Below are 72089 nucleotides of genomic sequence, written 5' to 3'. Positions count from 1 at the left end.
ATTATTCGGTCTTTGCTATGATTACTGTTAGGGCGTATTCTTTTTAGGACTATAGTTTTATTTTTACTATTTAGATTCTTATTTTTTTCCTTTGACTTGTGGTTAAATATTTGGTACTGTTTTTGACTTATGTCATTTTCAGGAATACTATGACAAACACACGAGGCAAGAAAATTGTTGTCCCCGCTTTGAAAAAGCGGAAGGGTCTTGGCGCAACCTCCTCAAGCGCCTCACTCGAAGCTCGTCACCTTTTGCTTCGATTCTGGTTAGGCCCACAGGACGACTTGTTTCAGCTTTTTCAAGTACGACCATTAGGAGTGGGCCGCTACATAGATTGGTCCGCCTTGGAGCAGGTCCAACTTGCCCACCTTGCTCGATTCCATCTCGCCACTGCCTCGTGGGATCGATTTTTTGTGATTTTCGAGTCCACCTATTCGGAGCTTACCTTGAAATTTTGCACTACTTTCCATCTTCAGCATGTGATGAATACCCACGACGAGGTCGGTACTATCATTTTCAGACTTGGTGGACTCGTAAGACACATAAGTGTACCAGAGTTTGGAGCTACTTTGGGCCTTTACACGGGGGAGTTTATGGCTTCCGAGGCTTTTCTACATCTTCACCGACACATATACCACTCGTCTTCCTGCTGTTGGACTGACCTTACGGCGAGTACTGTTCCCTATGACGCAAGTCGCTCAAAGACGACTTCTCTTCCTCCAGCGCTACGTTACATCCATGCCATCTTGGCTCACACCTTGGCTGGGAGGAGAAAGAGCACCAACGTCGTTAGCACCATCGATGCTTACTTCTTATAGAGCATGGCTACTCGTCATGTATTCGATTTGGCATACTTTATTGCCTTTGCTTTTCACCACTAGACAAACCGCCATAGGAGGGGCCTCATCTGCCTTGGTCCCTACGTGACTCGCCTAGCTCGACACTTCGGGCTTTTCGACACTCTAAAGATGTCTTCGACACTCACACTAGTAGCCCAGATGTCTCCTCAAGGAATTTCCAGTATGATCCACATGAGGATGATAGAGCGATGCCGTGGATTCAACCCTCCTCAGTACAGACTCATTCACTCTGATGACCAGGATGAGCCAAAGGACGTTACTGATGATGTCCCTCCCCCTCACGAGGACCCACACCCACCGTCACCGCCGAGTCACTGACCTCCTGCAGTTACTTTGATCGATATATCTGAACAACTTACTAGATCCGAGCAATAGTGTTTTGTGAGGTTCAACAACATCGAGGCGACTCTGCGGCAGATCTACCAGCACTTCAACATCTCCCTCCACCACCACTTCAAGATCCATCTACCGATGAGGGCTTTTGAGTCCATTTATTTTATCTTTTATTTTTCGCTTTATTTCTATTTTTATTTTTATTTTTATTTTAGTTCTAAAGACTTGGAATTTATACTTTTAAACTATGTTTATTTTTATGGCTATTATCGAGTAACCCTTTAATTCTCTTCACAATTGTGTTTATTTTCTTAATAGTAGCTCCAACTCATGCACATCATTGGCCATATTTACAATTTGCACTTTCATTATTCTAAGGATTGCCTCCAAAAATTTAGGGTAGTTTCGCTTCTCTCCCTCTTTTATGATATTATGCTTCTATTATCTATCTATCTTTGTACATTGAGGAAAATGTAAATCTTAAGTGTGGAGAGGTTATTTATATTACTGAATTTTTAGCTCGTTCTCAAATAATTTTCTCATATTATTACTAGAGTGAATTCTGATTGATTTATAATTTTTATTAATATGTTTTGAATTAAATCATAGGTAACTATGCATTGATTGTTTAACCTTAAGACATTAGAGAATCAAGCATGATAAGTTGAATTTTGAGAATTAAAATTGCTAAGTTGTTTCCCTGAATTGAGGTATTATCTTGAAAGTTCTAAATTCACAAGATTGACATCAAAAGCCATAATTTTTGTGAGACCTTGAACCTTTAGAGCATATATCCTTTCTTGCCCACTTTTATTGTTGCTTATGAGTGTGTCAATACTGATTTTTTATTCTAGAACTTGGTTTGATTATACATGTCGAGACCACACCATTGATTTGATATACCGAGATGATAAAGGCATTTAGGTTTTAACCCACTTGCCCCATAAAAAGCCTACCCACACAATTGACCCTTAGTGAGCCCCTTTGAGCCTTAACCATTGTTCTTGATTTTCCCCTTAATGTTAATCCACAACTTAACCCATTTTGATTCGTTAAGAATTTCTCCCTTTTCATTGACTCCTTTTTATCGAGATTTGATTTGATTAGTTACCTAACTATGATCGTTCATTCCAGTTGCTGAATTATTTCTTATTATGTACTTTCCATTATTGTACTTGTTCTTATTCTTAAAAAAAAACCATATATTCATTCATTCAACTGCATATTTTTTTAAAGAGCTTGGATAAGTTAAAGTTATTATATTAAGGGAAAGCTCACTTCATCTTAGGAATTTTTATTTCTGGCACTTGTTTGTAATTCAGTAATTAGCTTTATTCTTCTAAGTTGGGTAATTTATTAAATTAATCTCGATTCTAACCCTTTTTTTCAGCCTTTATCCACACCTTTAACCCAAGCCCCATTACAACCCTGTTAAAGACCTTTTGATTCGTATATCATCTCATTTATAGTGGTGGAGATTTGATTTTCATGCAAGCCTATGGTAATAACTTTTCATGTTTGACTATTGAGTGCTTAATTATTGAACCTTAAACATTTCGAGTGATTTGAGTGAATCTTTAGTGAGGATATCAACTCTTGTCAATTTGGAATAAAAGGTGATTACTTAGATAAAGGGGGATACCTATGATTTTATGATTAAAATGCTCAACTTAGATTGTTTGAAACTTTGATGTTCTTTTAGTTGAATTATCAATGTGTGATTATTTGTGGATTACTTCGAAACATTTTTTATTAGAATTATAAGTTAAGAAGAATTAATTTTAATTGTGAGTTGAGAATTTTTCTTAAGGACAAGCAAATGCTTAAGTGTGGGGATATTTGATAAACTATAATATATATATATACATGTTTTTACCCTATGCTTGACATATTTTTGGAAGGATTATCATAAGATTTAATGAATTTGATGCTCCTAATCCTTTAATTTCATATTTCATACTCAGGAGATCTTAGGATAGCAAAAAGAGCAAGAAACGGGACAAAAATGGACAAATTGGGTATAATTTAGTGTTTCACACGGCCTAGGTACTTTCACACGGGTAATCCACACACCCGCGAGAGACACACGGGTAGGCCACACAACCGTGTGGCATGGCCGTGTGGACATTAAACCAAGTCAGAATTGCACACGGCCTAAGGACCTTCACAAGGGCGTGGCACAGGATCGTGTCCCTGTCGAACCAAAATCTAATTCTATTCAGAAAAGGCTAATTTTAGGCTATTTTGGGCATTCCAAAGTCTATATAAACACCCTAGAAGAGGATCAAGGGGGGACGCAGGGTAGAAAGTAGAAAATACTCAAGGACAGCCATCGGAATCAGCTCAGAAGTAGGATCTACTTCAAGACTGAAGATCTCCATTCAATTTCCTTAGAAGTTCTTTGGGTTCTTTATGTTTTGTTGTTTTCCCAATCTTGAGATGTTTTCCATTATTATGAACTAAACTCCCTAAATACCTAAGGGAGATGAAACCTAGGACGGATCTTATTACTATTTGAATTATATGATAAATACTTGTTCTTATTCTTAATTGTGAGTTCTAATTCTTGCTTTAATATTCCAGGATATTAATTCAGGTTTTGATGTGCTTATTCAGTAGAGCAAAAGTCCCTGTTTAAGAGTAGATCCTTCATGATTAAGCGGAGTTGCATGCAATCCTAGAGATAGGACGACATAAATCTGTCGGATTAGAGTCAAATCTAATAAGGGAATCTATAGGTTGAGTTAATGCGACAATAGGGGTTTTAATTAGAAAGAGATTCCAGTTAATCAACCTAGAGTCAGTTGTTTTTAGTCTCGAAAGAGATAATAACATAAATCGGGGATTTTTACGGATTAAGTAAAGTGAATAAATCGTCTAATTCAGAAGTAAATAGTGAAGTCTAGATGGATTCTTCCTTGGGTATTATCTTCTTCATCGGTTTTCCAAAAAGTATTTTCCAACTTTTGCTTCTGTCGCGCTCTTAGTTAATTAGATAATTAGTTTTAGTTAAAAACATTCCTTTAGTTTTTAGGCTAGATAATAAAAAGATAGTAATTACTAGTACTTTTAGTCCTTGTGGATACGATATTTCTGGTCTCACCATAACTATACTACTATTCGATAGGTGCGCTTGCCTTAGTCAAATTTTTAGTTAGTTTAGCGACCATTAAGAGCGAATTTGGAAAAATACTTGAAGAAAACTTATAAAGAGGACAATACCCAGGAAAGAGTCCACCTGGACTTCACTTATTATTCTGACTCTGAATAAAAGGATTTATTCACTTGTCTTGATCCGTAGCAATCTCTAAATTAAAACCCAATCATCACATTAACTCGATCTATGGATTCCCTTATTAGATTTGACTCTAATCCGACAGATTTATGTCGTCCTATTTCTAGGATTGCAATCAACTCCGCTTAATTATGCTAGATCTACTCCTAAACAGGGACTTTTGCTCCACTGAATAAGCAAATCAAACTTGAATTAACATCCTGAAAATATTAAGGCAAGAATTAATAACACATAATTAAGAACAAGAACAAGTATTTATCATGTAGTTCAGAAAAATAAAATCTGTCGAAACCAATTTTTTTGAAAAAACGGGGCCACCAATCTTTTTTGTTTAGGTGTGATCGGATCACCTCGTAATTTGATTGTTTTAATAAAATGTTTTGTTTTACTAAAACAATGAGTTTGGTCTACTAAATTCGAGAAAACGGGTTAGGGAATCGGTTACGTACGAGGAAGGATTAACACCCTTATAATGCCCAAAATTGGTACCTAATTAATTAATTAATATCTTAATGTCGAAAGTTGAAAATCCGTAAAGAATTTAAAAATATGATCCTCCTTTTTTATTAATGTTAATTTTACAAAAATGCTTGGATAAATCGAAGCGGATGCTAAGACCTTCTTGTCTCGAAGTAATAAAATGTCACATCCAGTACGTTAAGACGCAGCATTTTAAACCCTCGAGAATAAGCTTGTCATTAGATTTTCAAAACTCATGCATTTTGATTTCAAAAAGGGTATTCGGTCATTTGGGTCAAACGAGAAAAAAATCGAAACCCAGTACATTAGGGCACGATCTCTCGAATTTCTAAACACGGAATATTGCCTTTATTTAAAAATCACATATTTTAAAATTTTAAAGGGATATTTGGCTATTTAGGTTTAATGAGAAAGTCGAAACCCCGTAAGTTAGGGTATGTTTTCTCAAATTCCTAAAATGAGAAACATTGACTATTTAAAAAATTCCCCCTTTTTCAAATGATACCAAGTGTTTTACTTAAACAAAATATATATTTTTATTTTAAAATGATGATATGCGAATAAAATCATGTAAATTACAATGAATATATTAATAAGAACGATTTACTGAGAGTTGCATTGTATACACTATTTTAATAATATGAACAATCAAAGAGAAATGAAACAAATAATAACCACATAAATAAAGAACACATAAATAAATGTAAGAGAAAGTGGTTTATAAAAAGAACGAAAATAAGGAACCCAAAATAAAAATATGAATGAGATTAAAGGTATAATTTGTGATAAAGTATATAAATAATAATAATAATAATAATAATAATAATAATAATAATAATAATAGATAAAATAATGATAGTAAGAATAAGAACAATATCTATACAAGTAAAAAAAAACTAAGTAATCTAATTTTGAAAAGTGTAAAAGGGCCACAATTAGACAAATAGATGATAATAAAATAATAATAATGGAATAAAATAACCATATAAGTTAATGAATAAATTAGATATATATAATAGTAGGTTTAGTTATTTTAAGAGTGAAGAAAAAATATGGAATATAAGTATATGAAATGATAAATAATGGGCATAAAATAAAAATAATACTAACTTAGGTAATTAAGAAATGAAGAATACTATGCAAATTAATGAGTCAATAATGAAATGAATTAAACAAAGGACTGAATTGGATTCAGAACAAAATTAGAGGCACAAATCATAATAAATTTAATGATAAAGGCGAAAAAGGACCGAATTGTAATGTGCGAATAACATGGAAGGACCAGATGGGAAATATACCCGTCCGACGTCGTCGTTTTGGAACCCCTATTTAAGTCAAAATTTTTCCAAAAAAATTCATTTTCTCTTCTTCCTAAAAAAAACAAAATTCGCTCAAAACTCTCTTCCTCACCTCTCCACTTCCGGCCGAACTTCAGTCGTCGGACCACCATGGTAGCTGCTGGTCGCCAGCGACGGCGCTGCCGCAGTCCGCGGTGGCCAGAAACCAAAAAGACCTATTTTTTTGGGATTTTCGACTTCTCGAGCCCAAAAATGCTGTCTTTCATTGGAGACGACAACCTCGGCCCCTCCACGACGGCGCGACGACAACCTCGGCCCCTCCACGACGGTGCAAATGCAACAAAAGGGGTAAGTTTTCTTTGTGTTTATTTCTTTTTAAAAAAAAGTAGAGAAAGAAATAGAAACAAAAATAAAATAAATAAAACAAGATAAGTTGCTTTTTTAAATTTTTTTCTTATTCTTGTTTTTTTCATTGCTATTGTGTGTGTTTTCAATACATTGATTCTTTTTGGGCTTTATAGCCGAAAGGAAAAAGAAAAAAAAATACAAGTTTTTCTGCTATTACTTTCTTTATTGCTGTTCTTATTGTTTTTTTTCGCAGGTACGGATGGTGGCGTGGATGCACGTGGTGGTGGTACAGAGGCTATACATTGGAGCAATGCTGAAGGCTGCAGAAGCAGCAAGAGAAAACCTAAGGTTTCCGAAAGTTTTATTTATTTTGGGCCTGGGCTTGGTTTTCTTTTTGTTGTTTTGGGTTTGTAAAATTTGGACTGGGACTTGGGATTTAGGTTTAATTTGATTTTTTTCTATTATGGGCCCAGACAAATTTGGGCCTGTACAACTTCCCCTCTTTGCTTATTATCGTGTAACAAAAATGGAGCAAAGACCTTTAAGAAGGATTAATCTTGCCTGGTCTCCGAATCTCAACTTCTGTGGGTGCTCCTCTTCTTCTAGGTAGCCTCGTTTCAACCCACTGCATCTTCAGGAGTATAGGAATTGGTGCTTCAATCTGTCCTAATGTAATTTTAGGGAGAAGAGATTTGTAGCTTCGATCTACTCCGTTGGAACTTTAAGGATATAAGAATTGGTAATTTCAACTTGCTCCACTACAACTTCAGGGAGATGAGGTTTGTGTATTTTTATCCTGTTCCACTGCAACTTCAGGGAGATAAGGATTGTGGCTTCGATCCACTCCAATATAATTTTAGGGGGAAGAGATTTGTAGCTTCGATCTACTCCGCTGGAACTTCAAGGACATAAGAATCACTGTCTTCAGTTTGCTCCAGTGTAACTTCAGGAAGACAAGACTGGTGGCTTTAATCTACTTCACTGCAACTTTAGAAAGATAAGATCCACCATAATTTGTAGCTTTAATTTGTTCCACTGCAACTTCAGAGAAATAAGATTCGTTGTCTTTAGTCTTCTCCACTGCAACTTCAGGGAGATAGGGCTGGTGGCTTCAATCTGCTCCACTGCAACTTCAAGAAGATAAGATCTGCCATCTCCAATCTACTCCACTGCAACCTTAAGGAGATAAGATCTACAACTTCAATCTGCTCCACTACTACTTCAAGGAGATGAGATTTGTGGATTCATCGATCTTGCTACATCGTCCTTTGGGGACATAACTTTTAGAATTGATTTTATGGGCCTATACTTATGCCAAATGATTAGGATGTCATGATCAGAATGAATCAAATGCTCCTAACTAGATTTATTATGAATGATATTTGCATGAATACAGAATTTCATGAGAATGATCCCTTTTTAATATTTGGGTTGTCATTGCTCGTTGTTCATCAAGGTTCTTTCACTGATGTGTTTTCCTGCCTTATTTGCTCAACTGGTATCTTTGATAGAAAATTCGATGAAATGATCACCATTTTCTCAGCTAGTTTGCTCCACTACAACTTTAAGGAGATAAAATTTGTGGTTTTTTCCAACCATCCCACTGCAACTCAGGGGTATAGGATTTGTGTCTTCTTCAATCACTTTGATCTGTTACACCATTCTCTGAGTATCATGACCAGATGCGCATGCATGATATTTGCATGAATGTAGAATATCATTTTTTGAGAATAATTCCCTTTTAATGCTTGGGTTGCTTATTATTCAATTTGAGGTTGTATTACCGACACAACGTCTTGTCTCCTCGTTCAACTGATATCTTTGACAGAAAATTCAAAGAACTAATCAAAATGTAGACTCCTCTTTCTCAAACATTTCCAACCCTTAGGTTTGATGAGTTCTAAACAACAGTCCTGTTTCAGGTTCTTGTACTATTTAGAAGCCTCCAGAGTAATATGCATAACTTCTTTTGTGAAATTTTATTAGTCTATTAACCATTGCAGGAGGTGAAGCAGAGGGAGAGGCAGCCTGGACAAGAAGGAAATTGATTGGGAGCATAGCTCGAAATGAATAAATTAATCAAAGATAGCAAATGCAATAAGAAGGAAATTGATTGGGAGTGTAGCTCAAAACGAATACAGTAATTAAGGATAGAAAATTCAATATGGGTAAGATGAAAACCAGGGGCCTCAGATATCATAGCCTGAGCTTCTCTGTACGAATTTCTTAAGGACCATTTTGAGCTCGACATATGTTTATGAGATCTAGAGCACTGTGTCAATGCCCCAAGATGTAGCATACCTCCTCCTTGTTAATTCAAGCATAGCAAGACCACCGCATGCCCCACTTTTTATCAAAATTTGAATTACCCTTTACGAGTTTTCAATTCAAAAACCCCTTTGGTTTTAAGGCGCCCTTTGCGGGTTTTCACCTTGGCATCTTCTTTTTCTTTTCTTTTTTCTTTTCGTTTCCCTTTTCTTTTTTTTTCTTGTTTTTTTGGAAAATGTTTTGACGAAATCTGAATTTATGGGATTAGGCAGGTTCTTGTCATTTATCTCGGTTAAAATCAACGCTTTTCCAAAGAAGGCCTTATTTACCATATAAGGTCCTTCCTAATCCACTTTCCTCTGAAGTCCTTTTGTATAGAAGGTATCTTCTTAAACGCCAGGTCCCCCTCCTGGAATTCTATAGGATGAACCTTTCTGTTGTAAGCTCGCATTCTTCGTTTTTAGTACGTTTGACCATGACGGGTAACTTTCAACCTCTTTTCTTCAATTAAGTTCACTTGATCCATTCTGCTTCATCTGATTTTAATTTAGCCAAAGTTTGGAGAGAAGGAATCTTGATTTCAATGGGCAAACTGCTTTCATTCCATAAACTAATAAAAAAAGTGTTGCCTCAGTGAAGGTCCTGGTCGATGATCAATAAACATAGAGGGTAAGTGGTAACTTCATATGTCAATATTTACAAGTCTCGGTCATTTTCCCCACGATCTTTTTTATCTTTTTTTATTTTTATATATATATATTTTGCCTTTGCTGCACTGTTCATTTTGGGGCGATATGGTATCTGATCTTGAACAGACTACAAACTTTTGATATCGTGCTTTTGTACATTGTTAGATATGATCCTTTTTGGCATTCTTTGTCGGTACATGATCCCTTTTTTTTTTTTTTGAATTTGATTACTTTTAACTTTGTAACATTGGCATATGAAGCGACTTTCACCTATTTAGTGAAGTAATCGACGACCAAAAAGCTGACAGTGTCTGCTAGAAGATTTTGACGGGATCAGCCCAATAACATCCATGCTCCACATAGAGAAAGTCAATGAAAAAATGAATGAGGCATATGAATCTTGTCTCCATAAATTTGGCATTTATGGCCTAACTGATGCAATCCCTTTCTATGGTGGACCAGCAGTACCCAAACCTCATGATTTACCTGGCCATTGTAAAACCACTAACATGTGTTCTTCAGACACCCTTATGGACCTCTTCTAAGATTTTCTTAACCTTAACAGCATCTACACATTTTAGTAGCCCAGGCGTATCTTGATGTGATCGTACGAAAACATCTTTGAATTCTTGGAATAACTCAATGACGTCTCGCTTTGTCTCCGTGGTGATATAGGCTCCGATCTTCACCTCTTTCTCTTCTCTTAGGCTCACGATGTCTATGACCCTTTGTAAGGTAGGTTCTGTTTCTCATCTTGTTCTACCATCATCAACAAATCAGGAGATAGGCTATAATCTCTATCATCTTCAAAGTCCTGAGATCCCTCTAGACACATATCTTGCTCAAAAGGAGATTCTGGGTCAGTAGTAATGTCGTTCATGCCATTGATATCTAGAGACCTGTTGCAGGTGCGAAGGAATATTTCAAAGAATAAATGAATCTAAGAATAATTATTTGTATGGTATGATCATGAATGAAGAATAAAATAATATTTGAAAGAAAGTCCAAAGAAAAGAAGAATCTAAAAATAATTGTTTGTATAGAATAAAAGAATATTTGCTCGAAATGATAAAAAAAGATGCATTTTATTAAAATAAAGATTTTGGACATAAGCCTATTTCACAAAAAGATTCTTATTGCTTCTAGGCTTAAAGCAACAAGCGTGTTTTGAATATTACTCCAAATTAGCTCTAAGAAATACATGGATCTCTTCCATAGTCCAATTGTTCAAAACACTCCCAAGTACGTAAGGGCAGAAGCTTGGAAAATTCTATTCCCATGTTCCCTCTTCAAATACGTCGTTAATGTTCAGATTTCCCAACATTCCTTCTGAGTTTCTGACCTCTTCAAAGAATTCCAACTCTTTGTTATCCATTAGACTTTGCACCAAAGCTTTGAATTTGGTGCACTCTTGGATTTCATGACCTTCTTCCGTGTGGAACTCACAGTAGCTCCTTATCCCTTTAGGTATCTTCTTCGAATCCAGAATGATTAATCCCATGTCTATCATTTGTTTCAAAACCCATTTTAGTGAGGTTTTTACTTCTGCAACATTGGTTTTGGTTCTCTTTCCTCCCTTCTCAATTATTGCATTTACCCCTTGATTTGAATGACTGGGTAACGAATTTCCTGTTACATGAGGTCCCAATAGATCATCGAATTTCACGATGCCCATCTTAATGAACTTTTAGATTAACTTCTTAAATGTGGTGCAGTTCTCAATTGAGTGTCCTGTTATTCCCGCATAGTATTCGCATTGAGCATTCACATCATACCATTTCGGGAATGGAGGTTGCAAGGGTTCCGAGTAAAACGGGGATACCACATATGCATCAAACAGATTCTGATACAACTTTCTATATGTTACCAGGATGGGTGTGAACTGGAGTCTTTCCATATTTGGCCTCGAGTTTACAATGGTTACAGCCCTTGGCTGGTCAACAGTGACCGATTTGGAATACCCTTTATTATACATGCTTAGGTTATTCACTTCATTTTCCTTGTTCTTTGGGGTTGATCTTTTGACACTTTCCCTCGCGTCTATCTTCCCACTTCTTATTGCATTTTCAATCATCTCGCCAGACATTACTATATCTAAGAAGCTCTTCGTAGCGCTTCCTAACATATGGTTAATGAATAGGGCCTTTAGAGTGTTGGTGAAAAGTATCTGGTTTCTTTCTCTATAAGAGGTGGCTGGATTTCCATTGCCACCTCTCTCCATATTTGGGTATATTGCCTGAAGCTCTCATTTTACTTCTTCTCCATGTTCTGCAATGTGATCTGTCAGGTGTCACGTCTGCCACATGACTATATTGCTTCATAAAAGCTTGTGCTAAGTCTTTCAACAAATTGATTTTGACGCGACTCAGGTGGTTGTACGATTTGGTAGCTGACCCGGTCAGACTATCTTGGAAGCAGTGGATTAACAGTTGATCATTATTAATGTATCCTGTCATTCTTCAGTAGAACATCGTGATGTGAGCTTTAGGATAAATAGTCTCATTATACTTTTCAAATTCTGGAGTCTTGAATTTTGGCGGGACTACTAGGTTTAGGACCAAACTCAAATCTTTGGCATCAACCCCGCAATGGTAATCAGCATTCTCCATTGCTTTAAGTTTTTCTCCCAACCACCTATACCGATCTTCGAGTTGCTTTGGTAGTTCCACCCTTGCTTTTTCTATTTCTTCCATTTCGTCTAGATCAGGAACTACAGGATTGGTTGGATTGTCCCTCGGATTGGAACCTGAGCCATTCAGGTAGTTTATTGGTACCAAGGTACTGGTCTGATATTGTTGGGGTCTAATAGTAATGAGTGCCCCTTGTGGACGCGTGTCTGGTTGGGCTTGGATGTTTGTCGGGTTAAAGCCTAGATGATAGGCAGGGTTTTCATTATCGGTCCCCGAGTTAACCGCAGTGCTCTTCCCTTTTTCACGTTCTCTAGCCAGCAATTGTGCCAACTAGCTTATCATACTATTTTGGGATTCTTGCATTTGTTCCCTCATGTCTTGTTGGATTCTGGCTAATTCCTCTTACATCTGTGCCTGTAATTGATCTTGCATATCTCTTAGCATTAGTTCTAATCTTTCTAATCTCTGATCCATTGGTTTTGGTGCGAGTACCATAATAATATTTAGTTGATAAACTTTTACTAGTTTCCAGATTAACTGAAATAATTTTATTTAATTAGGGTCCTTTGTGAAAATCTAATACATATGATGCAATGTAAAGTAGATGCATGGCATGAATGCAAAAAGAAAGAGAGGCGTTGATTCTGAATTCAATTCTATTAGAACAACTCTTCTAGAAAACAAATCTCTTTACATAAAGCGGAAACATATATGGCCTTGCCCTCATACTCCAGGCAAATACATAGATCTCTTTCTTCATATCCAGATGTTAAGATCAAATCTCATGAACTTTCCAATGAATGCCTCTACTAGCTCCTTTTTGTTTGATTGGGGCTGCGACACATGGTTCACTCATCCCCGTGAGCCTGGTTAGCTCCTTTAAGTAAGTCAGGACGTTGACAGCTCCCAAATAATCTTTGTTGGCTTGAATCCTGAAGGAAAGTCGCGTACTCCTTCACGGACTTTCACCCCTCTCGTTGTGTTTACTCGGATCATATTCAGACTACCGTATTGTATTCCACTTTATCAAGAAATTCATTTTCCATGACAAGCTCTCTATTTAGCAATTAAGTGTGAATCAACACCTCTTTTCTATGATGAAAATGCAATGGAACCATAACCAAAACAAAAAAAAACACGTCAGTACAAAAAACAGAAATAACAAATAGAGTACCTATTTGGATGACCTCTAGGGATTTGGTGTGGTTCTACCTAAGGTAGGCTCCTAGGGCTCACTATATGCGGTTTGGTTCAAAGGTAAAGGCACCTGAACCAGTAGATTCCTCGATCCTCACCCATTATAGGCTCATACGGACCGAGTTCAGTTCAAGGGAATACATTTCCCTATGGCTATACGGATATGAAAATCTCACGAAGACATAGGTACAGATGTATCCCAGAAGCGATCCATTATCCTATATGGAGATGAAAACCTCACGAAGGACTAGTTTTTCACTGCCACTTAAAGGGTAAGACCGATCGGTTATGCAATGCAATATGCAAAAATATTTAAAGACTCGAACCAACAAAGCAAGTATTATGACCAAGATCACGAAGATAATAGATGAAATGCAATTAAAAGATTGTATTCTAAATCAAAATTTTCAATTTTATACCAAATAAGACAAGAATTAATCAAATTGTGGCTCACTCTCAAGTCCCCAGTGGAGTCGCCAAGCTATCGAAACCATTTTTTTTTCAAAAAACTAGGTCGTCGACTTTTCATTTTGAAAATGAAAATGGTGAGTCGCCACTAATCTTTTTTGTTTAGGTGTGATCGGATCACCTCGTAATTTGATTGTTTTAATAAAATATTTTGTTTTACTAAAATAGCGAGTTTGGTCTACGAAATTCGAGAAAACGGGTTCGGGAGTCGGTTACATACGAGGAAGGATTAGCACCCTCGTAATGCCCAAAATTGGTACCTAATTGATTAATTAATATCTTAATGTCGAAAGTTAAAAATCCGCAAATAATTTAAAAATATGATCCTCATTTTTTTATTAATGTTAATTTTACAAAAATGCTTGGATAAATCGAAGCGGATGCTAAAGACCTTCTTGTCTCGAAGTAACAAAATGTCACATTCAGGACGTTAGGACACGACATTTTAAATCCTCAAGAATAAGCTTGTCTTTTGATTTTCAAAACACATGCATCTTGATTTTAATAAGGGTATTCGATCATTTGGGTCAAACGAGAAACAAAACGAAACCAGTATGTTAGGACACGATCTCTCGAATTTCCAAATACGGAATATTGCCTTTATTTAAAAATCACATATTTTAAAATTTTAAAGGGATATTTGGCTATTTAGGTTTAATGAGAAAGCCGAAACCCCGTATGTTAGGGTATGTTTTCTCAAATTCCTAAAATGAGAAACATTGCCTATTTAAAAAATTCCCCCTTTTTCAAATGATACCAAGTGTTTTACTTAAACAAAATATATATTTTTAATTTAAAATGATGATATGCGAATAAAATCACCACGTAAATGACAATAAATATACTAATAAGAACGATTTACGATGGTTGCATTGTATACACTATTTTAATAATATGAACAATCAAAGATAAATGAAACGAATAATGACAATGATAATAATAAAAAGTATGCATATGAAAGGAAAATACCAACTAAAAAAATAAAGACAAAGACATAAATAAAATAAACACATAAATAAATGTAAGAGAAAGTGGTCTATAAAAAGAACGAAAATAAGGAACCCAAAACAAAAATATGAATGAGATTAAAGGTATATTTTGTGATGAAGTATAATAATAATAATAATAATAATAATAATAATAATAATAATAATAATAATAATAATAATTGATAAAATAATGATAGTAAGAATAAGAACAATATCTATACAAGTAAAAAAAAAAACCTAAGCAATCTAATTTTGAAAAGTGTAAAAAGGCCACAATTTGACGAATAGATGATAATAAAATAATAATAATGGAATAAAATAACCATATAAGTGACTGAATAAATTAGATATATATAATAGTAGGTTTAGGTATTTTAAGAGTGAAGAAAAAAATATGGAATATAAGTATATGAAATGATAAATAATGGGCATAAAATAAAAATAATACTAACTTAGGTAATTAAGAAATGAAGAATACTATGCAAATTAATGAGTCAATAATGAAATGAATTAAACAAAGGACTGAATTGGAGTCAGAACAAAATTAGAGGCACAAATCGTAATAAATTTAATGATAAAGGCGAAAAAGGACCGAATTGTAACGTGCGAATAACATGGAAGGACTAGATGGGAAATATACCCGTCCTCCAAAACTCATAGTTCCATTAGGGACTAAAAAGCAATGAAACAAAATTATCAGGCCAAATTAAAAGAAATAAAAAAGAACAAAAAGGATCTAATTAAAACAGGTGGAAAAAAGCAGAATGACCAAAAGGGTAAATAATCTTTTGGAAAGAAACGCGCGGATCCTCCAGGTGGGTCGGGTCAAGGCAGGGGTTGAGCGCAAAACGACGTCGTTTTGGCGTTTAAAATTAAAATCCAAAACGACATCGTTTTGGAACCCCTATTTAAGTCAAAATTTTTCCAAAAAAATTCATTTTTTCTTCTTCCTAAAAAAAACAAAATTCTCTCAAACTCTCCCCCTCACCTCTCCACTTCTGGTCGAACTTCGGTCACTGGACCACTGTGGCGGCCGCCGATCGCCAGTGACGGCACCGCTGTCCGTGGTGGCCGAAAACCAAAAAGACCCTTTTTTTTGTTTTTCTACTTCCCAAGCCCAAAAATGCCTTCTTTCATCGGAGACGACAACCTAGGCCCCTCCACGACAGCGCAAACGCAACAAAAGGGGTAAGTTTTCTTTGTGTTTATTTCTTTTTTAAAAAAACAAGTAGAGAAAGAAATAGAAACAAAAATAAAATAAATAAAACAAGATAAATGAGCAACATTTTTGAAATATTTTTCTTGTTCTTGTTTTTTTTTATTGCTAATGTGTGTGTTTTCAATACACTGATTCTTTTTGGGCTTTATAGCCAAAAGGAAAAAGAAAAAAAAATACAAGTTTTTCTGCTATTGCTTTCTTTGTTGCTGTTATTGTTGTTTGTTTTCGCAGGTACTGATGGTGACGTGGAGGCACGCGGTGGTGGTACGGAGGCCGTACATGGGAGCAACGCTGGAGGCTGCAAAAGCTGCAAGAGGAAACCCAGGGTTTCCAAAAAATTCATGTATTTTGGGCCTGGGCTTGGTTTTTTTTTTTTTTTGAGTTTGTAAAATTTGAACTTGGACTTTGGATTTGGGTTTAATTTTATTTGGTTTCTGTTATGGGCCCGGGCAGATTTGGGCGTGTACAAGATCCATCATAGATTTCATCCTCCTAGGTATTTAAGGAGTTTAGTTCATAATGTAAAAGGAAAACATCTCAAATTTAGAAAAACAAAAAGACATAAAAAAACCAAATAAACTTCGAGAGAAATTTTAATGGAGATCTTCAATCTTGAAGTAGATCTGCTTCCGAGATGATTCCAACGGCTTCCTTCGAGTAATTTCTGCTTTCTACTCTGCGTCCCCCTTAGGTCTTCTTCTAGTATGTTTTTATAGACTTTAGAATGCTAAGAAACCTGAAAAATAGGCTTTTTCCGCGTGTTCTGGAAACAGGGAGCGATATCGACATGGACTGTCACATGGGCGTGTGGCCAGCCCGTGTGGCTCACACGAGCGTGTGCTTAGCCCGTGTGGGAATGGTCTTGGCCGTGTGGATCCTTAAATCAGCCCGTTTGGCCCGTTTTGGCCCGTTTTCTACTCCTTTTGTTCCCTAATGCTCACTTAAATCTAAAACATGAAATTAAAATATTAAGAGCATCAAATTCACTAAATTATATGATAAATCATCCAAAAACACACTAATCATGGGATTCAAACATGTTATATTTATGGTTTATTAATAAGAATGGGAATTAATTCAGCATGAAGGTTTAGGGCTTAATTGTGAAAAATTAACTTGTTTTGGTTTTAGGGGCTAAATTGAACAAAACGTAAAATTTTAGAGAAATTGTGAAAATGTTAATAGGAAGTCATAAGCATTGAATTGAATGTTATAATGTAATTGAGACTGATGAATTAAAATAAAATTACTATATAGATCAAGAACCGGTAGTTAATCGTGGAAAAGAGATAATCGCAAACTAATCCCTGATACTCTTATCTTTGTTATTTGGGCCTGGTAAGTTCATACGGTATTGTCTTGTGTATTTTGGTAATTTTTTTATTGAATTTTGTATTTTGGGAATATTGAATATGAACTTAAATGCTACAATTGATACAAGGTGAGAAAATGAATTGAAATGGATGGCACACCATTATATGTAACGAGCCCAGATAAACATAGGATAGGATACAATTGGCATGCCAATAGGTTATATTGCACGCTTTATAGGATTGATATGTGCTGAGATGATGACAGATGATATGATATTATACATTGAATGTATAGAAATCCAGCATCTGTTGCGAATTACTGAGTTATATTTATAATGATCTTGACATGTTACTAGGGGAGGATGTGAAGCCTACGAGCTTGGCAATTGGTGCCCAGGCATGTTTCTAGAGGGATATTAGCCTTCGGGCTAGGCCTCAGTGCCCAGGCGTGTTCTTGGTTGGATTAACTCAATTGAGCATTCTAGCGTGTTTTGGGTGGATAGTCGCGTATCGATATGTTCATATTAGTCCATCAAGCTGAATCTTGATTGTTAAATGATTTAATGAATTGTATGGATATATGGTGATAAACCTTGATGAAAGACTTGAAAATGTGCTCATATTTATAGATGTTACATGATGATCTGATGTTGAATTAACTAGTTTACTTGAAAGTTCATATGGCTTGAATATGAAGTACCCACCTCTTGATATGGTTGTGGTGACAGGGTTAAGTATAGTTAATTGTTTGTTATTTAAATTTTAAATAAAAGGTATGTTATATCGTTTTAACCTATGAACTTACTAAGCTCAATTGAAGCCCACTCTACTTTGTTTTTCTTGTTTTTCCATAGTTGTCGTGTTGTAGAACCGGGTAATCGGAGCACACTATCCAGCCATTTTTGGTAGACTTTGAAAATGATATATTTTGGTTTGTGGCATGTAATAAGAGTAATCTGTATATGAACTTGTGTGGTTGTAATGTATATATGTTGGTGCTTGCACAAATGAAGTGTGCTTAATGGTTAAATGGTATTGTTGCTCATGGTCTGATGTGGTAATCTTGAATGTGAAATTGAGCTTAGTATATGATGAAATAAAATAGGTAGTTGGTAGGTTGTAATATGGTATGGAATGAATTGCTAAGTGAGATTTTGGTTGAACATAAGGCATAATGGTTTTACATTTAATCTGGATGTTATTTAGGTGTTATGTATAATGGTTCTTTTGTTAGCAAATGCATTGGTGAATATACCTTGGTATGTGGTTGTTGGTTAGTGATAGAAGTTATGATATCTTTGATGATTCATATGGTAATTGCTTAGCTATGCTTAATCTTGAATGTTGTTTGTGATGGTGTCATATGGCATATTGGTTAGGCAATACTAGGATGTATTATATCATGTTTTGGGTTGAGTTCATAAAGTGTTTTAGGTAGGAACTTAAAGAAATTGTAAGGTGTTATATGTGTATCCTTAAAATGGTATGTGATTTGAGCATGAAATGAACTTTAAAACTCATGATTTTGACAATTTTGATAAAAGTATCAATGTTAGGGACTAAGGTATCGATACTGGTCCAAACGAACAATTTTAAAATCGATAGAATGCTAATTTGGTATCGATATTTTTCAAAAAGTATTGAAAATTCTTTAAAAACATCGATACCTCTAAAAGGTATCGATAAAATGGTTTGAACCAAAATTTCCAAATTTGACAGAATGTCAAACTCGTATCGATATTTAATTTGGTATTGATATCGAACTTAAAAACACTGATTCTTATTACAAAAATATCAAAAACTTGTCCAGTTTTTGAAAATTTTATAATTTGGTCATTTTTCATGCCCAAATTTAATCCTTTGTATTTAAAAATCGATTTTAGTTCTGTTCTCATTTGTAATAATTATTGTGTGTATAAATAGAATCATTTAATGTTTTAAATTTTACATGATTGTTTTGTTTTATTCGTAGCACCTTGCAGCTTAGGTCCAATGACCGGACAGGGTATGGGGTGTTATAAGTGGGAACTTAATTAAATATTATTTAATCCCTTATTATATATGTCCAATCGACCCCAAGTTGAATTTGTCCTAGATCTATTTATGGATTCATTCACTTGTGATGTTCATGGTGTGACCTACTGTTAGCTCAATCGATCAACCGAAATAGCCAAGAGAGGGATGAATTGGCTATTAAAAATTTTGTGGAAGCAAGGATAAGAAAATGAGACCCAGAACACAATGATTTTAGATTGGTTCAGCCCCGATTGCCTACTTTACTATCTTAGCTTTCCACAACTAAGGATTTCCCAAATTCATTAATTTGATGAACCTTTGAGGATAATACTTAACCTTACAACTCCCTAAGGATTTGTACCAACTCGTTTTTTAGTGGTGTCGAAAATAGTGGTTTTGGGACCACAAATCCGACATGTAAGTTCATATATTAGTATTCAAATTATACGAGTCAATAGTAATTTTTATATTGAATTTTGATTTGATGATTTTAAATAATTGAATTAGAAGTTAGTATAAGTGATTTAGTTCAAAAGTCAAGTGGTTATTGAAAACGAGGTATTATGATCTTGTTTTTGTAATATAAAGCCGTAAATATTTTTATTAAATATTTACAGAGTCGTATTATATATGAATTGAAGTTGGGTCCAGTAATTTTGATGATTTTTTTGCTTAATTGAAGTAAAAGGATTAAATTGTAAAAGAGGTAAAAGTTAACTGCTATAAATTTAAAATAGTAAAATGATGAAAAAGTAATTAAACCATGGTCAAAAAGTCGAAGAGGTGGTGGCATGATTAAATCCACTAACTTTTGGGGTTATTTACTCATTTAGTCCTAATTAGTTTAGGATTAAATTGAAAATAAGCTTATTTAGTTAAAATTTAAAATAATTGAAGAACTAGTTGTGCAATTAAACCCTCCTTAATTAGAAATTATACTATTTGATTAGATAATGGACGGTTTGCAAGGCTAATTACTTGAAATTTTATTGAAATTGTAAGGTTATAATAGTAATTTACAAAATTAGGTAAAATGAAATTAAAAAAAAAGCCAAAATTGGCTATCATCTTTTTGTTTCTTCCTTCAAAATTTGAATCTACCATTTTTGAGAGGAGAAACCTTCGACCAAGCTAGGTTTCGTTGCTTGAATAGGTAAATCTTGCCCATTTTTAGTAATTTTTATGTTTTTGAGCTTGTATTAGCTTAATCTAACTAACTCAGGGATTAATTCATAAAGCTATCAAAAGTTTTGGATGATGCCATTAAATCTTGAAGTTTTATGGTAGAATATTAAGTTTGGTTGCTAGATAAGACTATTTTGTAAAGTAATTTTTGGTAATTTTAATGTTTAAGGACTAAATCATTAAAGAGATAAAATTACAGAGACTTATTGTGTAATAACAAAAATTATGGGCTGTAGAGAGGCCTTATATAGTTCAGTTAAACTTTATTTTATTTGAAATTGGTTAAATTGCATGTTTTGGGCTTAGGTACTAAATTGTATAAAAATAAAATATTGGGGGCAATTTTATAAAAATGTCAAAAATGACTTAATTACATAAAATGAATAAATTTTGCTGTTAGAATTAGTGAATTAAATGGAATTATTATTTTATGTCCTATACGAGTGGAAAATCGAGGAAAAGAGGAGTTACCAAATAGCCCCTGTACTTTGTCGTTGTTGTAGTTTAGTCCGGTAAGTTTGTATGGTTTAATTTTAGTGAATATTTAAATCTATTATAGGAACTTAATTGCATAATATTGGATTATATTGATGTGTGTAATTGGAAATGGAAATAATGAATTGAAATGACATTGATAACTGATTTAGATACTATGAGTCGTTACTGTAAATCAATCTTGTAAGTTCAAGCATTTATATATGCTTCTAATAATCCTTGTACTCTTTGTTAGTATACTATTATTGAATGTTATATTATATACCAAATGAGATCAGCGAGCGTTACCCATTGATATACTGATTGGTGCTTAGACGAACGATACTTACTGAATCTACTGAAACATATGCACTTTCTAGCCATACCTACTGAATTTTCTGAAACGTATGCGCTCTCAAGCCATACCTATTGAATCTATTGAAAATAATGCTCTATTGAGTAAAAGAATCTACTGGTATACTGAATAAATCTCATGGAACGTTATCCACTGATATACTGAAGAAGCTCAATCGAGTGAAATCTACTGATATACTAAGTAAAGCTCAAGCGAGCATTATCCACTGAATATATTGAACTACTATACTGATCGTTAATTTATGATAAATGTTGTGTTTTATGGAATTTCAACATTTAATTTTAATTGATTACTATGTTTAAATGGAAAGGTTTATCAATATATACAAATGAATTTACTAAGCTTTATTCAAGCTTACCTGTATTTGTCTTATTTTGTAAATTACGTTTTGAAGGCTTAGAAGTTCAGATCAACACACACTATCTAGGAGATCTCTGGTAAACTTTGTTTTAGTTTGGTATATATGGCATGTACTAGGACCTCTTTATATGTATGATGTTGAATCCTGGTTTGAGCAAGTTTACTTAAGTTTGTGCTATGGTTGTGACAAATGAAATTATGCATGTTTCATCTAAGTTTAAGTGTTAAGCTTGATGGTAGAAAATATTGACAATATGTGAGATTATGGTTTGAAATGAATTGATGTTTTATGTGTAACTATATCTTGTATATAAAACCTTGAAGATGAAATGTTATGAAATGATTTGTCGTGTCAATGAGGGCACATTGGTTTGATAAATAGGTTGAATCCATTGACATGTTTTGAATGTGTTTGAAGATGGTTTTTAGCCTATGAAAGTGTGTATTTGAATGTGTTTAAACTCTTAAGCAAATAGGTGAAAATTTAGCTTGGAATTGGTCATTTTTGGTCCCACATGGCTTGGGACAAAGGCTGTCACATGGCTGTGTGCCTAGAACCTGTTTAAAAACAGTATAGGTGTAGTTTTCATGTGGGCAGACACACGGCCTGTGACATGACTTGTAAGGGTATTTCAAATGTTACACGGGCTAGTACAAGGCCTACAACAAAACCCTGTGATCCAAACCAGTGAGTTACACTATTTATGCACACGAGCGTGTAGGTTAACCACACAACCATGTTTGGAGCCAAATGGGTTGGACTCTGTCCCATGACCTGGACATACAGTTGTGTGACCCCTAACTTGAAAATTTTTAAAATTTTCCTGAAAGTTTTAATTTGTTCTGATTTGGTCCCTAAATGTTTGTAACTTATTTTTAGAGCTTCGAAAGCTTGATTTAAGACTTGAAACTGAATGATCTCTTTCATTAACTGTTCCAACTTGACTGGTAATATTTGGTATCCTATTTCAGAAATGGAAACGAGATATGGGTGTTACATGTTTTCTACCCAAACCTTAAGACACAAACCATTTAAAAAAAGCAAACAAATAAGCAAATAAAGAAACAATTCTTACAAGATTAGAACGTTTGCAAATGAAGTATACACTTAATAAAAACACTTGATCTAAGAAAATACAATGAATGCCCACAAGAAACATTTAAGCACAAATGGTTGGTTATAGATTTCTTGATTTTTTTTATAGCTCTTAATCTCTTATAATCTATCTTGTTTTTGTAGAAGCTTTGGAAGCTAGTATTTATAGACTCTCATTGATTTCCAACTATTTGGGTTGGAAAATGAATTAAGTCTTTGAGGGTATAAAAACTAAAGCATTAATGACTCCTACAAAAAAGGTATCGATACTTTAGGCATTTAATGCCTAAATTTAGTGATCGTTAAGCGCCTATAGTATCGATACAATATGGAATGTATCGATACTTGATGTGAAATATCGACGCCTTAGGGAGGGTATTGATAATTGGGCAATTTTTCTTTAATTTTAAAAACATCGAATCTCAAAACGGTATTGATACAAAAAATTTCAAACCATAGACATGATATATAACATTTACCGGGTCTTATACAAGCTTATGTAAGCTCTAAAGTTAGCCTGAGATTGAGCAATGACCAATTTGTAAAAGTTTCATAAATTTAGGTCGACGTCACGACATGAGAGAGTTCTTCATTGCAACTTGTCGTGACATGACATGATGATTTGGCCTTGTTGTGATTATAGGGTTCCTTGCCATGCCGTGGCTTGAAGCCTAGAGCTCGTCGTGACAACCACTACCTGACGTTGCAACATGGACTCTATTTTTAGTACAAGTTGGGCCATTTAGTACCTATTTCATGGTTACCTTTCAATTTGAACTGGTTCATATTTATACAAATTCTCCTACACAAAAACATCCCTAACACATATTTAAACATGTTTAAACATCTACAGTCATCCTTACATCAACTTATACTACCAATTCGACCGTTGAATATAACATTCCTTTATCGAAGCATACATATCAACCATTAACCAAATACCATCTTTGGCATTATCAATTCACATTCAAAACACCATTCCAAATTCCATATACTCAACTCAAACCATTTACCAAGAGAATACCATATCAACAAGCATTACCGCTATGCAAATTCATGCATAAAATAAATGACAAGTTATGTCATTATTCAAAATTAACCAAATACATAACACCTATGTACATACCACAAAATCGAGCTTTAAAACATTTAAAAGACTACTGAGTTAGGAACAGGATAGTGTGAGCTTCTTTTTTATCTGCTTGACACGTTCCATAAGTCAACAATCTACAAGAAAAAATGGAGGTAACGGAGTAAGCATATTGAATGCTTAGTAAGTCTATATGAAAATCACTTAACTTACCTTGACAATACAATAAATTAAGCAATTAAAACACCTTAGTATATATCATGGCATCCTTTGGCATCCTTATACTTTTATATGTAATTCAACAATACAACCAATAGGTTAGTTCATTTGCATAACAAGGACTTCTAACTTAAATCATATATGTATGCAAAAATTCCATCTTATATCAAATACTAAACAATTCATATTCATATTGAAAACATAAGTAACTCAATTCATGTTCAATCATTTCAACCATTACATTTTCATTAGGTTACCGTTTTCTTGCCCGAGAGAACCTTAGTAAACCTAAATCAAATACATGAGATTATAATGCTCACACAAGCTAATAGTGATTAGGGTTGCTGACACAAGTTGACATTTATGAATTTGCTCACACAAGCTGGCATTTAGGATGTAACGCCCCAAAAATCTCGAAACCCAAAAATCCTAAAATCTTGAACTTTTTTTTCGGTTTTGATAAAAATTGTGTTTAATATTCTTATCCAAGCGATAATTTAGTAGGTCTTAGTTAAGGTTTGAGTTCGAACCTAGGAATAAATGAAATTATAGTTTAGATATTAAAAGAATCAGGGCTAGCAAGTAGTTGGGCTTTTAAATAAAGTTAGGGGAAAATAGTATCAAAAAGCCTTGTAGAAGAGTGGCTAAGTGACGCCACTTAGAGTGTAGGGAGGTGGCGTTAATAGCTAGCAAGGAGGTCCAAGGTTCGAATCCTAGCTTAGTGTTTTTAGAAGTGTAATTTTTGCCTTCTAGAAGGATGGAAGTGGCGTGACAGTGGACTCCAAGGGAAGTGTTTAGGAGAGAAAATTAAGGAAAGGATTAAGGGGTTATCAGGGAGAAAAGCGAGAAGATGAGAAGGGAGAAGTGATGGAGCCGAATGGGGAATTGGGCATGGGAAAATTCGGCTATAAGGCTTATAAATAGGTGCCGAATGCTAGGGTATGAAGCTAATACCGAATTTCCTTTACCCTATTACTAGAAACTATTTTCTCTAAAAGTCGAAAACTCTCTGCTTTCTTTTCTTTTTCTTCTTCCTTGTGCCGAATTCTATTCTTCCTCTACCTCATTGCTAACTTTTCTTTCTTTTTTCTTGGAGCCGAATAACTCTCTTTTACCATACAAATTGTAAAGGGTCGAACCTCTTTGGCCGAATACCCTTGGTGCAATCACTACTCCTTCTATTTCGGTCAAATCTAGTGTAAGTGTTATTCTTCCAATCGATTTTGTTAAGAATCTATTACACTATTCTTTCCTCACTCTTTCTAATCAACTGTGGTAGGGAATTAGTATCGGATCCCGGATATTAGCTCTCTGCCGAAATTGCTCTTTAGGTGTTGCGATTTTGGTAAGTATTTCTCTTTCTCATTAGTTAAGGTGGTCGAATGTTTATAGTTAAGTAAGGGGACTTGTGTTGGATACTAGTCATCTCTAATTCCAGTTTAATAGTTAAGATTAATGTAGATCTAAGGAGTACGTGATCAAGGAAAATCTATTAGAGATTTGTGTTCAAGGTAAGGTTAAGGTGAGGTTTCGATTTTTAGTAAGATATGTATTAAACATGGGATTAATTGAAAGGTGATAAAGATTTTAGGTTTGGGGCTAAGGAGATCGCATCACACTTGCTTACCAGGTGTGTACATACACTGCACACACACAATGAATCAGCAATAGTCGAAATGCCGAAAAGCTAAAATACCGAAAAGCCTAAAGTTGGGCTACGGTAGTCACACGAGTGAGCGAACACTCGTGGGGAGGAAATCGATAGGTTGCCTGAGGCCCACGGGCGATTCCATGGACTTGGGTTGAGAATTGGCCAAACGGGCCAGAATGGGCTAAATGGGCTTGATGGGTTGTTGAGCCCATAATAGGCAAGGATTGATAAGTGATGCTATGTGTTAGAAAATTTGTATGTGAGCATGATTATAATATGATTTGGGCCTAATGGGCCACATGAAGGTGAATTGGGCCTAGTGGACCATAAGAATATGAAGTGGGCCAAATGGGCCATTTGAATAAGATTGGGCCTAGTGGGCTATATGCATGTATGTAGGGGTATTGGGCCTAGTATATGACGACTACATAAAACTTCATTAATTAATTGAGATCGTGGACAAGTCATAGGGTTAAGGTGGGGCAACGGGTATATGCATGTCTAGGATTGGATCTAGGGAGAGCTTGGTACGTAAGCGGTCTTAACGACCCACCTCCTTTCCTTTGGAATCCTACCTGGTGCATAGTATTCGTTCACCTTAGCCGTAATTAAAGGAAAATTATCGAAAATGCCCCTAAGGGTGAAAATGACCAAAGTACCCTTAGGTGTTGAATATAAGTTTTGTGGATGTGACATGCGTACATATGATGTTCTGCTAGGTTGCATATGGGGTGGGAATTATAGTACGGAAGAAGTATATGAGGATCGCATGGTTGCCTGACAATCGTAGATCTACCGACGGTTTTTAAAGCCCAATATGTAAATGAAGGTAGTTCCATAACCGGGCTACCATTGGTGTGTGGGCTGGGTGGGTTGATATTTATATCCCTATATGCTGTGATGGGGGACGGAGCTGGTGTGTAGCGGATGGATAATTTGAATAGGATTGCATTGCATGTTTGATGTATGATGATTTTTTTTTAATGCTTGTTTTCCGTCGAGGGTTGTACACACTGAGTTTACGAAAACTCACCCCCTCTTTTGTTTTATTTTCAGGTGATGCTCAGTAGACGGTTCGATGTTTGGAGGGACTCTGGGTGGCCAGCTAGCAAGACAAACTTAGACTTTTTTTTTTAAAGCTTATAAGTTTTATTTTATTAAGTATGTTTCAAACCAGATTGTAATAAGGTTTTCATTATGCTATTATTACTTGAAGCATTATTATTTCCATTGTAATTACGAGAAGTTGAACATGGGTTTCCTAAATTATAGTATGTTTTCTACGTTTCCGTAACTTAATTTCTAAAAGATAAGTTTTCTTAAATCAAATGCTTAAAACAAGGCTTTCGCAACTGAAAGGTGTGTTTATTAAATTTTCTTTTGCTTAAGAAGGGTTTCCAATAAAAATACGGTTTTCGCTAAAACACTTCAATATAACACGTCAAATTCGACCATAACATCCAGGCCGGGTTTGGAGTGTTACATTTAGTGGTATCAGAGCCCAGGTTGCAAAACACGGGCTGTGAAGTGGGCCTTGTTACTTCATTTCTTGTTGTATTTTAAATTGAAAAGGAGAAGTCTTGCTGAGCGGCACACCGAGTCTCCGACGTCGAACCGAGTAAGTACTTTTATTCTTAAATTTGTTTAAATTGTTATACAGTAGATAGTTAAAAGGCTACTTTAGATGATTTTGTTAGAGTGGAACTGAAGCCCGTAGGATCCTGAAACTGTAGAGGATTTTTGAGAACAATATTCTCTCTAAATACTTTCAGAAAACATTGGGTTAAATATTGAAACTAACTAAAACTTCATAAAATTTTTAATCCAGATAATACGTGAATCGATGATAAGTGCTAGAAGAGGTGCGAGAGGTCGTGGCCGAGGTCGCGGAAATATTAGGGTTGAGTCGTCAGTGTCAGGCCATGTGCCCAATATTAGAGTAGAAGAGGCTCCGGCCTTACCCGTGGCTGAGAATGGACAGTACGATCGGGCCACAAGGGATGATGCATTGTCGCAAGTAATGCTAAGGATTTTGGAGAGGGTCGCTGGGCCCAATAATGGCACAGGAAATCGGGGGTCCATTCTGGAGCGACTTCGATCAAATGGGGCTAAGATTTTTAAGAGCATCGCTGGTGTGGCTCCTAACGTGGCAGAATATTGATTGGAGGCCACGGAAAGGATAATGGTAGACCTGGACTGCTCACCTGAGCAAAAGTTGAAAGGAGCAATGTCACTGCTTAGGGAAGAAGCTTACCAGGGGTGGTTGACGGTGAAAGAGGGCACCCAATCGGAGCGGGTCACTTGGGAGTTCTTCAAAGTTGTATTCCAAGGGAAGTATGTGGGTGCAAGCTATGTGGATGCTAGAAAGAAGGATTTCTTGAACCTGACCCAAGGAAACAAATCGGTGGCGGAGTATGAGGCGGAGTTTCTACGCCTTAGTAGGTATGCAAGAGTAATGGTTGCAACGAAGTATGAGCGTTGCGTGAGGTTTGAGGATGGACTTAGAGATAGCCTTAGGGTATTGATAGCTCCACAAAAGGAGCGAGTTTTCTCGGAATTAGTGGAAAAGGCAAAGATAGCGGAGGAGGTTAAACGCACTGAATGCTTAAATCGGGAAAAAGAAAGGGGTAGGAATAAAAGGGAGGCTGAGACTTCTAGTGTTGGATAGAGGCCTAGGGCTAGGGCTAAAGTTAATGGGCCAGTTAGAGCAGGGCCCCCTGCTGCTAATCCAGGGGTGCCACCTTGTGCTGATTGTGAAAGAAGCCATAGAGGCGAGTGTTGGAAGAGGATGAGAGCTTGTTTTACTTGTGGGTCTATGGAATACAAGATCAGGGATTGCCCCCGAACGGTAGGTCGAGAGCCGACAGTGGGCCAAGGTGGTGCTCAGCCACCAAGGGGTGGACAGCTGCTGCCAAGGGGTTGTGGACAGGCCAAGGGCGGTAACGGTAATAAACCTGGACGCGGGGCACCAGGCAGAATTACGGGCCATGCTGAGGTGAGACAGCCAGCTTTGGTTTATACTGCTCGTCACCAAGAAGACGGGATGCCCCAGATGTGATAACGGGTATGTTGTTTATATATGAGTTACCTTACACAGCCTTGATTGATATTGGATCGACGCATTTGTGACAGCCCAAAATTGACCCTAGTCGGGATGTGGTTTCGGGACCACAAAACCGAGGCATAAAAATAATTTAAAATTTATTTTGATGCCTATGATATGTGTTAATTTGTGTGTGACATTTTTGATGTTTCGATTTAGTGTTATAAATGTGAATTTCTCTAGAAAGGACCTAGTAGTGAACTTTGAAAGTATGATTGGGAAATGTGTGATGACTAGTTGCTCATGCATGCAAAAATAAGGGATTTGCATGTCAAATTCCCCCCCCCCAACATGAAGTGGCCGGCCATGGCAAGAGAGGATGGGCAAAACATGTCATGAAACATGTTTTGTTGGTGCATTAGGGAGAAATAATAAACAAAGGTGTATGGGTAAGAAAAGAATGAAAAAAAAAATGTGCGTGAGTGTGGTATTCCCCCCCCCATTGCCGTGAGTTGTAGAGAAAGAAAGAAAAATTTTGTTCATCCTTTCTTTGAGCCAAAACTAAGGAAGAAGGAGGATTTTGCTCCATTTTTTTGTTTGGAAGAGATCTAGAAGGGGATTTGGCTAAGTTTGCATCAAGATTAAGCTCAAGAGCTAAGAGGGCCACAATTGGACAAGGGGAAGGAAAAAGTGATCGAATAGCCGTAAAAGCCGTTCGACAACATCCGAGATTTCGCTCGATAGCAATCGGATTCGGGATCAATAAAGTCGAAGTCATCCACACTATCAACGCCTCTATTTTGGTATAAATTTTGTTTGAACTTTGAAATGGCATGTATAGGACTACCCCTTGTTGGTTTAAAAATGTGGTGATGTATATGTATACGGCCATGCGAAAATGGCTCGTAAAAGGAGGCATGAACTTGGACTATTTTTGGTTTGTATGTATATATATGGTGTCATGATGTGATTATGGATTGGAAATGGGAGTGTTGGTCACATGATCAGCCATTGGTATGGTTAAAATGATCATATATGAACCTATGTATGGCAAGACTAGTTGGTTCATGGAGACTACAAAATAGGTAAGACCTACCTTAAAAATAGATGCTGCCAGCTGCAGTGACGTGAATGTGAAAAATCACCAAAATTTTTAGGAATGGTATTAAATAGTGAATAAGCTATGTAAATGAACCTTGATGATTCTATTTTCATATGGAAGAAACGAAATGGTCATAGGAGTTACATGTTAAGAGATATTAAAGCTATTGTGAGACAGGGCCAGAACGGTTTCTGGGTCCCCTGTCGCAACTTTAAAAATTTACTATAAATTATCCAGAAAGAATTAGGAGTCATGCCTTATATGTACAGATTCCATTTTGAGTCTAGTTTCATTAGAAACAAACGACACCAGTATTGAAGTCCTGTACAGTGAGATATTCAAGTTGTAACCCACGAAGGTCAGAGCAGTCGATCCCTGCAACATGGGTGACTTTAACTAATAAACTGTACCAATTTGCCCGACCAAAAATTCTAGAAAAAAATCCATGGATGGATACATGAGTCTAAATTCAGGGAAAATTTACGAAACCAGTTTCCGAGTTTTAAAACTCGAGATATGATTTTTAAGGCGACGGTGATGCAGTTTTCCAGCCTGACTGGAAATGCCAAATGGGTGGGCAAAATATGTGAACTTGGCTTGTTAACCCCTCGTGTCCGACACGGCGATGGTCTCGGTTCGGGTGTTACAATTTTATTGGTATCGAGCCACGGTTTAGTCGATTCTAGGACTACCGTGATGTGTTTGGGGTCTAGCTATACATGCCATTAAATGATGAATCGATAGTGTGGTGATTTCGACAATTTGACTTTGTGTTTGTTTATAGCAATGGATCCCGATCCCAACCGAGCGATAGCTGATGATGTGGAGAGTGTGGCGCTGCTCGCCGCAAGGGACAGCGCCATGGACTCTCAACCTATGGCCAGCAATCCGAATGAAGAGGCTAGGAAGCCTTTTATAGTGTGATGAACGAATGGTTTAATCAATACATTCAACTAACACAATTGTTCCACAACCTCCATTCCCGACAAATGCAACCCCAAGACCTACAATACCTCCGTGATGACCAAATAAGATCAAGTAAGCCCCAATCGATAGGATTCAAAACATGGGGCCACTGAATTTAAGGCTACGGATGATGATGATGCCGAGCGAGCTGAATTTTGGTTGGATAACACTATCCGGGTGCTTGATGAGCTATCCAGACACCCGATGAGTGCTTAAAGTGTACCATCTCCTTGCTACGCGAGTCCGCCTACTATTGGTGGAGTACTCGACTTGTGGTGCCTAGAGAGCAAGTGACTTGGGAATTCTTTCAAACCGAGTTCAAAAAATATATCGATCGAGATTCATCGACCAAAAGCGAAGGAATTTCTTGATCTTAAGCAAGGTTCTATGTCGCCATCACTACGAACGAAAATTTGTGAGGCTTAGCCAGACGCGAGAATGCATTTCGTCCAAGCCATTATGTGTAAACGCCGAGGATGGGCTGAATGATGATATAAGGATGTTCGTTGGCATTCTCGAGATACGAGAGTTCGTAGTACTTGTTGAGCGAGCTTGTAAAGCGAAGAGCTTAGAAAGGAGAAACAAAAAGTGATGTGGGAACCGGAGAATTCGAAGAGGTCCTCGGAAAGTCTCTTCAACAAGCATCAAGAGATTTCGAGATGATGCGAGCCGGTCTAGAGGCGTTCGGGCTTTTCTAGACGAGGACGCGATCGACCCCTGTGACCACACGAGTCACTTGATCGCCAGGTGGAAATGATCGCCGAGAGAGGGCGGAGTGTCCACATTGTGGCAAATGGCATTCGGGAGCTGTTGGTTTCGTGATCGCCTCGCTATAAGTGTGGGTCGGCCGACCACTTTATGAAGGATTGCCCGAGGATGCATGAGCAGAATGTAAGTCGAATGGAAACCCGGTGCTACCACTGCCGAGGTAGGCCACCTAGAAATATGGGCAATGTCGATGGCGGTCGAGAGGATCTAGAGATGCTACCATCGATCCGAGGCTCGTGCTCTGCAAGGACTTATGCCATCTGCCGCGTGTGAGGATGCCTCTCCGGATGTCATTACGGTACTTTCACTCTTTTCAATACAAATGTGATTGCTTTGATTGACCCCGGTTCTACTCATTCATATATATGTGAAACCTTAGCATCCAAGAAGACTTTGCCTATTGAGTCTCATCGAGTTTGTAATTCGGTGTCAAACCCTTGGGTCATTACGTGCTTGTCAACAAAGTGTGCAAGAAAAGTCCCCTAGTGTTCCGAGGTTCTTGTTTTCCGGCGGACTTGATGCTTTTGCCGTTCGATGAGTTCGACGTTATTCTTGGTTTGGATTGGTTGACCATGCACGATGCGGTTGTAAATTGCAAGAGCAAGACTATCGATTTGAGGAGCGCGAATAACAAGATAATTCGGGTTGAGTCTACGGACTTAAAGGGGTTGCCAGCTGTAATATCAGCGATGTTGGCCCAGAAATATGTAAGAAAAGGGTGCGAAGCGTACCTTGCGTACGTGCTCGATGACAAGGAATCAGAAAAGAAACCCGAATCTGTGCCCGTGGTTTGTGAATACCCGGATGTTTTCCCCGAAGAATTGCCGGGTTTACCACCTGTTCGAGAAATAGAATTTGGCATCGAATTGGTACCTGGTACCACTCCAATTTCGATAGCTCCGTATCGTATGGCACCAACGGAATTAAAGGAGTTGAAAGCTCAGTTGCAAGAATTGGTGGATAGAGGTTTTGCTCGCCCGAGTTTCTCGCCTTGGGGTGCGCCAAGATTGTTCGTGAAAAGAAGGATGGAACCATGCGGTACGTAGCATCGACTATCGTCAGCTTAATAAAGCGACGATAAAGAACAAATATCCGTTACCACGTATCGATGACTTGTTCGATCAATTGAAGGGAGCCTCAGTGTTCTCGAAAATAGATTTGAGATCGAGCTATTATCAATTGCGAATCCGAGATTCTGGACGTACCCAAGACGCCTTGAGCGAGATATGGTCACTATGAGTTCCTAGTGATGCCGTTTGGGCTCACTAATGCCCTACGGTATTTATGGATTTAATGAATCGGATCTTCGCACCATATTTGGATCGATTCGTAGTCGTGTTCATTGATGACATCTTGGTCTATTCAAGAAATGAGACCGAACATCTTGAACACCGCGGTTAGTCTTGCAAATTTTACGGATAAGCAATTATATGCTAAGTTCAGCAAGTGTGAGTTCGGTTAAGAGAGTTAGCTTCTTGGGTCATGTGGTATCAGATCGGGTATTCGAGTCGACCGAATAAAATTTCAGCCATACTTAATTGGAAACCTCAGAAATATTATTGAGGTTCGAGCTTTTGGGGCTTGCTAGGTTATTACTTGACGATTTGTAAAGGTTTCTCAACGATAGCCACGCCGATGACGGCTTACTCCAAAAGGATGTTAAGTTCGAATGGATTTGAGAAATGTCAAAAAGTTTCGATCAATGAAAACTTATTTGATGAAGCCCCAATTCTAGTGCAACCCGAGTCCCAAGAAAGAGTTTGTCATCTATAGCGACGCCTCCCTACTTGGGTTAGGTTGTGTATTGATGCAAGAAGGTCGAGTTGTGGCCTATCGTCGAGGCAATTAAAGCCACATGAGAAAAATTATCCGACTCATGATCTCGAATTGGCCGCCATCGTGTTCGCCTTAAAGATTTGGCGACATTACTTATTTGGTGAAAGGTGCCATGTGTACTCGGATCACAAAAGTCTCAAATATTTGATGACCCAAAGAGACTTAAATCTGCGACAAAGACGTTGGCTCGAGTGTTAAAGGATTATGAGCTGGTCATTGACTATCACCGGGAAAGGCGAATGTGGTTGCGGTTGCCTTGAGTCGTAAATCATTATTCGCTTTTTGGCGATGAGCGTGCACTTGTCTGCTCGATCCGATAGTGTGTTAGTAGCTGAATTGAAAGCCAAACCACTATTGATACATCAAATTCGAGAAGCTCGTAAAGTCGACGACGAGTTGGTCGCAAAACGAAATGAGTGTGTTCGAACAAGGACTCGAATTTCAAATCGATGATGACGATTGTTTGAGGTTTAAAGTCGTCAGTGTGTTCCAAAGAATTGAACTCATTTCGATAATTCAATGAAGCCCATTGTAGCCAAATGGCAATCCACCCGGGAGTACGAAGATGTACAATGATTTGAAACGTCGGTTTTGGTGGCATGGTATGAAGCGAGACATCTCCGACTTTGTTTGAGATGTTTAATATGTCAACAAGTGAAAGCGGAACATCGGTGCCTTGAGATTACTTGACCAATCACGATACCCGAGTGGAAATGGGATCGAGTCACAATGGACTTTGTATCCGGACCGCCATTGTCGACAAGTAAGAAGGATGCGGTTTGGGTCGTGGTAGATAGATTGACTAAGTCGGCCCACTTTGTCCCCGTGACGTCACGGATTTTCAATGGACAAACTAGCCAATTGTACGTTTCTCGATTGTGAGATTACACAGGTGCCTATTTCCATCGTGTCGAATAGAGATCGGAGATTTACCTCGCGATTTTGGAAAAAGTTGCAAGAAGCTTTGGGTACCAAGTTGCATTTCAGACCGCCTTTCACCCCCAAACCGATGGTCAATCCGGCGGATAATTCGGATACTTGAGGATATGTTAAGATGTTGCGTCCTCGAGTTTAGTGGTTCATGGGAACGGTATTTGCCGTTGATTGAATTCGCTTACAACAACAACTTTCAATCAAGTATTAAGATGGCACCCTACGAGGCCTTGTACGGTCGTAAATGCCGTACACCATTGTTTTGGACCGAGCTCGGTGAAAGCAAGATTTTCGGGTGGATTTGATTAGAGATGCTGAATGAAAGTGAAAGTAATCCGTGAAAGTCGAAGATAGCCTCCGATCGTCAAAAGTCGTGCGCGGATCTGAAGCGTAAGGATATCGAGTATCGTGGGTGATAAAGTGTTTCTCAAGGTATCGCCTTGGAAAAAGATACTCAGATTCGGCCGTAAGGGCAAGTGAGCCCGAGGTTCATTGGGCCATATGAGATATCCGAGCGAGTCGGTCCAGTGGCATATCGTTTGATTTTGCCCCGAACTCAAAAAGGTTCACGATGTCTTTCATGTTTCGATGCTTGACGCTATAGATCCGATCCATCACACGTGATTAGTCCATCGAAATTGAAATTCAAGCTAATATGAGTTATGAGGAAGAACCGATCCGTATCCTATCACGGAAGTGAAAGAATTGCGAAACAAACGGGTTCCGCTAGTGAAAGTGTTATGGCTCAAGCACGGGATAGAAGAAGCTACTTGGGAGACCGAGAACTCTATGAAAGAGCGATATCCAAACCTATTTACGGTAAGATTTTCGGGACGAAAATTTCTTAAGTGGGGAGAGTTGTGACAGCCCAAAATTGACCCTAGTCGGGATGTGGTTTCGGGACCACAAAACCGAGGCATAAAAATAATTTAAAATTTATTTTGATGCCTATGATATGTGTTAATTTGTGTGTGACATTTTGATGTTTCGATTTAGTGTTATAAATGTGAATTTCTCTAGAAAGGACCTAGTAGTGAACTTTGAAAGTATGATGGGGAAATGTGTGATGACTAGTTGCTCATGCATGCAAAAATAAGGGATTTGCATGTCAAATTCCCCCAACATGAAGTGGCCGCCATGGCAAGAGAGGATGGGCAAAACATGTCATGAAACATGTTTTGTTGGTGCATTAGGGAGAAATAATAAACAAAGGTGTATGGGTAAGAAAAGAATGAAAAAAAAATGTGTGTGAGTGTGGTATTCCCCCATTGCCGTGAGTTGTAGAGAAAGAAAGAAAAATTTTGTTCATCCTTTCTTTGAGCCAAAACTAAGGAAGAAGGAGGATTTTGCTCCATTTTTTGTTTGGAAGAGATCTAGAAGGGATTTGGCTAAGTTTGCATCAAGATTAAGCTCAAGAGCTAAGAGGGCCACAATTGGACAAGGGAAGGAAAAGTGATCGAATAGCCGTAAAAGCCGTTCGACAACATCCGAGATTTCGCCGATAGCAATCGGATTCGGGATCAATAAAGTCAAGTCATCCACACTATCAACGCCTCTATTTTGGTATAAATTTTGTTTGAACTTTGAAATGGCATGTATAGGACTACCCTTGTTGGTTTAAAAATGTGGTGATGTATATGTATACGGCCATGCGAAAATGGCTCGTAAAAGGAGGCATGAACTTGGACTATTTTTGGTTTGTATGTATATATATGGTGTCATGATGTGATTATGGATTGGAAATGGGAGTGTTGGTCACATGATCAGCCATTGGTATGGTTAAAATGATCATATATGAACCTATGTATGGCAAGACTAGTTGGTTCATGGAGACTACAAAATAGGTAAGACCTACCTTAAAACAGATGCTGCCAGCTGCAGTGACGTGAATGTGAAAAATCACCAAAATTTGTAGGAATGGTATTAAATAGTGAATAAGCTATGTAAATGAACCTTGATGAGTCTATTTTCATATGGAAGAAACGAAATGGTCATAGGAGTTACATGTTAAGAGATATTAAAGCTATTGTGAGACAGGGCCAGAACGGTTTCTGGGTCCCCTGTCGCAACTTTAAAAATTTACTATAAATTATCCAGAAAGAATTAGGAGTCATGCCTTATATGTACAGATTCCATTTTGAGTCTAGTTTCATTAGAAACAAACGACACCAGTATTGAAGTCCTGTACAGTGAGATATTCAAGTTGTAACCCGCGAAGGTCAGAGCAGTCGATCCCTGCAACATGGGTGACTTTAACTAATAAACTGTACCAATTGGCCCGACCAAAAATTCTAGAAAAAAATCCATGGATGGATACATGAGTCTAAATTCAGGGAAAATTTACGAAACCAGTTTCCGATTTTTAAAACTTGAGATATGATTTTTAAGGCGACGGTGACGCAGTTTTCCAGCCTGACTGGAAATGCCAAATGGGTGGGCAAAATATGTGAACTTGGCTTGTTAACCCCTCGTGTCCGACACCGGCGATGGTCTCGGGTTCGGGGTGTTACAGCATTCATATGTTGCATGTAATAAGACTGAGTCTATAGGTGATTTGTTTGAAATTACTACCAATGAGATGACTGTGGTAAATCCGTTAGGGCAGTCCGTAGGAGTGAATAAGTTGTTTAGGGAGGTACCCTTAGTAGTCCAAGGGGTTACCTTTTTAGCGGACATGATGGAGCTGTTGTTTAACGAGCTCGATTTAATCTTAGGTATGGATTGGCTGGTGAAGCACCGAGCCACCTTGGATTGCGCTGCAAAGTAAATGGTGTTAAGAACGACAGAGGATAAGGAAGTAGTGGTGATTGGTGAACGTCGAAATTATCTGTCAAACGTGATTTTGGCATTAAGGGCTGAGAAGTTAGTACGAAAGGGATGCGAAGCTTTTTTGGCTTATATTAGTAATACGGAGGCTAAGAGTCCTACTGTTAAGGACTTGAGAACAGTTGGGGAATTTCCTGATGTCTTTCCCGAGGAGCTGCTTGGGTGGCCACCCAACAGGGAGGTAGAATTTGGAATCAAGTTGTTACTTGGGACGGCTCCGGTGTCTATCGCTCCTTACCGGATGGCACTAAAGGAGTTGGTGGAACTTAAGGCACAGATTCTGGAATTTTTGAATCGAGGATTCATCTGACCAAGTGTGTCTCCATGGGGAGCACCGGTGTTATTCGTGAAGAAGAAGGATGGAGCTTTGCGAATGTGCATCGACTATTGACAGTTAAACAAGTTAACTGTTAAAAAAATATCCTCTACCGAGAATCGATGATTTTTTGATCAGTTTAGGGGAGCTTCGATTTTCTCAAAGAATTGATTTGCGTTCGAGATATCACCAATTGAGGGTGAAGGAGGCAGATGTTCATAGGATAGCTTTCAGAACTCGTTATGGACACTACGAGTTCTTGGTGATGCCATTCGGACTGACGAACGCACCTGCCGCTTTCATGGATCTCATGAATATAGTTTTTCAACCCTACTTGGATCGATTCGTGGTAGTCTTTATAGATGATATTTTGGTGTACTCAGGAGATAAGAATGAGCATGATGCACACTTAAGGATTGTGTTACAGACTTTGAGGGAGAAGCAGTTGTACACAAATTCAATAAGTGTGAATTTTGGCTAAGGGAGGTTACTTTCCTCGGACATGTGGTGTCAGCTGAGGGGATTAAGGTAGATCCCCGAAAAATTGAAATGGTGTTAGATTGGAAAACACCCAAGTCGGTATTAGAAATCCAAAGTTTTTTGGGCTTGGCAGGATACTATAGGCGGTTTGTCGAGGGCTTTTCAGTAATTGCTGCACCCGTAACTAAGTTGTTGAGGAAAGGTTTACTGTTTGTTTGGACAGACAAGCAACAAGAGAGTTTTGGAAAACTCAAGAAAGTATTAACGGAGGCCCTTGTATTGATTCATCCAGTGCTTGGAAAGGAGTTTACGGCTTATTGTGACGCGTCGCATGTGGGCTTAGGATGCGTATTGATGCAAGAAATAAAGGTAGTTGGGTACGCGTCACGAAAACTTAAGACTCACGAGGCGAATTACCCAACCCATGATTTGGAGCTAGCTGCGGTGGTGTTCGCGCTTAAGATATGGAGGCATTACTTATACGGGGAGAAGTACGTAATTTATTCAGACCACAAGAGTTTGAAGTACCTCCTTACCCAAAATGAGCTAAACCTTAGGCAACGTAGGTGGGTGGAATTATTGAAGGATTACGATTGCACGATAGAATACCACCCTGGCAAAGCGAATGTGGTAGTTGACGCATTGAGTCGTAGGGTTAAGTCAGACTTGAGAGCTATGCTCGCTCGTTTAAGCTTGTTGGACGATGGTAGCTTGTTAGTGGGGCTTTAAGTAAAACCGATGTGAGTTGAGCAGATAAGGAGTAAGCAGTTAATGGATGATACCTTAAGTGCTCGTTTTAGACAAGTAGAGAGTTGGGAGACAACGGGCGTTGGGATAAATAGTGAAGGGTATTGTGCTTTTATGGGAGAATGTGTATACCAAAGGACGATGATCTAAGGTAGTCTATTTTTCGGGAAGCACATAGCGGTCTCTATGCTATGCATCCTGGCAGAAACAAGATGTATCGAATTTTGCGTGAGCTTTATTGGTGGCCTGGATTTAAGTGCAAGGTTGTGGAGTTTGTAAGTAAGTGTTTGGTCTATCAAAAGGTGAAGGCGGAACATCATTTTCCTTCGGGATTGCTTCAGCCAGTAAAGATTCCACTCTGGAAGTGGGAAAGGATAACTATGGACTTTGTTAGTGGGCTAACCTTAACGTCTACTAAGAAAGACTTGATATGGGTTATAGTGGATCGGTTAACCAAGTCTGCCCATTTTACACCGGTTCACACCAATTACTCGTTACAAAGGCTGATGAGGTTGTATGTGGCAGAGATTGTGAGATTGCATGGAGTGCCAGTCTCCATAATATCAGACAGGGACCCATGTTTCACTTCGCGATTTTGAAAGAAGCTGCATGAGGCGTTAGGTACTAGGTTGAACTTCAGTACAGCTTTCCACCCTCAAACTGATAGACAGTCGAAAAGGGTGATTCAAGTATTGGAAGATATGTTGAGGGGATGTGTGATTGAGTTCCGAGGTAGTTGGGAAGACTATTTACCGTTAGCCAAATTCGCATACAATAATAGCTACCAAGCAAGCAGTGGGATGGCTCCATATGAAGCACTGTACGGGCGAAGGTGTCGAACTCCAACTTGTTTGACAAAGTTGGGCGAATGAAGAGTTTTGGGCCCTGAGCTAATAGTAGATACTGAGGATAAGGTGAAATTGATTCGAGATCGTTTAAAGGAGGCCTCGGATATGCAGAAGTCGTATGCTGACCTTAAACGACGAGAGATAGAGTATGCATTGGGAGACTTAGTTTTTCTTAAGGTCTCTCCGTGGAAGAAGGTATTAAGGTTTGGACAGAAGGAAAAGCTAAGCCCAAGGTTCATCGGGCCATATCGGGTGGTAAGGTGGATTGGGCCAGTCGCTTATCAGCTGGAGTTACCTCCTAAACTAAGCAAGATCCACGACGTGTTTCATGTTTTTGTGCTAAGGCAGTATCGCTCGGATCCTTCACATATCGTGGCGGTTGAAGAAATTGAGGTTAGGCCAGACCTAATTTTTTAGGAATAACCCATATGAATAATTGGTCGAGATGTCAAAGTATTGAAAAGGAAGTCCGTTCCATTGGTCAAAGTACTTTGGCACAATCACAAGGCTGAGGAGGCTACTTGGGAACCTGAGGAAGCGATGCGATGTCAATATTCTCAATTGTTTGAATCAGGTATGAATTTTGAGGACAAAATTTCTTTTAGGGGGTAGAGTTGTAACACCCCAAAAATCTCGAAACCCAAAAATCTCGAAATCTTGAACTTTCTTTGTTTTGGTTTTGATAAAAATTATGTTTAATATTCTTATCCAAGCGATAATTTTAGTAGGTCTTAGTTAAGGTTTGAGTTCAAACCTAGGAATAGATGAAATTATAGTTTAGATATTAAAAGAATAAGGGTTGGCAAGTAGTTGGGCTTTTAAATAAAGTTAGGGGAAAATAGTATCAAAAAGCCTTGTAGAAGAGTGGCTAAGTGACGCCACTTAGAGTGTAGGGAGGTGGCGTTAATAGCTAGCAAGGAGGTCCAAGGTCCAAGGTATGAAGCTAATGCCGAATTTCCTTCACCCTGTTACTAGAAACTCTTTTCTCTAAAAGACGAAAACCCTCTACTTTCTTTTCTTTTTCTTTTTCTTCTTCCTTGTGCCAAATTCTATTCTTCCTCTACCTCATTACTGACTTTTCTTTCTTTTTCCTTAGAGTCGAATAACTCTTTTTTACCATACAAATCGTAAAGGGCCGAACCTCTTTGGTCGAATACCCTTGGTGCAATCACTACTCCTTCTACTTCGGTCAAATCTAGTGTAAGTGTTATTCTTCCAATCGGTTTTGCTAAGAATCTATTACGCTATTCTTTCCTCACTCTTTCTAATCAACTGTGGTAGGGAATTAGCATCGGATCCTGGATCTTAGCTCTCTACCAAAATTGCTCTTTAGGTGTTGCGGTTTTGGTAAGTATTCCTCTCTCTCATTGGCTAAGGTGGCCGAATGTTTATAGTTAAGGTAAGGGGACTTGTGTTAGATACGAGTCATCTCTTATTCTGGTTTAATAGTTAAGATTAATACAGATCTAAGTAGTACGTGATCAAGAAAAAGCTATTAGGGATTTGTGTTCCAGGTAAGGTTAATGTGAGGTTTCGGTTTTTAGTAAGATATGTATTAAACGTGCGATTAATCGAAGGGTGATAACGATTGTAGGTTTGGGGCTAAGGAGATCGCATCACGCTTGCTTACCAGGTGTGTACATACACTGCACACACACAATGAATTGGCAAAAGCCGAAATGCTGAAAACCCGAAAAGTTGAAATGTCGAAAAGTCAAAAGTTGGGCTACGGTAGTCACACGAGTGCACGAACACTTGTAGAAAAGAAACCGATAAGTTGCCTGAGGCCCACGGGCGATTCCGTGAACTTGGGTTGAGAATTGGCCAAATGGGCTGCAATGGGCTAAATGATGGGCTGTTGTGCCTATAATAGGCAAAGATTGATAAGTGATGCTATGTGTTAGAAAATTTATATGTGAGCATGAGTATAATATGATTTGGGCCTGATAGGCCACATGAAGGTGAATTGGGCCTAGTGGGCCATGAGAATATGAACTGGGCCAGATGGGCCATTTGAATAAGATTGGGCTTAATGGGTTATATACATGTATGTAGGGGTATTAGGCCTAGTATATGGTGACTACATAAAACTTAATTAATTAATTGAGACCGTGGACAAGTCATAGGGTTAAGGTGTGGCAACTGGTATATGCATGTCTAGGATTGGACCTAGGGAGAGCTTGGTACTTAAGTAGTCTTAACGACCCACCTCCTCTTCTCTGGAATCCTACATGGTGCATAGTATTCGTTCACTCTAGCTCGCAGGGCTTGTTCATGGGCCAAGGTGAGTGAAAATCGTAATTAAGGGAAAATTATCAAAATACCCCTAAAGGTGAAGATGACCAAAATACCCCTATGTGTTGAATATAAGTTTTGTGGATGTGACATGTGTACATATGATGTTCTGCTTAGGTTGCATATGGGGTGGGAATTATGGTACGGAGGAAGTATATGAGGATCACATGGTTGCCTGACAATCGTAGATCCACCGACGACTTTTAAAGCCCAATATGTAAATGAAGGTAGTTCCGTAACCGGGCTACCATTGGTGTGTGGGCTGGGTGGGTCGATATTTATATCCCCACATGGTGTGATGGGGGACGGAGCTGGTGTGTAGCGGATGGATAATTTGAATGGGATTGCATTGCATGTTTGATGTATGATTTTTTTTTTGAATGCTTGTTTTCCGTCGAGGGTTGTACACACTGAGTTTGCGAAAACACACCCCCTCTTTTATTTTATTTTCAGGTGATGCTTAGTAGACGGTTCAATGTTTGGAGGGACTCTAGGTGGCCAGCTAGCAAGACAAACTTGGACTTTTTTTTAAAGCTTATAAGTTTTATTTTATTAAGTATGTTTCAGACCAGATTGTAATAAGGTTTTCATTATGCTATTATTACTTGAAGTATTATTATTTCCATTGTAATTACGAGAAGTTGAACATGGGTTTCCTAAATTATAGTATGTTTTCTACGTTTTTGTAACTTACTTTCTAAGTGATAAGTTTTCTTAAATCAAATGCTTAAAACAAGGCTTTCGCAACTGAAAGGTGTGTTTATTAAGGTTTCTTTTGTTTAAGAAGGGTTTTCAATAAAAACACAGTTTTCGCTAAAACACTTCAATGTAACACGTCAGATTTGGCCATAATGTCCGGGCCTGGTTTGGGGTGTTACATAGGAATTTTCTCACATAAACGAACATTTATGAATTGAGAATCTGAAACAAATTTTGGATCTCAAATAACCATGTAAATCCCAAATCGTTTTCATATTTGACCCTAATACCATGCCATACGTATCTTAATCCTTTACTAAGTTCACATTGACATCATATATTACTATATGCATATCATTTCAATCCCTGTAACATCATATACATGTTATACCATTCACATAAGAATTTCATTTCATTTACGTACCTTGTACTTATTCATACTTGTCATATATTTCACACCTTGCAAATTAGTCCATTTGATGCCAAAAGTCACTAAATTCATAATAAGAAATTATAGGCAAAATAGCACAATTCAAACATAACATAAAACAACATAGTAAGTTCTATATGAACTTACATGGAAAAACAACAAACGAACAATTCTCTAAAAACTAATCATCAATTTTGTCTTTTCCCCGATTATCCTTGTTTTGGTACAATTATCGATCTATACAATAATTCATTTCAATTTATCAATTCCAAACATCTTATATCATCCTATTATATCCATAAATAAGTTCAATTTCATTTTTTGAATGCCCCTAAAGTTTTACATTTTATTCAATTTAGTCCCTAAAACTGAATTTGCCATAACTTTTAAATTTGAGCTTCTATTTCAAAATCGATCTTAATAACATTCTTTTAGGAGCCTATATCATCTAAAATTATAGAAATTTTACACTAATTTTGAAATCTATACACTTTAGTCCCTATATTGAAAAATTAGCAAATCAATTTTACAATCTAATCATTTTCACATCTAAGCTTAAAATCTATCAATTTAACATCAAATGCTTTAACAATCATCAATGGAAGCTTTTAGAAACCTTAAAAATTTTGTAAATTGCTACATGGGCTAGCTAAATCAAGTTCCCACAACTTCAAAAATATAATAATTACAAAAAAAAAATGACTAAATTGATCATACCTAATTAAGGTTGAAAGTTTGAAAGCTCAAACCCTATTCTTTCTTCTTTTCCTACGGGTGGAGAAGATGAATTGGAAAAATATTTTGTTTTATTTTTATACTTAAGCTTAATATTTAATTAATCTACATTAATTTAATTAATTGTAATTATTTCAACTTAAGCAAAGTTGGTGGATTACAATTCACATCCACCACCGATTGTCATATACTAATGGCCCAATTACTCAATTGGTCCTTCGGCTATTTAAAAATTCATAGCGATAAATTTTTATAATTTTTACAATTTAGTCATTGTACCATAATTATCTTTCAATGTGACAAAGTTAAGGGACCAAACTTTAAGTAACCTTTATACCAACCTCATAAATATTAAATATTAATATTTAAGGACTCGAACATCGAAAATGTAGTTCTGAAACCAACGTTTTTGACATTACTGAAAAATGGGCTATTACAGTTTCCTTTGATTGAGTTGATAGAGGAAACCATAGAGGTTTCCTAGATTCAGTAGAATTAGGGTTGGAAATGAACCAAGCTTGAATGAATGGACCTTTGTTTATGTTTGTTTGTTTATTTTAAGTTTGTTTGTGTTCGTTTCATGTTCCTTAAGAATTTCAAAATTTTTGCTCTTTTTTGTTTATTTAAAATTATGCGTGTTCCTATTTGTTCGTTTAAACGAACATGTTCGTGAACATTAAACGAACATGTTCTCAAACATGTTCAACATGAACATATAATTGAACATGTTCACGAACAATGTTCATGAATAATAAACAAATAAACAAACAATAAACACATTCACATATTACTTTTAGATATACAATAATCAAATATAAATATTATAAATAAAAAATAAAAACTATAATAATTTTATTAATATATACTAATGAAACAATAAATGAACTTTAAATAATTTATTAAACGAATTTTAAATGAGCATAAACTAGTTTATTCATGAACATAAATAAATTGAATAAACTTTATTTATGTTTAATTCATTTAATAAAGCCTCAAAATTTTATTTATATTCATTTATTTAACTTCGTAACTAAACAGAATAGAACAATCATTAACTTTCTTATATTGGAAGGAGCGCTCCTATGAAGGAGAAACCCTCTAGGGCCTTGCTAGGCTTTGCAAATATTAGTAATTACTAAAGCCATATATTGAAGATAAAATAATATTTTGGTATTTTAGACTTTAAAAATAATGTTAGGAGTTAATAAATGTTGTATAAGGTATAATAAAATATTAAAAAGAAATATTTATTTTGTATAAACCGAAACATTGTATTTCGGGTGGTAGGTGTAAAAATTTATATAGTAACAAAACTTAAAAGTATTTTTATTCTAATTTATTATGGAAACAGAGTATTGGGATCCATCAGGTGTGAATACAGTGCCATGCAATTAATAGTTCTTGTTATGATCATGAATCTAGTGCAACATTAAAACAACTTGCTTGCAAATTCATCAATGGGGATTCCTTCTATACGAGAATAACTGGATTTTTTGGCTAAATTTCTCAACTGTGATAAGCTTCTGCCTAATTGCAATGCTACCTTCATTTCAAACAACGCTCCCTGTTCTCTTTTCTTCACATCACTTTCATCCAAAGTCGATTCAATCGATTCCTGCATATATTTAAAGAAGCCGGCGTTGTTCCTATACATCTCAAACACCATACCAACTTGGCCGCCATGCTCGAAAGTGTTAACAGCTGAAGCTAAAGCTCCTGTAATGGTTGCCACTATTGCTGCCCAAGGTCCGATATTGGAAGACCCCATGAAAGTAGATGCCAAAGCTGCAATTCCAGTTAGTAATGTCCCTGATGTAGCTAAAACTTTGTTTATCTTCAATGCTTTGTTGCCTAATCTCTCATAATCTTCACTGTCTTTTCTCTTAATCACCTCAACGATTTCCCTCATTTCCATTTCGAGCTCCTTAGTCCACCCATTGCCCATCTCCACCTTTCTATTGATATTATCTTTCTGAGACTCGTTTCTAGGCCACCAAACAGCATGCTCTAAACTTTCCGGGAATTTTTCAAGCATTACACCACCTAGCAGGGCAAGAGGGTAAGCTTTATCAATGACCAAGATTTTTCCCATAACATCTTTCACATCTTCTTTGCTTGGGGAACCAACAGTGATTAGGGTTTGTACTTGGCTCCCAAGCTGCTTAAACAATTTCGTTGCCTTACGTTGCTCTTCCACAAGCTGTGAAGGTTGGATCTTGTTCATAATCACCAACGTTGCAGTGGCTGCTGAGAATAAGAGAATGGAACCCAACTTCAAGCCCAAAACAGAAACACCATGGCTAGTTGCTGTAACACCAGCCATAGTTGCACCAGTAAGAATCATCATGTTAGTGGAGTTAAGAAGAAGGGTGTTCCAGTTTTCTCGTTGATTGCCGATATTCTTGTGCATCTCCACTCTATCGGCAACAGTTTCTAAGACAGCATAAAGTTGCATGGTAGCCATTGAAACAGATGAGGTTTCTTGAACCAATGGTGTCTTAGTGACGGCGCATTTTTCATTCGGGATTGTGTTGATAAACCCATTCCCAGTATTATATTCCTCATTCAAATTTTGGGTCGATACTTTTGGAACTGATGGAGAAGAAGCCATGTGACAGGGTTGTTCTTCTTTGAGATGGGAAACAAGCAAGGTTTTCTTGTAGAGAAAGCCAAGGGGAAACTCTAGAGCCTCATTTATAGCAACCGAGGAGCCAATGACTGTAAGTGATCTAGTGCTACAGCAAAGTTTGAATATAAATCCATAAATATACTCTTTCATCCCTAATATTATAATATCTAGAAATATAATTCAAAATTAGAATCTATTTATCATTAGTATTAAATTCAAGTATTACAACACAAATATGTATTAATTAAATTATCTATCACATATGGTATATGTTAAACATCCCAATCTAGTAAGTTGAATATTATTTTGGAAATTTACAACAATGAATTTGAATTAAGTATGAATAATATATATTTTGGAATGAGTATCAATTTTGGGTCAATGTATAATTTGATATATGAATTTTAATTTTTGTAATTGTATACATGAAATTTGAATTGTGATTTATATGTATACATAAAATTTTGATTTTGATTCAATTATATACATTTAAAGAAATAAATACCCCACATTTATTTGCATATTATATTAATATTGTTTGTGCATGTAATATATCAACGTAAAATTATGCTAATTAGATAATGTTGTTAGTCATTTGTGAAAATTAAATCAAATCAAAATATCATGTATAAAATCGCACAAAATCAAAGTTCATTTATGACATTACTAATTGAATATTAATTGAACCCAAAGTTAATGTATGAATTTGATTTTTATTTCTATGATTTGATTTCAAAGTCATCATACTGTAAAGTAAATTTGGATAATTTATACTACCCTCATTCTGTAAACCCACTATATTAAAACTTGCAAAAAAACAGTGGATATAAATATCCAAATCTATACTATCTATTGATCAATGATCCCAAGGTCCTTTGCCGTTGGCTTACCCTATTGGCTTCCATAATCTTCAAGTTGATCAGGATTGTTTCCTCTTTGGGGTATTAGCAATGGAAGTGATAAAACCAAGTCCATGGCGACTTTTGCGTAGCGTGTAGGCGAGTTTGATTCTATTGGTTCAATAGTAAGTAAGGTCTCAATAAGCTTTCTCATAGGCAGTCTATTTGTATTACCGTTAACATTCTTTGAGACTGACCTCAAACTAACTGACGTAATCTGCTCTCTCTTGCATATGAACTTTACATAACTAAATCAAGTAGAGTCGAGTTTTTGAATATTTGGGTTTTACTAAAGGGATTTTTTCTTTTTTGAAGTATTTTTATTTTTCAAAAGATGCTATCGAAATATTTTCTTAGCTAGTATATAATAATTATTATTTTAATAAAACATCATTTAAGGTTTTAATAAAAATTCTTCAAAAACAAATCTCAACATTTAGGAAGTTCGAATCCTTTTAAAAATCATTTTGAAATACTTCTTAGAGGTTTGACATGTAACATAAAATAAATGCCCGATGTTTTTTGGGTTAAAATGAAGTCGTTTGGATTGAAGAAAGTACTAATTTTATCATAATTTAAAATTTTAAAAATTTTAAATAAAATCATAATTTTTTTTTATTACTATTTTTTCATGTGATTGGAGGTACCCGAGGTCACGTGTAAGCCACAGAGGACTTAAAACGACCAAAACACACGTGTAAGCTACAGAGGACTTAAAACGACCAAAACAATGCAGGACCCTTGCCCAAGGGCCTATGTGTCAGTATCTAGGGTCTAGGTATCAGTACCTAGGTCCCTGTACTGTAGATTTTGGCATTCTGCCAAGTCAGGGTGCGATACCCTTGGCAAAGGTACCGGACCCTAGGCCCCTGAAATTGAGAATCAGTCCAAAAACACTTAAAATCATGCCTAAACATGTCCATATCATTTTCATATGTTCCAAAACATAAAAATCTAATTTAAAACACATTTGAACTCATAATTCGAAGCATAAATATCCAAGTCAAATAATGGAATAAAACTTGGATAATTACATTAAAACAACTTAAATTTTCAAATCAAAATTTACAAATACCACAATCAAATTAGGTCCTTATGTACATGCAAAATCCTTATACAATAACACTAATATAAATATGTTACAACCTCAAGTGAGTTGTGACATGAAGCTCCCAAGCTCGGACCTTATGCTTTTCACTCGTATCTTACCTACGTGTTTTAAACCATTAACGCGTGAGCTTTAAAAAGCTTAGTAAGTACTCAAAGATAAGTCAACTTATCCTATCCTAAAATAAATGTTGAGTCTCTTATCAAGAACTATTCAAGATTCATTTCCATTATATTATGCCATTTTTCAACTAATTCAAATTTGATTATCGAATTATGGAACTCAACATACTGGTCAATGGTTCTTTAACAATTCACAATAGAAATTCATGTTGAAGATCATCATCAAGGTTATTGATATTTTCCATTCTAAGTCCATAGCCCTTTTCACTTAACTTTCTAACTTATTCACGGGTGAGTACCACTTATGGCTATGAGAAGTGGGAAAACTCACATGGGAATAATTTAGAAAGTTAAGTTTATAAAAAGAAAAATTTATAAATCCAAAAACCAAATAAATTTAGGAAAAACGTAAGCAGAATAATTTAAAAGTCCAAAGTCCATCATATGTCCGCATGCCATGTTTGATCCTAGTCTCAAGCATTACTTGAGATGGTTGAAACTATGGGGTGAGCTAACTAGCATAAACATAATATTATTCATATATCATTCATCATTAATAACATTGTAACACAAACATAGCATAAGCATTACCATTCAAAAGTGTCATGGAAAAAACATAATACATAATGATTTCTTACCCCAACCATCCGCTATACACCACAAATTCCCCAGAACTCATCTGCCAAACTCCATACATTGCGAGTTGGGCTCGATGTGGTTAAACCACCATTATATGTAATGAAGATATACTGCCATTCAAAATAAATATGATATAATCGTTGTTCTCCTCATTACTCCCAGTGCAGTGCACTGATAACATATATGCGGACTTAATATGCCTCCATTACTTCACGGAACTCCTCCTTCATCCACATAATCCCATCCTATGCACATGTAATATGTCATACAAATTTCAATTAAAATCATGTTTCCATTACATTCCCATTTCAATAGCATGTTTTGCATGCTCATAACAACATTCACTTTCATTCGATAATAACATTTATCAATCATTTAGTTTCACCATCAATACAGTGACATTCCAACATGTCATAGTTTCATTATCATTCATAAGAAATTTTCCAGTGCATGTGTAGCAGTCTTTCATATATTTCACAACATTTTACCCAAACATACATTTCATTTTTATTCTAATACGTGCTACTCATACAACCAGCATACATTATATCACAAAATAATTCATATTAATTCATATCAATACCAGACATTCAAACATTCAATCAGTCATGCAACATTGCAAACATGCCATTTATTTAAGGTTCGAAACGTACGTGATTCAGCCACATTAAAATCACTTAGCCATTTAACTAAGTTTGACCAACAAGCTTAATCATCATTTTAAGTATTAAAAATATTATTTAACATTTAAATTTTATAGGTTGGAACCCACACCTTATTTTTGTACAACTGTAGCACTACTTACCAAACTTGCGATTCCTCCTTTAGACTTAAATTGAACCTAAATTAAAATACAATATTTATCGAGTTAAAATGTTTCCAAATCAGCCCTAAAGCACCCTCTTAAAGGTTCAATCAAATTAGCATTACCGTAATAATTTTTTGTCTAAATCGACTAGGCTACTTACACTGATTTGATGCCAAACATACGTACGAATGAGTTTTGCAGTCATTGATGATCCGAGAAGTTTAAATCAGCATATAAACATAATTAATCCCCAAAAATCAGTAACCAAAACCCCTGTTCAGATTTTAAACCAATCGACCAAAGAAGAAATTAGTAATAAAGAAAAACAGTGCAAGATCTCGCACAAGTTTGCACTTTGCACCACCCATTACCCTGATCTGAGTTGTCGGATGAACATCTTTCTGAATTATCAATTAGGAACGTTTAAATCAGAACCAAATAGAGGGAAAAATCTAAAAAATTAAAATAGTAGGGGCGAAAATTGAAGAGAAACGACAATCCCAAAACAATGGTACTCTAAGGGCGTGGCAACACCATTTGAGGTGACAAAAGAGGCAAATCTGGGGTGCTACAAGGAGGGATCTTTGGACAACCAAAAAGCAAAATTTTAAGGGCTAGAATGATGACTTATTGGATATAAAAATAGTAGCCAAAAATCGGATCACAAAGTATAAGAACAGAGAAAAAAAATAGGATTTACTGGCATTGATATGAACAAGGGAGAGGGAGTGGCAATGGACAGTAAAAGAGGATGTTAGGAGAGAAAAAAAGGGAATTTTAGGGCAGAAAATAAGGATGGTTTAGGAGGTCTAAATGTTCAATGAGGTGACTGGACAAACAAAAATAAAAAAAACAGGGCAACACAACTGTGATGAAATCCCAAAAAAAGGAAGAAACTTTGAGAGGAAAAAAATAAGAGAGGAGAGGAGAACTGCTAGGGTAGGAGAAAAAATAGACTTAAAGGCTGAAAAGTAAGTGAAAAAGTGATATTTATACTTAGGTTAAAAGGCATGAGTAGCATAAAAACAGGGGGAAGGAGAAAAATTAGCAAAATTAAGCTATTTTGCAAGGGAAGGTTGTTGAACTCGAGTTTTTAAGTGAATTGTACTGGCTGTAGCAGTTTAATTTCAGTAAAATCGAAATAGTAGTTTTGTAACCACAAATGTTAAAAAGAAAATTTTATTTTAATATTATGATATGATATATATTATGATAGGAATGTTGCAGGAAAATTTCGATCAGAAAATTCTATTAATTATGTGGTTAATTAGAAAAATGACTAAAAAAAGTGCATTCTCGGGACTCCGTTCCTGTAAGTTAATTAAAAAATATTTTTAATAAATATTTACGAATTTAGTTGTGTAGTTAATTAAATTTTAGTTAAGTGAATTTGCTGGAATTAAAAATAATTAGGTAAAAGGATTAACTTGCAATAGAGGTAAAAAGTTTAATTATAGATTAAAGAAAAGCTAAAGGGACTGAATAGAAAGTTATGCCATTATTATAGTTGAGGCGATTTAATAAGGAAAATATGAGATTTTTAGTTAAAATATATATTAATATATTAACTTAATATTTAAGTATTAATATTATAATATAATATATTATTATATTATATATCAAAAACATAAAGTAAAAGAAACAAATGAAAAAAAAAGGAAAGAAACAGAATAGGTAGGACGAAACAAGGGAGAAAAAGGGAGAAAGAAAAAGAAAGGAAAAAAAATTAGAGATTTTTAAGGTTTAAACTCAAATTGGTAAGTCAATTTAACTCCTTTTCTTATAATTTTTGAGTTTTTATGATCTTAGAATAAAATACTACTTAGTATATGTTGAAAATTTGAAAGTTAATAGATTTTTGGACATGGTTTATGTTGAATTAATTGATGAATTAGGGGTTGAATTAATAGAATTTCAAGTTAGAATTGGGTAAAGGATAAGATTGCATGAATTTCTTTTTTTTCAAGCCTAGGGACGAAATTAGAATTAATGAAAAGTTTAGTGGCAAAATGATAATTTTTCCTAAAGTGTAGATTGAACTCAATAGAATATAAATTGAATGAAATTGATGATTAAATTTATTTATATAGATCCAGACGATTTAAATATGAGGTTAGATCGAGGCAAGGAAAAAGTCTCGAATTAGTAGTCTTTACTAACAAACAAATATCGAGGTAAGTTCGTGTGACTTGAATTGAATTCTTTAATGCTTGAATTGCATGTTTATGTGACATGAATGTGATTTGAATGTTTAATGTATGGTAAATGATGAAATGATTGAACATATTTGATAAAAAGGAAAAATAATTCCGGTGAATAAAAGGAATTCGATGGATCACAGAAAAAGGATGTTACATGGGAAAATAAAAGGATTTGGCCCGAAAGGGTAATCTAAATCGAGCTTAATAGAGTATTTGTCACTAAAAGGATTTAGCCTAGACTGGTAATCCTGAAAAATACTCTTTGAGCATATGTTACAGGGAATTTAGTTTGGATCGGTAATTCTGCTGTGTGGAATGAGACTCGGGAGTGTGCTCCCTGAAAAAGATAAATATGAATTGACGGAATTGAACTTGTACACCATAAGTGTGCTACTAGAAATCCATCGAAATTCTGATAAATTCAACGGGAAAAATATAGAAAATGGAAAATACGTGAAATCATGAAATTGATGAGCTCATCATTCATCTATGTATTGAAATTATATGATGTTATTTGACTAATCCATTGGTTGAGTTTGTATGTGTTAGGCAAGTATTCTATTGTTATGGACATGTACATGTTTGATTTAATTTTCATGTAAGTATATGGTAAGTTAATTCTTGTTACATGAACTTACTAAGTACTAAGTGCTTACCCTGTTTCATTTTTCCCTGTTTTATAGTGTTAAGCTCGAGAGGTCGGAAATAGGTCGGAGCCATATCACACTATCAACCATCACATTTTGGTATATAAAAATGTTATACTAATGTTAATGTTGAAGTCTATGGTTGTAAACCTTTCTATTGGCATAGCTAGTGTGAACTTGGTTTTGAAATGTTAATAAGTCGAATTATGATTATGCATAAACACATATTGATGAGTGTTTAAAATGGTTTGAAACAATATTGAAATTGCTTGGTTGGTATTGAAACAATTTGGTTTAGGTACTGGATGAAAACGGGTAAGAAACGAGGCTTGGATATAGCTTTGTTTTTGTCTACACAGGTAGACAGGATGTGTGTCCAGGCTGTTTGTGACACACGGTCTGCTACATAGGCGTGAGACCTTTAATAATGAAATTTTTTGGGGATTTTACGAAAAGTTCCCTATCATCCCGATGTAGTCCCGAATCATTTCTAATACATTTTTTTTGGACCTCGAGGGCCCATCTAAGGGATGTTATGATGAATTTCAGGATTTGAAAAGTATTTGACTGATTTAGTTGTAAATATTCCGTAAACTCCGGTAATGCCTCGTAACCTTGTTCCGGCGACAGATACCGGTTGGGGGTGTTATATTGGCTCCTTGTTTTCTCTTAAACACTAGGCCAATTACTCATTATTGAAATAATTTTACCAAATTTAAATAAAAAAATTGGGATGTTACATGTTTGAAGTAAAATTTGCAAAATAATAAAAATAGTGTAAGGGAAGGAATTTGAACTTGGATTTCAAGAACAATTTCAGCAACATTTAACCAATAGGCCAGTAACTCATTTTTCCCCCCAGAAACACAGATAATCTCAAAAATTTGGACATGACCTCTCTCTCACTCTCGGTTCACAAAGCAAATTCCACTAACCCTCGATTTTTGGGATGTGACATTGCCCCCTCAAAAAATAAAAAAATTGATTTAATCCTTTAAAATTGATAAAGATATAGATTATTAAAATCGTGAAATTGCATTTTTACTATTGTAAAAATATACAATTTAATTCCGCCCCCCCCAAAAATTTTTTTTTGGCTCCGCCACTGGTTATGAGACATTAAGTAAATCTTATCATCCCTTGTTTGTTTCTCTATTAGGGGCATATAAAGACATAGATTTTAATCACAGTTTCATGTTTTATAGCTCATAGCTAACCTTATTATATAAATATAGTCTTTTAACTTATTATTTCTCTAACATATCCCACTTTAGAGTACATTTTGAAATTTATAGTCATAAACACATCTTGTTATCAATATTTTGGTTCAAATAGCCCATAGTAAACATTAGGGAAATGAACTGAATACATGAGACTCCCTCCAAAACACACCAAGGAGCACATAGTGTTAGGTACCAAATCACATCCCTCTCAAACACATTAAAATGCACTAAAGTGCCAAGACACCAAACACACCAAAGAGCACCAAAGTGCTAAGCTCAAAAGCAACAAAGAATACACGTAATGTGTGCAATGCTCGAAGGTAACATAACTCCCAGTACAAGACTTCGGATACAGGACTCTAGGTATACATAAATCCCCATTAGCATGCCAATCCCTATCTTTCTTTTTCTTTTTGATCCAAATCCATTTTTCCTTCTTATAATGGAATGACTTTCATTCATGTTTATTATTATTATTATTATTATTATTATTATTATTATTATTATTATTATTATTATCCAAGATGATGACATCATCACCATTGTCTCTATTCTCCTTGTTTTGAAGACTACCATTAGCAGGTTTACTCACTTTTACTGTTGAATCTAGCAAAAAAAAAAACATAGATTCTGCTAGCCATAAGCTTAAATCCATTCAATCTATACATCTCCCTTCATGCATTGGTCATTGATGATAATCTAACAAAACAAAAATTTTATTCACTTTTGTTCCTCTTTTGCGAGATAAATAAATCAACAACTCTACCATGGTATTAGAACATCAATCATAGTCTTTTGTAGTGAAGCCTTAGTAGAAGATTTTTGATAAACAAAGTCACAGAATATGATTTCATTCTTATTAGATAATGTTCAATTTTTGCATCATAACTTTCTCTCGACTCTTTTTTCCTATTAGAAAGTTTCTTTAAAACAAATCACATCAAACCTTTCTAAATCTCTTAAGGTATGTAAGTTTCCAATGAGAGTCTTCCATTTTGTAGTCAATCATATTTGATTCAAAAACGTTGCCTTAAATCAATTTTTTTATGGTTAAGCCAATTATATGATATTATTAAAAGTGCCAAGATTCGAAAATATAGAGGTAATATCAATATTATCTTTATAATAGCCAGTTTAGAAACCCATATCTTAAAGGGTAATTACCTTATCCAACCTACAAGAATATAAAAAATACGTGAAAATGAATGGGAAAAATCCCAAGAGCACACTAGGTAACAACTTTTTTCGAGAAAAGAAAAAGAATAAAAATTTAAGGGAAAATGAAAAACCCTAATGTAATAACCTGATATTCTGCAATGTCAGAAACAATAGTTCGGGGACCACAATTCTGATGATAGAGTAATAATATTTACGAGTTCATTATTTTGTTTTATTGATGTTTGAATTGGTAAAATTCAGTTAGCAGGTTAGAAATAAAAATGTACGTACTAAACCGTAAAAAAATTTTAAGGTTCAAAGTGGTAAATAACCACTCTTGCATGGTAGTACCGATTGTGTCAATGTTTAGTGGAAACACCTGTTAATTTTCATTTAATGATGAAACTAAGATGTTAAGTGTTATATGTTGAAATGGATGGAAAGGGAGTCTCATTCTCGTTTTCCTTCACCGAAACCATAGTTCTCTGTATAAGAAAGAAAAGCTCTAAGCTTTCTTGATTAATTGGTTTTGCATATAAGTGTTTCCAAAGCCCTATTCTTCATGAGTTCATGTTTTTGAGATTCTTGTATCTCGATTTAGCTAACTTTCATGTCTACTTTTAAAACGTTAAAGTTTAAAGTGTTGTCATTGATGAACTGAATGTATTAATGTTTATATCAAAAATCAAATCAACCCATTGATAACAGAGGGAAAGGAAAACTCTTGGAATAGTCTCTAATATCATGTTCTACTGCTGTACCAAGTAAGTTTATAGGGTGTTGTTATGTTTATTTATGATACGTTTGAATGTGAACGTAATGGAAAATTGTTAGTAAACTTGTATTGGTAAAATGAGAAAATGTGTTAAATTGTAAAAAGAAAGTCTAGTTATGTGTGTGTTGCCCGAATGAACAAATGATACAATTGGCATGCTAATCAAGGTACCTGCGCATTGTACGGAAAGAAGGAAAATGTGAAGAAGATGCAAGAAGTTTACTGAAGGTTTCTGAAACCTTGTATTTTTTACGAATTTCCAATTTAATATCTTCGGAGATTCTGGAGTGTTATCGGTTGGAAAACTCTTATGAGCAATCTGGCATGTTATCGGGGGAGAATATTTAGCCTACGAGCTTAGCACTATGTGCATCTGGAGTGTTATTGGTTGGAAAGTTTTTATGAGCAATTTGGTGTGTTATTGGATGGTCACCTGTGTATATTCCTTTCTGTTCATGGTGATTCATCGGGCTGGATATTTCTGAAATATAAATGTTGACAGTATGATTTATATGAGTTGAAATAATGTGTGAATGAATAATGAAATGTTTGGGATATGTTATATGTCTGAATGCGATGCACTTACCTTCTACATGTGAATTGTGTTGACAACTTAAAGAATTTAGTTAAGTTATATATATGTATGAATGTTTTGCGAGGTGAATTTAATTTTTAAACCTATGCATTTACTAAGCATATTTAATATTTATCTCGTTTAATTTCCTCTTCCCGATAGAGATTTTAACGAAACTCGATAGGCAAGTCGGTCCACAACTCACACTATCTAGTTCCTATTTCGGTAAAATTATTTGAACTCTACACTGGGTCAAGTGATATGTATATAAGGACTATTTGGTGAAATTGTATGTGAATGAATTGTGATGTTTTGAACGTTGAGTGTATATATATATATATATATATATACTCTTTTGTGATACTTGTTCAATGTTGGTGTAGACTATTAGTGCGTTTGAAATGGAAATAATTGCATGTGTTAAATATGCTAACTTATTTTGAATAATTGGTGGACTTGCAAATGCAAACTATTTGGACGAATAATAATAAAGTAATAGGAACACATGGCGGATAGACTTTGGGCGGACATTTTTCTGACGGACCATCTTGGCATTTTTTGTTTAAAATTTTTCTTATAGATTTGTAAAATACCAGAAACTAATAATGTTGTTTAAAACTTGATCAGCCTCATTTATGTTATAACATCTACTATATACGCTTGTGATCTAAATAGAATAGATTTCTTTGTTGGTTTTGTATGTGAATGTTTCTGTTCTACTGTAGCATCTTGTAACTCAAGTTATCAATTGGATCGGGTGAGGATTTTTACATCTAAAGAGAAAAGGAAGCTTGGAGATTAAATGTTGGGTCCTCTAATTAAAAAGAATAAGATATTAAATTGTCTTATTTGAATTACAAAATAAATATTTTGTTAGATCGCAAGAATCGGGAGTAGTTGATTAATGAGAAAACATAAATACATTTCTCAAGATTCTTCTTGATAGATTAGGTAAATTTATTGGGTTTTTTCTATCACGTATAAGATATAATACTTAAGCTTCTTTTATTGGATTTAAGATACGGTAAGTAAAGAACTTAAATTGTAAATTATGAATATAGAAGAATGATATGAAAATTTTTGTATTATCCGTATATATGGATTTAAAAATATATATATATATGAATTATTATATTTTTAGAAACGTCCTAAGCCTACTTTGTCATGAAATAAACATAAGCGAATCTTGAGTTTTGTAAGTAAAGATAGAAAATAACAAGAAAGGTAAATTGGTAGAATTATTGGATCTTATATAAAACTTGTTAGGATTTGAGCCATTAAGGATATTTTACTTTTAGTAAACATTGTGTAACAGTAGCACTAAAGGTAGTTTCAATATTTTACTAAACAATTTTTAAGTCTAATTTCTATATCCATCATGATTTCAAGTATTTTAAACTCAAAATGTGACTAATTTAATACATATTACGCAAGTTGGTAAGACTGTTATCTAAAATATTTGGAGTTACTTCCAAGTATATGGTTAGTTTATTTTTCTTATATGGTTCTGGATAGGACTTTACCTATCCTGGGGATGAGCTAAGTTATTGGAATAAGGAGCTCAAGTAAGTGACTTGATATCACCCTTAAAATCAACCTAATCTTGTACATATAGGATTAAGTACACTTTTTTTTTTTTTGTTTTTTTTGCTCAGCCACTAGGATTTATTAAGATGAGCTACCAAAACAATAGAAAACATACAAAGGTGCAGGACGAGAAAAGCACCAAACTTACATAAATATAAAAATAGATAGCCAAAATCTATAATAAGGATGTAACGACCCAACCTTAGTTGGTGTTCAAAATTATGGTTCGGAATCAAATTCAGTGAACTGAGTTTGTGGTTTATAATAGGAGGACTTATGAAGTTTGGTATGGAAGTATATTAAAGAATGATTAAGTAATTAAATATGGAAAATCATTAATTAAAGTTCAGGAACTAAATTGTAAAATTTCAATCACTATTGAATTTTAAATTAGAAAATGATTGAGGACTCAATTAGCAATTAATTAAAGGGCCTAATGGTTATTTAACCATTATTAATGTATGAGTTTGTGGGTGAGACCAAATCAAGTCTTCCATTTCTATTTAACTAATTTAAGTTGGATTATAATTATTAAACATTGGTTAATCAAGTTAATTAAGTCTAATTATATTATTAATCAAAGTATAAATAAAAATAGTTAGTGGAAGATGAAAACATTCATCGTTTTCGACTTAGCTGTGCTGTCCCAAGTTAGGAAGAAAGAAAAATTCCCAAGTTTCATCTCCATTTTTTGTCCCAACTAATTAAGGTAAACTTGTATTTTGTTTGGAATTTTATGAATTTTGAAGCATGAGACCTTGATTTAGCTAACCCATGTATCAATTTCTTTAATTGTTAGATGTTTAGCAAGTTACCATTAAAGTATAATTGATGAATTTAAGTTTGGATTTGAAGAGATTTTTAGTTAGTAAGCTTGAATTATGTTAAGGATTTAGAAATTAAGTTAAGCTTTATAGATAATTTTACGATATTAGGAGCTAAATTGAATAAATCAAAATTATTAACAAATTATGCTATATATATTAAAAGTACAAGGTCCCTAATGAAAAGATATGAAATAATATTTTGATTCAATGTTAAATATCGAAAAATATGAGTATTTTAGATATAAAGATTAAAATGAATAAAATGCAAAATATGTTTGATTATATGTTTTTCATGAGATTGAGTGGAAACTAATACCATTTTTATAATTGAATTGTCGAATGTAACTAAAGACGACATCAGATTGTCTCAAGAGAAAAGAAGGACGAGAGCCGGAGACAAGTAGCTAATACGATTTGTACTTTAATGATTTAAATTCAATATGTATATAGATGCCTTGTTACAAACTAGCTTAATTAAGGTAAGAATCTTACTTGGCTCATGCTTTAGTATGTATATGATGATATGAAATGGTATGGATCAAACTTAGCTTGATGCAATTTATTATGTATGAAATTATGATTTATGGGTCATATATATACTTGAAAACATTGGTTACCCTATTAACTGTCTCGGACGGAGTCGAGTATAGTTGGTGTGCCATAAGATTATTGTACGGGTTTTATTTTGGTTTATACCGATGAGGCGCAAAATGCATATTATACTTCGGATGTTCTAATAAGGTGCAGAGCGCACATTACTTCAGTTTATATCGATGAGGCGTGGAGTGCAATTTATACTTCGGGCATATCGATAAGGCATTGGTTTTCAGATATGTTGGTGTAATGGTTGGATGATTCGTGTATCTGTCTTGAGTTCGTGTCCGATTAATAGGGATTATGAAGAATATACCATTCTATTTGACATTTGATATGAAATACCAATATTGAATGATGTATATTGTATGTTATTGTTAAAGTAATAAAAGATGACATGTGAAAGATCATGCAAACTGGTTAAAGCAAGCTCTCAAGGCATTGGTTTTCAGATATACTTCGGGCATGTGCAATTTATACTTCGGGCATATCGATAAGGCATTGGTTTTCAGATATATTGGTGTAATGGTTGGATGATTCGTGTATCTGTCTTGAGTTCGTGTCTGATTAATAGGGATTATGAAGAATATACCATTCTATTTGACATTTGATATGAAATACCAATATTGAATGATGTATATTGTATGTAATTGTTAAAGTAATAAAAGATGACATGTGAAAGATCATGCAAACTGGTTAAAGCAAGCTCTCAAGGCTGATATGAATATAAAACAAATATATAGATTTGAGATAAAAAGGAGAAAAGAATGGAATTAAAGTATGACATACCATATATGTAATTGAGATATGATTGTCGAAACCATTTTTTAAAGTGATGTTTGAAAAATGGGGATCGACTTTTGAAAAACGAAAACGGGAGTCGCCACCAACCTTTTTAGGTGTGATTGGATCACCTTATAAAACGTGTTGGTCTACGAAAATTAAGAAAACAGGTTCGGGAGTCGGTTACGTACGAGGAAGGATTAGTACCCTCGCAACGCCCAAAATTGGTACCAAATTGAATAGTTTTCTGTCTTAATGTCAAAATTTTGAAAGGATTTAAAAGTATGATCCCTTTTTTAAAACTGGAATTATTTAAGTTGAAAAATCGAGATTCCTTAACTCCGAAAGAATACAAACATCACATCCAGCATGATAGGACACGATATTCTTAAACTCTCGTAACTGAAATCATCTCTTGATTTACAAAATCTATTTAGAAGGATACTTTAGGCATTTAGACAAACGGAAATCGCAACTCAAGATGTTAGGGCACTATTTCCGAATTCCTAAATCTGAAAAATATTGCCTCATTTTAGAAAAACTTTTGGATAAAATATGACAATTAAATGAAATATATATTTTTAAAATAATGATTTGAGTAAAATTTAAAAATAATTTACTAAGAGTAATACTAAAAAATTGTTAAAAAATGAAAGAGTTTGAAATGATACTAAAATTATTAAAAAATAAAATATAAAAAAAATCAGGAAACATGGATTAAATCAAAATAAAAAGGGTTGAAAAATGAAGATGAACAAAGAATAAAATAATAACAAACCGTAGAAAATAAGAACGTAAGAGGGAGAGAAATTTGAGTGAAAACTCTCAAAAATTTTTATTGTTTCCCAAAACTCCAGTGTGTTTACAATGAAGGGAGAGACCTCTATTTATAGTTGAACCTCCTCAAATCCAACAGTACAGATCAATTACATCAACGGTTAAAGATTAAAATGTATCTACAAATTAAATCTCTAATATTAAAAAATCATATCTTCTAAGATTGCAATCATATCTAAGATTGTATCATATCTAAGATTGCATATCATATCTAAGATTGCATATCATTGAAGATTATATTTCCATATGAGTCAAGCTTGTAAATGGACCTTAAATCTGTTCAAGTAATGGGTCATTCCGATCGAGCCAAATTATATTTGTAATTCTGGACTGAACTTGGACTTTGTTTTTTTTTTTTAAGTTTATTATTTTTGTTTTTGAACTTATTTCTGGGCCCTGGAAAAATTGAGTGCCTACAGCTGCCCCTCTTTGCTCATTGCTGTGTAACAGGAATAGAGCAAAGACTATAAAAAGACCAATTTTGTCCGGGCTCACCGAGTCTTGAGTTCTTGATCCTTGATCTTCTTTAAATGGCCTCTTGACGGCTTTAATCTGCTTCACTGCAACTAAGGAAGGTGATATCTGCTATCTTTGATATGCTCCCCGTCTAATTACAGAGACGCCAAATCTGTTATCTTCGATCTGCTCCCCGTCTAATACAGAGACGCCAAATCTTCTTCTTCAATCTGCTCCCCGTCTAATACAGAGATGCCAAATCTGTTATCTCCAATTTGCTCCCCGTTTAATATAAAGATGCCAAATCTGTCATCTTGGATCTGCTTCGATGTAAACACATGAAGGTCAGATCTGCTATATCTTGGATCTGCTCCCCGTCTAATACAGAGATGCCAAATCATCTTGGATCTTCTTCAATGAAGGTCCAATCTGTTATGTCTTCGATCTGCTCCCCGTCTAATACAGAGATGCCAAATCATCTTGGATCTGCTTCAATGATGGTCAGATCTGCTGTGTCTTCAATCTGCTCCCTGTCTAATACAGAGATGCCAAATCATCTTGGATCTGCTTCAATGAAGGTCAGATCTGCTATGTCTTCAATCTGCTCTCCGTCGAATATGGAGATGCCAAATCTGTTTCTTCGATTTGTTCTCTGATAGTACAGAGATGCCAAATCATCTTAGATCTGCTTCAGCGTAAACACATGAAAGCCAAATCTGCTATGTCGTCGATTTGCTCCTTGTCAACGCAAGGATGCCAAATCATCTTGGATCTACTTCGATGTGAAGACATCCGAAGGTTAGATCTGTTATGTCTTCGATCTGCTCTCCGTCGAATATGGAGATGCCAAATCTGTTTTTTCGATTTGTTCTCTGACAAGATGTTAAATCATCTTGGATCTGCTTCAGCGTAAACACCTGAAGGTCAAATCTGCTATGCTTTAGCCTGTTACCCTATTGCTTAGGGGGTTAAGGCGCATCAATCTTCATTGTCCCTTGAAGGACATAACTTGTATAATGTGTATGAGTTCATGCCTAATGATTAGGATGCTATGATCGAAGTGAATCAAATGCTCCTAATTAAACCTGTTATAATGCAAAATGTTTATGAATATGACCCTATTCCGACGTCACCACTCATTCTTTCGTCAAGTTTATCCTTATTTCTCTCAAGTATCATTCCTACTCACTGTGGGTTTGTACCATTCTTCAAACGCTATGACCCACCAAAATGTGTCGTAAGATGATCCTCTCTTAGGATCGAATCGTTTGATTTGTCCAATCATCATTTTAGACTAAAGAAAGAATTTCCTCGAGTTCTTTCAAACCTCACTTACGTGAATTCTTCGAATAATTATTCTGTTTTAGTTCCTTGTATTATCTAGAAATTTCCAGAGTAATGAGCAAAACTTCATTTGTGAAAATTATTTAGTTCATCTATCATTATTTTAATGCAACATACTTTAAGAATAATGGAAGATGAATTTAATCTTGAGAATAATTAGATTTAAATAAATTTGTCAAAAATACAAAGGAAATTAATCTGAAAGCCTATCTTTGAGAAGAAAAAGAATCTAAAGATAGCAAACAGGACAAAAGTTAGATGCCCTAGATATCGCCGCTCGAGCGTTTATATGCCAACTCCATGAAGACTTTCTTGAATTCAACATGTGTTTAAAAGATCCAAAGTACGTTGTTGATGCCCCGATATTCAATGCGCTTCACTCTTCGTTGAATCAGATATAGCAAGATTACCGTGCGCTCTTCAAAATTTGAGCTGCCCTTTCGGGTTTTCAACTCAAAACCCCTTTGGTCACAAGGGGCCCTTTGCGGGTTTTCACCTTGGCCTCTCTATTATTTTTTTCAAAAACTCAAGGTGCCATTTGCAAGTTTTCACCCTGAATTCTTCTCTCCTTTAGACAAATTTTTTTGACTGAGTCTAAATTCACTAGATTGGGCAAACTCTTCCCATCCATTTCCGTTAAGATCAATGCACCCCCAGAGAAGGCCTTCTTCAAGACATACGACCTTTCCTAATTTGGCATCTATTTTCCTCTAAAGTCCTTCTGAATAGGGAGGATCTTTTTCAGCACAAGATCCCCTTTATGGAATTCTCTTGGTCGCACTTTCTTGTCGTAAGCTCGCATCATTCGCTTCTGATACATCTGACCATGACGAATGGCCTTTAATCTCTTTTCCTCAATCAAGTTCAACTGATCATATCACGATTGTATCCATTCAGCTTCATTCAACTTTATCTCTAACAAGACTCGAAGAGACGGTATTTCCACTTCAATGGGTAACACTGCTTCCATCCCATAAACCAACGAGAAAGGAGTTGCCCCGGTAGAAGTTCTGACAGACGTTCAGTAAGCTAAGAGTGCAAATGGTAACTTCTTATGCCAGTCTCTGTAGGTTTCAGTCATTTTCCCCACTATCTTCTTGATGTTTTTGTTAGCAGCTTCCACTGCCCCATTCATCTTTGGGCGATACGGCGAAGAGTTATGATGCTTAATCCTGAACTGACTACAAACTTCTGCTATCATTTTGTTGTTCAAGTTTAGTGCATTGTCTGATATGATCCTTTCAGGCATCCCATACAGACAAATAATCTCTTTCTTCAAGAATCGACTTACAGCCAACTTAGTAACAGTCGCATAAGAAGCAGCCTCTACCCACTTCGTGAAGTAATCAATGACCACAAAAATAAAGCGATGCCCATTTGAAGCTTTTGGTGATATTGGCCCAATGACATCCATGCCCCACATAGAAAAAAGGCCATGGAGAAGTCATAACGTGTAGAGGTGAAGGTGGTACATGAATCTTGTCTCCATAAATCTAACATTTATGGCATTTTTTTGCATAGTTGATACAATCCCCTTCCACAGTAGATCAATAATATCCAAACCTCATAATTTGTCTAGCCATCGTGAAACCATTAGCGTGCGTCCCACAAACACCCTCGTGAACTTCTTTCAAGATTAACTTAGCTTCCACGACGTCAACATATCTCAATAGTATTTGGTCCTTTCTTCTTTTGTACAAGATGTCCCCATCCAAAACGTAATCGCAGGCTAATCTCCTTAAAGTTCACTTATCATTTTCAGTTATCTGTTCTGGGTATTTACGATCTCTCACATATCGCAATATATCCTGATACCAAGGGTTATCATCCTTTTCTTCTTCCTCAATGTTACAACAGTGAGTTGGAGTTTCAAAGATACTCATCTGAATGGGTCTTATCTCCTCTTTTTTATTCAATTTAATCATTGAAACCAAGGTTGCTAGAGCATCTACCATCTGGGTTTTGTCTCGTGGGATATAATTGAAAGTGATGTCATCGAACTCCTCAAGTAACCCTAAAACTACCTTTCGATAATTGATCAATTTAGGATCCCTTGTCTCCCATTCACCTTTAAGCTGGTAAATTACCAATTCAGAGTCTCCATAAACTTCCAAGGTTCTTATTCTTTGCTCTATAGCCGCTCGGAGTCCCATGATGCACGCTTCATATTCGGCCATATTATTTGTGCAATCAAAATCCAATTTGCACGTGAATGGATAATAATCACCATTTGGGGATACCAAGACTGTCTCAATTCCATTTCCCATTACATTGGATGCCCCATCAAAGCTCAGCTTCTAAGGATAATCCTCTATAGCTGCTACACACATCAACTTCTCATTTGGGAAATCAAAATTCAACGACTCATAGTCTTCTAGAACTATACTAGCCAGAAATTCCGCTATCGCACTTCCTTTAATAGCCTTCTAGCTCACATAAACTATGTCAAACTCTAAAAGTAGAATTTGCCACCTCGCCATTCTTCCATTCAAAGCTGTTGACTCCATCATATACTTTAGAGGATCAAGTTTTGAAATAAGCCAAGTAGTATGATACAACATATATTGCCTCAACCTTCGAGTCGTCCAGATTAAAGCACAGCACAATTTCTCAATTGGCGAATATCTCATCTCACACTCTGTGAATTTCTTGCTGAGGTAGTATATCGCCTTCTTCTTTCTTCCCGACTCGTCATGTTGGCCAAGCAGACATCCCATAGAATTGCTAAACACTGATAAGTATAGAATTAATGGTCTACCTGGATTAGGTGGAGATAACACAAGAGTATTTAACAAGTATTGCTTAACCTTATCGAAAGCACTCTGGCATTCCTCATCCCAAGTACCTTGGTTGTGTTTTCTAAGGAGGCGAAATATAGGGTCACATTTCTCAGTTAATTGTGAAATAAACAAAGCAATATAGTTCAACCTTCCAAGAAAACCCCGAACTTCTTTTTGAGTACGCGGTGAAGGCAAATCTTGTATGGCTCTAACTTTGTCTGAATCAACTTCTATTCCTTTTTCACTGACCACAAAACCTAGTAACTTCCCCGACCTGGCTCCGAAAGTGCATTTTGCCGGGCTAAGTTTTAACTGAAACTTCCTTAATCTCAAGAATAGTTTCTTTAAAACCTCAATATGTTCCTCCTCTGTTCGAGATTTGGCAATCATATCATCAACATACACCTCAATTTCCTTCTGCATCATATCATGAAATAAGGTCACTATAGCCCTTTGGTATGTTGCCACTGCATTCTTTAGCCCAAAGGGCATTACCTTGTAACAGAAAGTCCCCCACAAGGTTATGAAGGTGGTTTTGTCCATGTCTTCAGGATGCATCTTTATCTGATTGTACCATGAAAAACTATCCATGAAGGATAACAATGAATATCCCGCTGTGTTGTCTACCAAAGTGTCTATGTGAGATAGAGGGAAATTATCTTTTAGGCTAGCTTTATTCAGATCCTTATAATCAACACACATTCGTACCTTCCCATCCTTCTTAGGAACTGGTATAATGTTAGCTACCCATTCAGAATACTTCACCTCTTGTAAGAATCCTGCATCGAACTGTTTCTTGACTTCATCCTTTATTTTTAATACAATATCTGGTCTCATTCTTCGCAATTTCTATTGAACTGGTTTACAATCCTGTCTTATTGAAAGACGATGCACCACAATATCAGTATTTAACCCTGGCATATCTTGATAGGACCATGCGAAGATATCGTTGAACTCACGTAACAACTCAATCAGTCCTTGCTTTATATCATCAGCAATATGCGCACCAATTTTCACCACTTTCCCTTCCTCTAGGGCTACATTCTCTACTGCCTCTTTCTCATGTGGCATGATTTGTTTCTCCTCCTGTTTTACCATCCTCAAAAGATCTAGAGACACATCACAATCCTGGACATCTTCAAAATCCTGTGATTCCTTTAAATACATGTCTTGCTCACCAGAGAAATTAGGATTTGTAATATCAATGCTCATGTCATTGATATCTAGGGATCTGTGAAGTATAAAGAATGAATGAATTTAAGAATGATTATTTATGTGCTATGAATAAAAGAATAAGAATTTCCAAAATTTAACGGAATATTGGTTGATAAAAATGAAACAATACTCGTTCAAATTGATAAAAGTTATGCTTTATTAAAAAATAATAGATGATTGTAAGCCCATTTCACAAATGAAATCCTATTACTTCTAGGCTCTAGAGTAACAAGAATGTTTCGAGAATTACTCTGAAAAATTCCTAAAAACTACAGGAAGTTCCTCCACAGTCCAATTGTTCAGAGAGCTTCCCGGTTCGTAAGGGCGAATACCCTCAAGGTTTCCTTAATCAGTCCCTTCTTCATGTATGGCATTGATGGAATGATTTTTATTTCCAAACACCCCCATCTCCAGGTAAGCTATCCCTCCTGATACAAAAGTCTAGGATATGTAAGGGATCGTCTTTTTTTCGTTCAGCCGTGACCCTCTTCTCTCTTTCTTTCTCTTTTTAACCTTAATTAGAGTCTTTTTATGGCTTATAATGCATGTGATGTGATGCAATGCAAATGCATGAATGCAAAAGAAAAGGATATGTTGATATTGAATTCAATTTCATTAGAATAACTTTTCTAGAAAATAAATTTCTTTACATGAAAATATATTACATATGCGGTCTTGCCCTTCATAGTCCAAGTAAATGCTGATCTTTTCTTCATGGTTGAATCCTGTAAATTCTCCAAAAGATGCCTTTGCTAGCTCCTTGCTGCTTAATCTGAGCCTTGATCTCTTGCTCGCTTATCTCCATGATACTCATCAAAAAGTATCGGCTCTTGGATAATCTTCGTTGGTAATTAAATCAAGTCATGTATTCCTTCGTGAACTTTCGGCTTTCTTTCGTCATGCCTTTGTTGGCTTGAATCTCTGGCAATTACATCATGTATTCCTCCATGGACTACCAGCTTTCTCTCGTCGTGTTTACTTGGACTATATTCAGGCAACCGCACTATTATCCACTTTATCAAGAAATTTGTTTCCTTATGACAAACTATTCTATTTAGGAATCGAATTTCGAATCAACATCTTCTTTTCTTTGATGTAATGTAATGCAAATGCATGAATGCAAAAAGGTATAGATCTCAATTCAGTTTCATTTTAGAAAACGTTATTTAAGGAACAAAAGTCTTTTCATAAAACGGATTACAAATACGCTTTCGCTCATAGGCCCAGAGTCTTAACCCTATCTAATAACAAAGCTAACTTTTGACCTCTATCTGAACTGTCCCGTTTTATATTACTTTAGGACGAGTAACGGGGCATAGCCAACGACTCCCCAAATCTCAGGAAGAGGTACCCAATCAAAACTGTTGCAGCGGTAAAGGACTTCATTAGGAGTCTTCCAAGGTGCTTTCCACAAAACCTCCTCCTCTCGAAGATTCTGAAGAATATCCATCCACCTTTCTTCTATAATATCGTCTCTCCTTGGTGTAGTTGCTGCTTCCTTTAAGGGGGAATAACCCTCAAAGAACAATCGGTAAGGAACCTTCTCAAGCTTTCAAAAGTGACTATGGAACCATACTAACAACAACTGTGCACATCCAATGAATCTACTTCACTGGCTCTCCAACATGTACTTCAAGGATCTAAACGTCTCAGCTAGGATTACTAGCACCGGTGTGTTCTGTTTATCAATATGATCAAACAAATCTACAACTGTCTCATCTATGTGCCCTATCGCCTTCGGGAAAATCACCAAGCCGTAAATACTTAAGGCCAAAACGTTGACCTTTTTCGTCACATCTGGGTGTGTCAATATCAGATCCCTCAAAATGGCCCACGGAATGCACTTACTATCGCCCTTTTGCTGCACTCAAGCTACAGCGCACTGCTCACTCATCCCTGTGATCATCACTAATTTCCTCACGAAAATTGGGAGACTAGTAGGCCTAACATAAGCTTTGTTACCTTGAATTCTCGAACAGCAAATCAAGGTTGTATACTTCTCCAAAGTAGGCACTACATCTACCTCTCCAAATGTAAAGCAACTATAAGCAGGGTTCCAGAACTATACCACAGCTCGAAACAGATGCTTATCTACCTTAATTTCTAGCAAATAAGAAAGATCTCAATAAGTATGAAAGAAAATCTATCTAGCCCCGTCATCCTATTGGGCCTAAATGTCCTTTATCTCCTGAAAATATTCTGTGTCGAACTGATACGAGTAAAGTCCCACAACTCTAATGTATATCCCTCGGTGACACTATCTCCTTTCTCTAACTGGGTTTTCTCTGACCACGCACAAACGGAAGAGTTGTCCTCCACTTTAAGATATTCGTTCCTTATTACAAAACTTTCTAACTCAAAAATCGAACCTTGAATCGACACTTTTTAATGATGAATGATATGCGATGATGACAAAATAAAAAACAAGTCGGTATCATATAAAAATATGTAATAAACAAGCACTTATAAAGGTAGGTACTAAAGGTCATCACCATACTACCTAGAGCAAGCATTTAAAGTTCACTATATGTAGTTCAGTTCCAAAGTAAGGGTACCTAAACCAGTAGATTCCTCGATCCTCACCCATTATAGGCTCATATGGACCAAGTTCGGTTTAGAAGGATACATTTCCCTATGACCATGCGGAGATGAAAATCTCACGAAAACATAGGTACAAATATATCCCGGAAGTAATCCACTAACTCATGCGGAGGTGAAAACCTCACGAAAGCTTAGCTTCTCACTCCCACTTAAGGGTGTGACCACAACGATCATGCAAATGCAATGTACAGTAATAAGGTAACAAACATATGTAGCAAACACATGTAAAAAGGATCCTATTTTAAATTTAAAAAACTTCCGACATTAAGACAGAAAATACTCAATTTCTTGGCTTGACTCTCTTAAATCCCCAGTGGAGTTGCCAAGCTGTCGAAACCATTTTTTTAAAGGGATGTTTGAAAAATGGGGATCGATTTTTGAAAAACGAAAACGGGAGTCGCCACCAACCTTTTTAGGTGTGATTGGATCACTATAAAATGTTTTGGCTTACGAAAATTAAGAAAACAGGTTCGGGAGTCGGTTACGTACGAGGAAGGATTAGCACCCTCGCAACGCCCAAAATTGGTACCGAATTGAATAGTTTTCTGTCTTAATGTCAAAATTTTGAAAGGATTTAAAAATAGGATCTTTTTTTTAAAATCGGAATTATTTAAGTTGAAAAATCGAGATTTCTTAGCTCTGAAAGAATACAAACATCACATCCAGCATGATAGGACACGGTATTCTTAAACTCTCGTAACTGAAATCATCTCATGATTTACAAAATCTATTTAGAAGGATACTTTAGGTAGTTAGACAAACGGGAAATCGCAACCTAGCATGTTAGGGCACTATTTCCCGAATTCCTAAATACGAAAATATTGCCTCGTTTTAGAAAAACTTTTGGATAAAATATGACAATTAAATGAAATATATATTTTTAAAATAATGATTTGAGTAAAATTTAAAAATAATTTACTAAGAATAATACTAAAAAAATTATTAAAAAAATGAAAGAGTTTGATATGATACTAAAATTACTAAAAAAAATATATATAAAAAAATAGGGAAACATGGATTAAATCAAAATAAAAAGGGCTGAAAAATGAAGATGAACAAAGAATAAAATAAGAACAAACCGTAGAAAATAAGAACATAAGAGGGAGAGAAATTTGAGTGAAAGCTCTCAAAAAAATTTATTGTTTCCCAAAACTCCAGTGTGTTTACAATGAAGGGAGAGGCCTCTATTTATAGTTGAACCTCCTCAAATCCAACGGTACAGATCAATTACATCAACGGTTAAGATTAAAAGGTATCTACAAATTAAATCTCTAAGATTACAAAATCATATCTTCTAAGATTGCATATCATATCTAAGATTGCAATCATATCTAAGATTGTATCATATCTAAGATTGCATATCATATCTAAAATTGCATATCATTGAATATTATATTTCCATATGAGTCAAGCTTGTAGATGGACATTAAATCTTTTCAAGTAATTGGCCATTCCGATCGGGCCAAATTATATTTGTAATTCTAGACTGAACTTGGACTTCGTTTTTTTTTGGGGTTTATTATTTTTTTTTGGACTTATTTCTGGGCCCGGGCAAAATTGAGTATCTACAATGATGATAAAAGAAATTAAGTGTTAATGTATGAAATTTCAAATGGAATTTTATATCGGTTATGCACTTGAGACATGAAATGTGAAATGATTTAATTGATAGATGAATCATATATTGATTGTATTATATCTTGTTTCTATTGATTATTTATTTAAATTATGAAAGTACCACTGAACCCTATTGCTCAAAGTACGGTTTGTTTATTTTAGTGCGCAGATATCGTTAAATCTCGAGGTCTTGAGGAGTAAAACAGAGTCCAAAACTCACTCTCGACTCAACAAAGTTCATATAAGTTTTATTTTATTTTATGAAAATTGACATGTACCTAAGGTCATGAATTGATATTAAGGTCTATTTTGGATGTTTTGGTGCAAATGGTAAGAATGTTACATTTTGTAAATGACAATATATTTACTAAATAGCATGGTCATGATCAAAGTTAGTAAAACAAGGGTGTATATGCTCATTTAGTATATGTATGATGTTGAGATTCAATTGGATGGAAATATAAATATGATCATTTTTTTTAAGATGAGTTGAGTTAGATTTTGGGTCATTTAGACCATTTGAGTGGTGTGATTTGTAGGTTTGAGTTGAAAGATGCAACTTGAGGAAAATTGAAGATCTCGACACTCCCTTTTAGTATTGCGATATTGAGCTTCTGTCTTCATAGTCATGGCTCTCCCTTGTTGAAGTTACGATATTGAGTTACCCCTACCTTCAAGGTCGCGATGTTTCCTTATTGAAGTCACGATGTCGGGATTCTGTTTTCAAGGTCATGACACATTCTATATGATGTCGCAACATCAGACTTTTGCATTGGGGGTCACGACA

General features: G+C 35.7%; 1 protein-coding gene and 1 long non-coding RNA gene across 7 annotated transcripts; both read right to left on the bottom strand.

Annotated features, from left to right (window-relative positions):
- Positions 1 to 45264: 45264 nt before the first annotated feature.
- LOC108485996 (probable F-box protein At4g22030) lies at positions 45265 to 46657 on the bottom strand. Its single transcript, XM_017789827.2, has one exon. It carries the CDS (start codon positions 46655 to 46657, stop codon positions 45308 to 45310), a length of 1350 nt encoding a protein of 449 aa, XP_017645316.2. The 3' UTR covers positions 45265 to 45307.
- Positions 46658 to 48388: 1731 nt separating this feature from the next.
- Positions 48389 to 51142, bottom strand: LOC108486711 (uncharacterized). 6 transcript variants are annotated; one of them, XR_008283935.1, is made up of 4 exons: positions 50455 to 51077; positions 50244 to 50356; positions 50050 to 50116; positions 49199 to 49520 (listed from the first exon to the last, which is right to left on the bottom strand). It is a non-coding gene; the product is annotated as an uncharacterized LOC108486711 (long non-coding RNA). The 6 variants fall into 6 exon arrangements; XR_001871523.2 differs by lacking the exon at positions 50050 to 50116 and adding an exon at positions 48389 to 48615 and having other exon boundaries at positions 49275 to 49520; positions 50244 to 51068; XR_008283937.1 differs by having other exon boundaries at positions 50244 to 51073.
- Between the last annotated feature and the right edge of the window lie 20947 nt (positions 51143 to 72089).

The sequence above is a fragment of the Gossypium arboreum genome, chromosome 6 (assembly GCF_025698485.1).
Source record: "Gossypium arboreum isolate Shixiya-1 chromosome 6, ASM2569848v2, whole genome shotgun sequence".
Taxonomy (NCBI): domain Eukaryota; kingdom Viridiplantae; phylum Streptophyta; class Magnoliopsida; order Malvales; family Malvaceae; genus Gossypium; species Gossypium arboreum.
Note: the sequence above shows the minus strand (reverse complement) of the source record. Positions and strands in the feature narration are given on the sequence as shown.

What these genes read in the sequence shown, in the direction of transcription:
- LOC108485996 (XM_017789827.2), bottom strand. Translation starts at nt 46,657, where the DNA reads ATGAAAGAGTATATTTATGGATTTATATTCAAACTTTGCTGTAGCACT.